The sequence below is a fragment of the Chiloscyllium punctatum genome, chromosome 25, assembly GCF_047496795.1.
Source record: "Chiloscyllium punctatum isolate Juve2018m chromosome 25, sChiPun1.3, whole genome shotgun sequence".
In the NCBI taxonomy this organism is placed as follows: domain Eukaryota; kingdom Metazoa; phylum Chordata; class Chondrichthyes; order Orectolobiformes; family Hemiscylliidae; genus Chiloscyllium; species Chiloscyllium punctatum.
Window position 1 is genome coordinate 79,912,962 of NC_092763.1, and position 72,089 is coordinate 79,985,050.

Sequence of the window (72,089 nt, forward strand, 5' to 3'; positions counted from 1 at the left end):
TAATATTTTGGAAGAAAGTGAGGACTGCAGATGCTGGAGATCAGAGCTTAAAAATGTGCTGCTGGAAAAGCGCTTTTCCTAGCTTAATATTTTGACAAGTACTTCATCAGTAATTTGTTTCAGGAGAATAGCTTTTGGGTATCAGTTACCCATATTCATAACAGTAATGTGTGACACAATCTACTGATAGCACATGAAATTGTTCCTTAAAACACTGGCTTGGAGTTAAAGGTGCTGGTTAGAGTGCAAGTTGCAGTTTTCTTACAAAGTGTCTTTCAAGACAATTTGTACAAAACTGCCCTGCATCCATGTGAACACATCCCCAGGAAAATATGTTGACTTATGAATATTTGGCTCTTCTGGATCACTGCATGTCCTGGCTATCTTTAATATTTCTGAATATTATTTGGTCTGTGCCATTATTTGGTAAATATCTTTCCACTATTCATTTATAAGTCCGTTAGACCTCCATCTTGTCAGCAAAATCCCATTTTTAATGTTATAGCTTTCCTGATATTGCTTTTCCTTAGCTTGGATTTTATCTCATTCTGCTACTTTACTTAACCCTGGATCACCTTGTTGGGCCATAATCTGTGTCAATATTTTGAACTCATCATATACTATTCACGATGTGGTCTCCTCTACATTGGGGCAACGCAGTATAGACTGGGTGAATGCTTCACAGAGTATCTACTCCTATCCGTAAAAAAGACCCTGAGCTTCCCGTTGCCTGTCACTTCAACATACACCCCTGTTTCTTGGCCAATATCTCTGCTTCGGCCTTGCTGCAGTGCTCTAGCGAAGCTCAACACAAGCTGGGAGAACAACACCTCATTTTCCATTTCGGTACTCTGCAGCACTCTATGTTCAATATCAAGTTCAACAATTTTTAAGGCTTGAGGCACCTTTACGTGTACTTACCCCAACCCCTATACACCAGGCTTTGTTATAACAAGGCCTGCTATTAATCACAACCCATGATGTGGAGGTGCTAGTGTTGAACTGGGTGAACAGGTTCAGAAGTCACAGGACACCAAGTTGTATTCCAACAGGTTTATGTGAAATCACAATCTCATGGACCCCTTCATCAGCCACTCATCATTGCCATTAGCAGCTATTCATTCTCCTGGACTGACCATTGTCCACTACTTTGTCTGTCCAACAGTTCTTAGAACCATAAAATTCCAACAGAAAGCAGGTCATTTGGGTCATAAAGTCCACACCAACTCTCTGAAGAGCATCTCACCTCAACTCATTGCCCCTACCCTATCTCTGTAACTCTGCGTTTCTGATGGCTAATCCACTTAGCCTGCACATCACTGGACACTCTGGGCAATTTGGCACAGCCAATCCACTATGGGAGAAAACCAGAAGACCCGAAGGAAACCCATACAGACATGGGGAGTCGCAGACACTCACCTGAGGGTGAAATTGAATTTGGGGTCTCTGGTGCTTTGAGGCACTAGTGCTAACCACTGAGCCACACCCACACCTGTCTCTGCTTTCTTTTAAGTCTAAATCCGCTTATCATTTACTCCTTACTCCCTTCCACCAATCCTATCATCTGCACAAAAAAAACAACTTTCTCCTAGCTACTATCAGTTCTGAAGAAGAGCCACTGAACCCAAAATGTTAACTGCTTTCTTTCCACAGATGCTACCAGACCTACTGAATTTTTCCAGCAATTTCTGTTTTGTTTCTGATTTCCGGCATCTGCAGTTGTTTTGTTTGTTTTTATTGAAAGCGTATTGAACATGTCTTTTAGACTATCCAAAAAACATAAAGAAAGTTTCAGTGAACCAAATACATGACTGTGATGCCATTTAGATTTTCAGTAATTTAGATTGTTCAGGTCTCTACGTGTGCATGGAAAAAAAACATAGATTATGGAAACAGGCCATTTGGCCCAATAGGTCCACACTGACCCTCTGAAGAGTAACCCACCCAGGCCCATTCCCCTATTTTACATTTACCCCTGACTAATGCACCTAAACTACACATCTCTTAACACTATGGGAAATGTAGCATGGCCAATTCACCGAACCTACATATCTTTGGACTATGCTGAAAAATGTGTTGCTGGAAAAGCGCAGCAGGTCAGGCAGCATCAAAGGAGAAGGAGAATCGACGTTTCGGGCATAAGCCCTGAAGAAGAAGCCCTTCTTCTTCTTCAGGGCTTATGCCCGAAACGTCGATTCTCCTTCTCCTTTGATGCTGCCTGACCTGCTGCACTTTTCCAGCAACACATTTTTCAGTTCTGATCTCCAGTATCTGCAGTCCTCACTTTCTCCTATCTTTGGACTATGGGAGGAAACCCACGCAGACACAGGGAAAATGTGCAAACTCCACATAGTCACCAGAGGCAGGAATCAAACCCAGATCCCTGGCACTATGAGGTAGAAGTGCTAACCACTGAGCCACCATGCACCCTCCGCCCCCATTTCTTCCAACTTCTCAGTAACATGTCATCACTTCTCAGTTACTTTTCCTTTCCCAATTCAAGCTGCTTTCAGTGATGACCAAACGGTGCTATCACTGGAGTGTTAATCTGGAGACCTAGGTTATGTTCTGGGGATCTGGGTTTAAAGTCTGCTCGAGTAGGTTGTGGAATTTAAATTCAATGAAAATTTTGAATTAAAATTCCAATAATGACCATAAATCGATTATTGTTTGTAAGAAAAAAACAAATATCTGGTTAATTAATGATGTCTAGGGGAAAGAAATCTGCCGCCTGTATCTTGCTTGGTCTATATGTGACTCTACAGCAATGTGGGTGACTCTTATGAGCAAGAAATGCTGGCCTAGGCAGCAATGCCCTCAACCCATGAATGAATAAAAAAAATCTAAATCTGCAACTGATTTCAAACTAATTCAATTAAATCTCCAATCAGATTACATTATCGCTTTTCCTTTATAAATGTTATACTGTTGCCTCAATCTGTTTACTTTCCTAACCTTTCTTTTTAATTCTCATATCAACTTGCTCAGCAATTCCAGTAGCATCACCTTTGTTACGCACTGAGAAAATAAATCATCCATCCTGCAAAAGGTCATAGCAACTGCCAATGCTATTTTTATTTAATATGCATAAGAAATCTGGATTTTTAAAATCATTTTTGAATTATTATTCAACGCAATGTTGCTGTTATCCAAGAAAACCACTCCCTTGTTCAGGAAAGAGACAATTAGTTTAAACTAAGTGTCACCACGCCTCCGTTATGAAGTTGAAGGCATGTGCTATACATTTAAGAGAGAGTCAATGCTGTTCTGAACTGAGAGATTATAAGCATCTGTATATATGATTAGATGGCAGTCCCAGAGTGTACTGGCAAATTGAGAATATGCAACATTTGGTTGTTAAATGGATGCCTGAGCTTTGGTTGCTGTTTTGACAACAATTTGAATTTAACCAGTTTAAATATGCCCCAGGGTACTAAAACCCAATCAAGTATGAATTTATTGCTTTGCAAACATTAAACCAGTGAGACAATCAGGTGTTGGGGGTGGAAGGGGTATAAAATGTGGACCTTTTGAAAATTCATCAGAGAGCAACTGTCATCGAAACAGAAATGCAAGTAGAGCTAACATCTTACTCTCCAAGAAATTAAGAAACAGTCTCTATCAAAGGTACCCTTTTCTTATGAAACATATTCACAGTGAAAAGAAAGAAGCTGACCTAGGGAGATCTTCAGCTGGAAGAAGAAAGACACAGAAGATGTAATTTTAATAAGTGTCTTATTGGAACAGCTTTTTGCTGGAGAGTCGGAGGCAGTTAATAAACAGTTAAGAGAAAGGGGATGATTAGGATTGTGAATAGTTGTTTAATGTTCAATTTTAGAGTTAAAAAAAGTAAATTGATGTAATTTTATTTCAATAGTGGAGTTTGGGAGTTCTCTGTCACTCATATTTTAACAGATTATGAGGCGAGGTGAGCTTTTCTGCATGTTTGGCTTAATTAACAGAAGGGTTAACCTCCTCATCGTAACACCCTCAGACAAGGTCAAAAGGCAGGACCTTCATGTTGACCTCATCTGGTGTTGGAGCTGAACCTGTGTAACACTACCCTACAGAAGGAACCAGCTGTCCTGACAACTGAGTTAATCCAGATGAGCGCAAGTAATGTAATTTCCCAAAAATGTATTTTGTTTAAAAAAAAGAGAAAATATTTCAGTACTCTTTTATTGACCCTTTTCATTTGAAATAAATAACTTCACAGAACTTAAAATAAATTTACTTTTCACATCCTTCAAAACTCAAATCCTCAAAAACAGTAAATATGAAGATTTCCTAATGATAAACATGTTCTAAAGCTAAAAGCAATGAATATATATGCACCATATTATGAGGGTGCTTTCTATTCGATTTTGCTTTGTGGATTTATGTTTTGAAGTTTGTCAGACCTGGCTTTATATTAAGATTTGAGGACATACTGTAAAGACTATTATTTTAAATGTAATTTATTTTTGATTAAGGATTGAACTGGGAAATGAACTGTCTTACCATAAAAACTGTGGAAGGTATTGCTGTACTTTTAAAAAGCAAGTTTCTGAAACTCATTGAACATCATGTTCACAGTGTTCTTTTCCAAGCAATGAGGGGTATATATAAATAAATAGCATGGTACTAGTGCATGTGTATGTTGAGAGATTTGCCTGGCAACAGGTTGCTGATTGGTTTGTGGAATTGTGGCCTGTTGTGGATGCCAAAGGTCATCAGCTTGACAAAACTCTCTGATTTGTTCCTGAGGAGTGGAACAACATGGGGGTGTGAACAACAGACGGGCACCCTGAGGTCTCTGGAAGTGGTGGGAGTAAGCCTTTTTCTCCAGTAAAATATCAGAAGCGAATGAAAGCCAGTTGTTTTCTCCAGACCATTTCCTCGAAATTGTTACTTAAGTTGATACCCGAGTAGTTCCGTCATTGACAACGTCATTAAATGTGATGACCACGACAAAGCCCATGTGAAATCTCTAATTAATTTTCCTGTGAACAGTGTAAGTTTGCTGGGTGACAGGCAATGGACTGCCCAGCTAGAACTCATCACCTGAGCCCTTTATGAGAAGGGTTCTTGACTACCTTGTGGCACAGTGGCAGTGTCCCTATCCTGGACTGGGAGGCCCAGTTTTAACTCCCACCTGCTCTAGATGCATGTAATAATATCTCTGACCAGATTAATTAGTTAGAGCAGAGCCAGGGATGGATCTGCAGAACTGTCTGCCCTGGATCGTGGTTAGCTTATGTACACCATGGATAGTGGTTCAATTTTGATGTTCAACAATAAGTGTTGTTCCTCTTCAGTCAAGCTTCCTGGGTTATTATCGTAACATATCTATATCCTTTGATACTACAGTACTTTCTCAGTGCAACTGCAGATGGTCAATGAATATGGTCATTCTGGGGTCAAAGACATCCTAAGAATAAAAACAGAGGTACCTGAGTAATATTCTGGGAACAGGGTTCAAATCCCACCATGGCAGATGGTTGAATTTGAAATCAATACAAAATTGGAATTAAGAATTTAGCAATCACCATGACACTGTTGTTGATTGTCAGAAAAACCCATTATGACTTCAGGGAAGGAAATCTGCCATCCTTACCTGGTCTGGCCTACACATGACTCCAGATCCACAGCAACGTGGTTGACTCTTAACGGATCTTTGTGCAATTAGGGATGGGCAGTAAATGATGAGCCTGTAAATGAATTAAAGAAAGCACGACATGCAGGACAAAAAGCTCATCCAGGCAAACAATCTTCAAAGGGTCTATTTCATTAATTACTGAGTAAGAAGACTTGGAGTAAATGAATTGAACTGACAACAAAAAACAAGCACATTCTACAAAACACCTTTGAATATTATCTTGTTTCTTGCAACAGACTGACTTGTGCTGGAATTTTCTCACATTGCTTTTTACATTCTCCATGGTTTGAAAGCACATGATAAAGAATGTGAAAATTTGATTGATGTTATGGAGACTTGAGCAATCCCTCATACATTGTTCATTCTAATGAGGAAGTGAGTAGCCAATACATGAATATATTTGCACCTGACTTAACCACCTGAATACAAATTTATATGGAGAGCTAGAAGGAGGTAAATTGCCAATGGTTTTTTCCATTAAATATATGTGGCATCAACATTTTCAAAATGTAACTACATTTCACGGAATCATTTATAAAGACTTGCTCAGGTTCCTCAAAGGAACTTTCCAGCTCTTGTGATTCCAATATATGATGGTGGTCTCCACTTGCTCCAAGCAAAATTGTGCAGTTTCAGAAATGATTTTCTGTGCGACAAAAAGGAACATCATTTGAGTGATATAAATTATAACTCTGGCTGGACTGAGTTATGAGTTGGACTTTGATTCCAAGGATCACTACTTATATATAATGTTCTCCATCAACGATAACTTCAGGTTTGGTGCAGTTGAAGATATTACTGTTCCTTGCCCTACACCCAGTTGTAATCCAGATTAATTCTGCACTGAAAGAGGCAATTCAGTCGATAATGTCTGTATCAGGTAGATGTATGCAAGTTCTCCTTATCTTGCGGCAATTATCTGTGCTCTCTGATTGCAGTCTCTCTTTTTGATTAAAATGGCTTCTCTCTGTCTTTCAAAAGCTCCTCAGTATAACTAATTTGAACGTGTTCTTCCTTGTCTTCACAGACACTCTCACCTCATTTATTTTCTTGATTTCATTTCCCACAGCTTTTGATTGTGAAACGATATTGAGTGTTAGAACATAGAACTTAGAACATAGAACATTACAGCGCAGTATAGGCCCTTCGGCCCTCGATGTTGCGCCGGCCTGTCATACTAATCTGAAGCCCATCGCTCCTACACTATTCCATGTACGTCCGTTTGCCTGTCCAATGACAACTTAAATGCACTTAAACTTGGCAAATCTACTATCATTGCAGGCAAAGCATTTCATACCCTTACTACTCTCTGAGTAAAGAAACTACCTCTGACATCAGTCTTATACCTATCTCCCCTCACTTTAAAGTTGTGTCCCCTCATGTTTGCCATCCCCATACTTGGAAAAAGGCTCTCCCTGTCCACCCTATCTAACACTCTGATTATCTTGTATGTCTCTATTAAGTCATCTCTCAACCTTCTTCTCTCTAACGATAACAGCCTCAAGGCCCTCAGCCTTTCCTCGTAAGACATTCCTTCCATACCAGGCAACATCCTCGTAAATCTCCTCTGCACCCTTTCCAAAGCTTCCACATCCTTCTTATAATGCGGTGACCAGAACTGTACGCAATACTCCAAGTGTGGCCCTACCAGAGCTTTGTGCAGCTGCAGCATAACCTCCTGGTTCCAGAACTCAATCCCTCTATTAATAAAAGCCAAAACACTGTATGCCTTCTTAACAACCCTGTCGATCTGTGTGGAAACTTTCAGGGATCTATGTACATGGACACCAGATCTCTCTGCTCATCTGCACTCCCAAGAATCTTACCATTAGCCCAGTACTTTGCATTCCAATTACTCCGTCCAAAGCGTATCACCTCACACTTGTCCACATTAAACTCCATTTGCCACCTCTCAGCCCAGCTCTGAATCCTATCTATGTCTCTCTGCAACCTATTACATCCTTCGTCACTATCCACAACTCCACCGACCTTAGTGTTGTCAACAAATTGACTAACCCACTCTTCTACGCCCTCATCCAGGTCATTTATAAAAATGATGAACAGCATTGGACTCAACACCGACCCTTGCGGTACGTCGCTAGTAACTGGACACCAAGATGAACATGTTCCATCAACTACAACCCTCTGTTTTCTTTCAGCAAGCCAATTACTGATCCAAACTGCTATGTCTCCCACAATCCGATTTCTCCGCATTTTGTATAATAGCCTACTGTGGGGAACCTTATGGAACGCCTTGCTGAAATCCATATACACCACATCAAACAGTTTGCTCTCATCTACCTGTTTGGTCATTTTGTCAAAAAACTCAATAAGATTCGTTAGGCACAACCTACCCTTCACAAAACCGTGCTGACTGTCCCTGATCAGATTATTATTTTCTAGATGGTGATAAATCCTATCTCTTATAACCTTTCCCACCACTTTACCAACAACTGAAGTGAGACTCACTGGTCTGTAATTACCAGGGTTGTCTCTACTACCCTTTTTGAACAAGGGAACCACATTTGCTATCCTCCAGTCCTCAGGCACTATTCCTGTAGACAATGGTGATTTGAAGATCAATGCCAAAGGCTTGGCAATCTCTTCCCTTGCTTCCCAGAGGATCCTAGGATCTCATCTGGCCCAAGGGACTTGTCTATTTTCACACTCTGCAGTATTTCTAATACCTCTTTCTTGTGAACCTCAATCTCTTCTAGTCTAAATGCAAGTATCTCTGTATCTTCCTCGCCAACGTTTTCATTTTCTATAGTGAACACTGTCGAATAATATCTATTTAGTGCTTCCCCTATCTCCTCTGACTCCCACACACAACTTCCCACTATTATCCTTGATTGGCTCTAATTTAACTCTTGTCATTCTTTTATTCCTGACATACCTATGGAAAGCCTTAGGGTTTACCCTGATCCTATCCGTCAACAACTTCTCATGTCTCTTCCTGGCTCTTCTGAGCTCTCTTTTTCGGTCTTTCCTGATTTCCTTGTAACCCTCAAGCACCCTAACTGAGTTTTCACATTTTGTCCTAACATAAGCCTTCTTCTTCTTCTTGACCAGGGATTCCACTTCCTTAGTAAACCACGGCTCTCGCGTTCTATATCTTCCTCCCTGCCTGACAGGTACATACTTATCTAGGACATACAGGAGCTTTTCCTTGAATAAGCTCCACATTTTTAATGTGCTCATCCCCTGCAGTTTCCTTCCCCATTCTACGCTTCCTAAATCTTTCCTAATTGCATCGTAATTTCCCTTCCCTCAGCTGTAACTCTTGCTCGGTGGAGTACACCTGTCCCTTTCCATCACTAAAGTAAACCTGACAGAATTGTGATCGCGGTCTCCAAAGTGCTCACCTACTTCCACATCTAATACCTGGCCAGGCTCGTTGCCTAGTACTAAATCTAAAGTGGCTTCGCCCCTTGTAGGCCTGTCTACATTCTGTGTCAGGAAGCCCTCCTGTACACACTGGACAAAAACTGACTCATCTTTCGTACTCGTACTGTAGTGATCCCAGTTCTGCTATACTGGGCAGTTTTATCATGATCTTTTGGTTGAGATCACTTAGGCCTGCAGACCAAGGATGAAGCAAATACAGAAAATTTCTGTTTGACCTACATTTGTCCAATATTCTGAATGAGCTAAGACCGTATTTAATGACTTCATGTTACCAAGATATGATGCTTTCCTTTTACTGGAAATAACAGGCAGTGATCTGCCATTGTGTTGGTTGTGTGTTTTTGCCTTCAGCAATAACTGTTTCTGTTGTGACAATACACATGCTAGCTCATGGAACATAAGATTCAGACATGGCGACTGTAAGATTTATCCAATACTTACTGCAGCTCCTGATCTTTCCATATATATTACAGTCATAGGTCATTCACTGTCTCAGCTAAGTCTAGACTATTCCATTACTAGGAACAGTACTCTTCCATTAGCATATCTCTAGAATTTAGAAGGATTTGAGAACATCTAATTGAGGTATGAAAGATGCTAAAGGAAATTGACAAAGTAGAGAGAGAGAGAGAGAGAGAGTGGATGTTACTCCATTTGGGACAATCTGGGTTGAGAGACCTCGGTTTTAGAATGAGAGCTGTCAGATTTAAGTCAGAAATGAGGAGGAATGACATCTCTCAAAGTGTCATGAATTTGTGGAATTCACTCCCCCAGAGTGTGGGGGATGCTGGGACATTGAGTAAACTTAAGGGAGAGGTGGACAGAATTTTAATCTGTTATAGGTGAATGCGAGAGCGGATAAGAAATTGGAGTTGAAGTCAAGATGAGATCAGCCACAATCACATTAAATGGTGGAGCGAGCTCGAGAGGCTGAATTGCCTATTCCTGTTCTTAGTACTGATGTTCTTGGTTCATGCTTCAAATGACACCCTCTTGGAGGGATAGTGTCCAATGGCATGGAAAGTGGCCCTTCAACCCAACCTGGTGTCCCAAACTGAACTAGTGTCACCTGCCTGCTTTTGGCCAATATCCCCCTAAACCCTTCCTATTCATATACCTCTCCAAACGCCTTTTAAATATTGTAATTGTACCAGCTTCTACCATTTCCTCTGACAGCTCATTCCATGCATGCATCACCCTCTGAGTGAAAAAGTTGCTCCTTGGGTCCCTTTTAAATATTTCCCCTCTCATCTTAAACCTAGGCCCTCTAGTTTTGGACTCCTTTTCCCCGTGAAAAAAAGACCTTGGCTACCTATACACCTCAGGATTTTATAAACCTTTCCTTTCAGTCTCCTACGATCCAGGAGCAAAATGTGCCAACCTATCGAGCATCTCTCTGTAACTTAAACCTTTCAGTTTCGAAAACATCATTGTAAATTTGTTGCATCCTTTCTGGTTTAATAACATCCTTCCGAAAGAAGGTCAACCAGAATTATACACAGTACTCCAAATGTGGCCTTGGAGAAAGCAGGGACTGCAGATGCTGGAGATTAGAGTCAAGAGTATGGTGCTTGAAAAGCACAGCAGGTCAGGCAGCATCCAAGGTCCTGGTGAATTGATGCCTCAGGCATAAGCCCTGCAACAGGAAGCCCCCCTGAAACATTGGTTCTCCTGCTTCTCGGATGTTGCCTGACCTGGTGTGCTTTTCCAGCACCACACTCTCAACTCCAAATATGGCCTTACCAATGTCTTGTACTGAAGATGGAGTCTGGAACCTTTTTTCCCTCAGTGCTATGATCTGATGATGGTGATGTTTATCAAAGGTATGCTGGTTCCTAGTTGTGAGACATAACACAACAGGCAGTCACGGATCAGTTGCACAATTTTGCATATAACCCAGCTGTCATTTCTATTCCCAATCAAAGATGTTATCTTTAAACTGAGTCCACCATCTCAACCGGCCGTAAAATATCCCACAGTTCTGTTTTGTAGAAGACAATAGGATTTTCCAACTCCCCTGGGCAAAACCCATCTCCCAAACATTGTTATTTAAAAATAAATTGCTATTTGTCTGATAATTACCGGGGACATGTTAGAGATCAGGTTTGGAAGAACATAGAAATGTTGGAGAGTTGCAGAACTGGTGGAGGCAATAGAGGTGGAGAGAAGCTGAGCCCTAGAGGGATTTGTAAACAAAACTTTGAATTTTAAAGTGAAGGCTATTTATATTTTATGACATTACAATATTAATCTTTTAGATGATGGAAAACCAAGTCCCAGGCATTTTCTGTTGACTGATAGCTCTTCCTCAACATTTACTCTTTCGACACTGTTATGTTTGTTTTCATAATCCTGTGGATTTCTGGCCTGACTGGGACCTGTTATTCTCACATCACACAATAAAATGTTGACTAAGTGTTCTGGAGCAGTTCAATGCATTGAAATAGAAGGGCAGGAAGATCCCAATAATTCAGAATTCTAACAGCCATGTGTCCAGGCATGAGGGATATTTTCAGAGCAGATGGATTAATTTGCTGTGTAAGCTAAAGTTTTGACCTATGTTTGGGATCGAAACTCTGCGTATGAATGTACCTGTTGGCTTGCCAAAGTCATGTAATCTCTACCCTGAGGCACTCCCTGAAGGTATCCATTTAATTGAATTGAGCTGAGTTAGCTTTATTGTCACATGTACTCAAATGAGTGCAGGAAATAGTTTACACATCACTACTTATGGTGCCATCTTACATACAAAGGTACAGATTCTTAAGTATAAATTCTTAGGGAAAAACAAATTAGAAACATAAAGAAATGAAAAGTCCAGCATTACAGATCACAGAAATAAATTAGAAAAATAAAGAAATTATGTGTTCAGAATAATAGCCCTTCCAACCCATTCCACACTGGCACCTAGCTCCTAGTCCATGTCAGACCTTGGCTCCAGACCAAGTCCATGCTGAGGCCAGGAAATCAGAACATCGCTGAGAAGGAAGAAGGAAAAAAAAACACAAAAGAGAAAAGAACAAACAGAAATGAAAAAAAATAGACATCTTACAGCAAGTTCAATAATGGCAAAATACAAACAAGGCTGTACTAGGAACTTGGAACAAACAACACACAGCTTATAGACATATGAGCACATACATATTCACACTGAGGCATTGTTGCGCACTCTCATATAGGTGCACACGCATACAGGCACACACTTGTACCGAGAGCCATCAGACAGTTAAGTACACACAAACACCAATACAAATTGACATTCACACACCACCCAAGTCCCATTCATACCCAAAGACACAGACTCACATGATAGTCACATTCGCTACTCATCAACCATCACTGCCCCCCACAACCCCACCCCATTCCCTGCACCCATTCCCCAAAAGCTAAATACTGGGAATTTGGAATTAATCCAATACAGATAAGTGAACAGTGTTCTCCACTCTATTTCTCTCCCTCCTTGAACAACAACTAACCCTATTTCTCTCTCTACATCTCTACATCTGTTGCCAGACCTGCCACATATTTCTGCATTTATATTTGAGATGTTTTAGTCATGGAACTAATCCTGTTATTTCAAACATTGATTAGATTGTTTTAACAAGGTCATATGTGAATTGTGGGGCTGGTTTGTTCAAAGATCGTGAATTTGCAACAAAACAAAATGCTTTGGAAAGTAATCTTTGTTTGAGATGAGCAAATATGAAAATGCTTCCAAATGACAAATATAAAATTTGGAAATTCAGCAAAGGCTAATTTTCAATTTTATTTAAATAATCTGGAACACTATTTGCAAGACAGTTTTTTCATTATTCACGAATGTGTACAACAATCCAAATCTGCAATACACTGATTAGCCATGAGTAATTGCCTGAAATTTGATTTGAGTAATTTATATCACTCATCTGTTCAAAATCTAACCCTTTTGAGGTATTGTGCTCCTCAGAAATATCATATGTCAAGAAGACTAAGGGGCAAATGTGTGATTCCACAACAATGGCCTGCATCTCACACTCTAATCCTAGGATGCTTGAGTTCTGAATTCTTACTATTTCGGCATACTAATTTTTTTTTGCTGATAGCTAAAGGAATGGATTGCTATGGAAGGCTACTATAACATTGTTTTATATGTCACAAATTCACTAACAGCACAGAGAACTAACCGCTCCACCAAAGTAAAATCTTCCTTAAAATCCTTTTTTGTAATTTTAAATAAGCTTTCTTAGTTAAAAGTTTGATTGTTCTCATTGATACAGTTTTATTTTTTGGATGCCAATATGGTAATACATAGCAGAATTCAATTATAGTTATATAATTTCTGTTTGTTAAAACAACGTACATTGGTATTGTGGCTCAGTGGTTAGCACCGCTGTCTCGGGGTGCTCTGGTTTCCTCCCACAGTCCAAAAATGTGTAGGGGAGGTAGATTAGCCATAGGAAAGGTGGGGTTACAGAGGTAGGGTGGAATGCTGTTCAGACGGTTGTGGTGGATTTGATGGTCCGAATGGTCTGCTGCCACACTGTAGGGATTCTACGAATAATAAAGTACAATGACAGTGGTATAGTGATTGATACCGCCAATCCAGTAAGCCGAAGTTAATGTTTTAAGAACGTGGATTCAAATCTCACCATGGCAACTGGTTAAAATTTGAGCTCAACTTAAAAAACTGCAGGAGAAAACAATGCTAGTCTCATTGAAGCTATGCAATCACTGTCATTCTTAGTCAAAAACCCATCTGTCCTTTAGGGAAGGAAATCTGCTATTCTTATAGGAACATGGGAATTAGCAGTGGGAGGAGGCAATTCAGCCCTTCGTGCCCACTCCAACATTTAACATGATCATGGCTGATCTTATCCTGTTCTTAATTCCACCTTCCTGCCTTTTCCCATAGCCCTTTATCCAACTCTCCATTGAAAGCATAGCTGTATCTTTCTTGAATCTGTTGATTGATTTTGGGGCAGTGAGTTCGACAGATTTACAACCCTCTGAGAGAAGTACTTTCCCCTCATCTCAGTTTTGATCCCTATCTCCTCTCACTCTATATCTATGACCTCTTGTTTGAAACTGTCCCACCAAGGGGAACATCTGTTCAAGCCCCTTAAGAAAGGAAATCTGCCATCCTTACATGGTCAGAGCTCCAGTGAAATGTGATTGTATCAGGTGGCTCAGTGATTAGCACTGCTGCCTTCCAGCGCCAGGGACCTGGGTTTGATTCCAGCCTCGGGTGACTGATGTGTGGAGTTTGCATATTCTCCCGATGTCTGCATGGGATTCCTATGGGTACTCCCACAGTCCAAAGAGTGCAGGCTAGGTGGATTGGCCATGCTATAGCTACCAGGGATGTGGATTAGCCATGGGAAATGCAGGGATAAGATGGGTCTGGGGAGATGCTCTTTGTACAGACTGGGTGGATGTGATGGGTTGAATGGCCTCCTTCCACACTATAGGGATTCTATGACTGTTGGACACAGACTTTGCATTGAAAGAGACACAAGTATTTGAGAACGACAGCCCCTGCTACAGCTCACTGCTTGGTTCTATTGTCTATTAAGCTAGAAAGGGTGTGAAAAAGATTTACAAGGATGTGACTGAGACTGGGAGGTTCGACTTACGTGGATAAACTGAGATGTTTTTGCCTGGAGCATGATTTAATTAGACTACCTACAGCTTGCCCAACAAGTCCACACCAACCCTCCGAACAGTAACCCAACCAGACTGATTCGCCTATTTACCTCTGATTAATGCATCTAACGCTATGGGCAATTTATCATAACCAATTCACCCGGCCAGCAGATCTTTCGATTGCAGGACGAAACCCACACAGACAGGGGAGAATGTGCAACTCCATATTGTCGCCCAAGGCAGAAATTAAACCCAGGTCCCTGGTGCTGTGAGGCAGCAGTGCTAACCACTGAGCCACTGTGCCATGCCCAAAGGAGGTGCCTCACAGCAAAGGAGGCTGAGGGTTGACCTATAAAATCATGAGAGACATAGATTGGGTGACTAGCCTGGGTCTTTTCCCCCTAGTATTGGAGTCTAAAACTCGACATTTCAGGTGAGAGAAGAAAGATTTGAAATGGCCCTAATGGGTAACTTTTTCACAAAGAAGATGGTACGTATACTGATGGAGCTGCCAGTGGAAGTGATAGAGGCGAGTACAGTTACAATCTTGAAAAGACATTTGAATAGGTACATGGATAGGAAAGGTTTTGAGGAATATGGCCCAAGTGCTTGGGATTTGTTCGGTTTAGGAAGGGTTGGGTCGAAGTGTCTATTTTCATGATGTATGACTCTATGACTCTATTAACAACTTGGCTAGGCCCAGGCACTGGCCCAGGAGGAGGTTCTCTACTTACTCACCCCAAGAATTCTGCTGCCCTTTTCATAAAACAAAACAACCAAATAGCCAAATCAAACCAAAGTAGTGACAAGGACACCAAACAACATGAGTGGGAACACTGAAAAAACTAATTTGAAACAGAGAAAAACATTGTAATCAAAATATCATAAGAATGCAGCTTTGTTTTAGTATAAAAACAATAACAGCCACCCACCACGGGCATATAACAAAACAAAATTTGAAATAGACCTGTTTGTATTATACTGTGACATAACTCAGATGGGATCTGAGCCCAAATTTTCTAGTCCAGAGACAGGGACACTATTAGCACAACAAAGGGCCCCTTAAAATTCCATGAATTTGTTTGCACAATCATCAAATGTGCACTCAACGAAAGTTGACCATTAGCCGCATCATGACAATTACCAAAAACCAAAATGGGGAGAGTAAACACATGCCTAAACCAAATAATATTCTCATTCCCTGTTGAAAACTTTGATTGACCTTGTGCCACCACACTGTCAGGTAACCTATTCTAGATTCTAATCACTCCTCAGCAAAACACAATCAAGCAATCTGCAGGCAGTCTTCTCCCATGAACAATTGTGCTACCATGAGTATGGAGCCAAAGCCCAAAAGAAACTATAAGCACCTCTCTCGATTACAGAGGAAGAGTTTGAGGGTAGCAGCTCCACAAGCATGAAGAAACGCAAGGACATAGACCTGGTGAATGATTACTGCATTTTTCTGCATCACAGCCCAGTCGCCGAGCCAATTGAGTTAACTAATTTCCAGATGAACTCATTGTTTCAATACACGGAAGAATAAGATGAAGTTAACTGCTGTCAACCAGCCCTACAGCTTTTCCTGGAGCAATTCTGAGGAAGGGTCACCGGACCTGAAACGTTAACTCTGATTTCTCCTCACAGATGTTGCCAGAGCTTTTGTAGCAGCTTCTGTTTTTGTTTCCGATTTATAGCATCCACAGTTCTTTAGATTAGATTAGATTACTTTACAGTGTGGAAACAGGCCCTTCGGCCCAACAAGTCCACACCAACCCGCCGAAGCGCAACCCACCCATGCCCCTACATTTACCCCTAACCTAACACTACGGGCAGTTTAGCATGGCCAATTCACCTGACCTGCACATCTTTGGACTGTGGGAGGAAACCGGAGCACCCGGAGGAAACCCACGCAGAACGTGCAAACTCCACACAGTCAGTCGTCTGAGGCAGGAATTGAACCCGGGTCTCTGGCGCTGTGAGGCAGGAGTGCTAACCACTGTGCCACTGTGCCACCGTGCTGCCCACCAGGTTCTTTAGGTTCCTTCCAGAGCTTTTCCTTTAGAGGCAGGAATGGACCTGCCTTTTGAACAGGGAAATGCAACTACACACAGGGAGGCAACGGCCTTGTGGTATTATTGCTGGACTATTAATCCAGAGATCCAGGGAATGTTATGGGAAACTGGGTTTCAATCCTGCCATGGCAGATGGTGGAATTTGCACGCAATAAACAATGAAGAGGCTGCTGAGAATGATCATGAATCCATTGTCAATTGTCAGAAAAACCCATCTGGTTGAATAATGCCCTCTAGGGAAGGAAGCTGTCATCCTTACCTGGTCTAGACAAGCAGGCGGCTAGAAGAACACAGCAAGTCAGGCAACATCAGGAGGTGGAGAAGCTGATGTTTTGGGTGTAACCTTTCTTCAGGGCTGGAGAAGGGCTGCATTCAAAATGTTGACTTCTCCACCTCCTGATGCTTCCTGGCTTGCTGCGTTTTTCCAGTCTCCTGCTTGTCTACCTTGGATTCCAGCATCTGCAATTATTTCTTTTGTCTCTAATCCTTACCTACTCTCGCATACATGTGACTCCAGACCCACAGCAATGTGGTTGCCTCTTAACTGCCCTCTTGGCAATTAGGAATGGGCAATAAATGCTGCCTGGCCAACGATGCCCTCATCCTGTGAACGAATAAAAAAATGCTCATACTACTGTCTGAGAGCTTATATAGTTGTCTGTGTGTGTTTTTTCCAAAGGAGAAATGAATGTATACAAAGATACAACACCAATAAAGAAACAAGATTGATATCAGCAGTCTCACTGGGATAGTTGTATTAAAAGTACGTCATACTGTGTAGCAGCTGGGTCTTACATTTCAACAGGTATTCCCTTCTGTTTATCATTTACAAAGTGTTTGCAATGAAAAACAAAACACTTGAGTGACTTACACGGACTCAGTAGCTAACAATATGAATGGGAGGATGTAATTTTTCATTCAAGGAAGAGTTTCTTAGATTAGGTTCTTGGATTACATAACAATGCATACAATTTCAATTACAGTCTTATTATTTCACTGAATTGTGTAATTAATTGACAACACAATTAAAGATTATTCAATTCAGCTGGTCTGTGTCAATATAGGTCTCTTCCTTAATCTAAAACACATCATCTTTTTACCTTTTAGGTTCATAGGAACAGGAGTAGGCCATTCAGCCCCTGAAGACTATTCCACCATTCAATGAGATCATGGCTAGCCTGTCGTCTAATTCCATATATCTGTCTTTGCTTAACAAAAATCCATCTATCTCAGACTGATCCAGCATCTGCTGCCATTTATTGACGAGTTCAAAACGTCTACCACCCTTTGTCTGTAGAAGTATTTCCTGACATAACTCTGAACAATCTAGCCCTAATTCTCAGAATATGTGCCCTAGTTCTAGATATCTCAACCAGTGGAAATAGTTTATCCTTATCAACCCTGTCTTTTCCTGTTAATGTTGAAGATTTTGATTGATCACCCCTTAAACTTCAGAATTCTAGAGAAAGCAAGCCTAGTTTGCGCACAGTGAAGGACGTACCCATGGACGAGAGTTTTAATCTCAGCTTCGGTTATGATATGTATTGTTTAAGTCATCCAACACAAAGACAATTCCTTAAGTTCTTCTTCATTCTTTCTATGACACGTCTAAGCCTTTTCTCTGCCTCAGTGATTATCAATATTCTTGGAAGAGGTTATAATTTTATCATTTTTGATTGGGAGTTCTAAGCCTGGTAGTGTTATTACCAGACTATTAATCCAAAGGCCCAGATAAAGTTCTGGAGTCTTGGGTTTGAAACCCACCATGGCAGATATTGACATTTGTGCTTGTCAAAAAAGCTGAAATAAAGACCATGGTAAAGTTACCATTGACCATCAGGTTGAGAGTGAGAGTTTTGAAACCTTAGGTTCAACACATTTCAAGCGAGGAGAGAAATTGAGAAGGAAGCCCTCAGCTAGTGCAGGAATTGCAGCCAGGCTGTTGGCATTGCTTGAAAAATATGGTGCTGGAAAAACACAGCAGGCCAGCCAGTATCCGAGGAGCAGGAGAATCGGATTTCGGGCATAAGCCCTTCTTCCTGAAGAAGAGCTTATGCCCGAAACGTTGATTCTCCTGCTCCTCGGATGCTGCCTGGCCTGCTGTGTTTTTCCAGCACCACAGTTTTCAACTCTGGTCTCCAGCATCTTCAGTCATCACTTTCTCCTGTTGGCATTGCTTATCACTCTTAATGAGCTGTCCAGCCAGCTAAGATAACTGTTATGAAATTGAGGGCATATACTGTACCTTTAAGACAGAGTGAAGGCTGTTTTGGCAGTGAGAGTTTGCAGGCACCTGTCATGTGATTGACTAGCTGTCACCGAGTGTAATGGAAAATTGAAAATATGTAATGTTTGGCTGCTATGTTCACAACAGTTTGAATTTAACCAATCAAATTATAGCCCAGGATACGAAAACCCAATTGAATTTGAATTTTACTGATTTGACAATATCAAACCAATGAGACGATCGATGTTTGGGGTATATAAAAACCAGCGATTTAAGAGTTAGCCAGAGAGAAAACAACCTGCCATCTAGACAGACCGCCATCCAAAACACTTTCTATCAAAGGTACCTTTTACATATGAAACAGCTTTGCAGCAAAAGAATAAAGATGACTCAGGGAGATGGTAGAGGTTGTAGAAAAACATTGCCAGGATGGGTTGGATCTTTGAGAATGCTGGGGACCTTTCTTTGACAGTTGGCCTGGTAGATGGATTCTACAGATGGGAGGTTGGCCTTTGTAATTGTCCAGGCCGAGTTCACTAGTCTCTGTAAGAGTCGACGATCTTGAATGGTACAGTTGCCGTACCAGGTAGTGATACATCCAGACAGAATACTTTCGATGGTGCACCTGTAAAGGTTGGCAAGGATATTCGCCGTCATACCAAATTTCCTCAGCTGCCTGAGGGAGAAGATACATTGTTGGGCCTTTGTATCCAGTGCATCCACATGAAGAGTCCAAGAAAGCTTGTTTTGGATGACCACTCCCAGGAGCTTGACACTCTCCACTCGTTCCATCTCTGTGCTGTTAATGTGTAGGGGAGCATGGGTAACACCAAAAGTCAATAATGGGTTCCTTAGTTTTGCTGGCATTGAGAGCTAGGTTGTTCTCAGTGCACCATTCTTCCAGGTCATCCACCTCCCCTCCGTAGTCTGTTTCGTCACTATTTGAGATTCGACCGACTATGGTCATTAGCAAACTTGTAAATGGCAATGCAGTCATGGGTATACAGTGAGTACAGTAGGAGGCTGACCACGCACCCCTGGGGAGGGCCTGTGGGTCGGGAAACTGAGGATCCAGTTGCATAGAGTGGGGCTTAGTCTGAGATCACTAAAGTTTAGTAATCACTCTCGGGATGATAATAGTGTTGAAGGTTGAACTGTAGTCAATGAGTAGAATTCTTATATAGCTGTTCTTAGTGTTAAGAAGTTCGAGGGAGGAATGAAGGACAAGTGATATGGCATCTGACATGGATCTGTTAGTCTGACAGGCAAATTGCAGTGGGTCAAGAGTAGCGGGGAGGCTGGAGTTGATTAATGCCATGACCAGCCTTTCAAAGCACTTTGTGACCACCGAAGTAAAAGATCAAAGTATCATACAACTGATGTAATGTATTAGACAAATCTAGATGGCTGCTAAGTCTTTTATCAATTAATATGGGAAGCTTGTCCTTTCGAATAAACCTGTTGGACTATAATCTGGTGTTGTGTGATTGTTTTACTTTGTCTGCAGACAGTCACATGTCTCACTGCACTGCTGCAGCTTTTAGGCAATCAGTGTCATTGTGTCCCATACCCCTGCCTGCTACTCCTGGTCCTCCCCCTGTATGTGTGTGGGTGATGTCCTTGATTCCTATCACCACAGGCTCCGCTTCTGCCTGGGACTGAGCATGCGCCTGGTCTCTGGCAGTGCCCCGAGTCCCAGCCTGCCTTGTTTTTCTTCATAACTGCTTTTCTCAGTCCTGGTAACATCTTTGTCAATCTTCATCTACCCTTTCTCATGTGGGGCTCTTGTGGTGCAGTGATAGTGTCATATCCTCTGGGTTAGACGGCCTAGGTTTAAGCGCTGCCTGTCCCACGCATGTATTGTAGCACTTCTGAAAACGTTGATTAAAAAAACATTAACCATTCTTGTGTGACTACTTCCTTTCTGATCAGAACTGCAAACAACATTCGAGCTGTGGCCTCACTAATTATTTATACAATTCCAGTGTAACCTCTCCACTTCAGCATTCTGTGCCTCAGCTCATAAAGGAAGTGATTTTATTTGCCTTAATCTTCTTGTTGACCTGTCTTGGTACCTTCAGGGATCTGTGAACATTCACTCCAAAACCCCTCAGTTCCTCCACACCTTTCGGTTCTTTTGCTTTGCTTATCTTGACCTTCCCAAATGCATCGCCTCACTCTTCTCAGGGTTAAATTCTAGTTGTCACATTTCTGCTGAGCTTACCAGAAACACAGAGGCATGTAGAATGTTGTCACATTTCTCGTTTGTTAATAACCTTCAGTTGCAGTGACCAGTGGCTAGATTAAGCCACATTCCAGCTGGCAGACTGACTTGCCAATTCTTTCAATGCCTTTAAGTTCAGTGTAAATTAGTTTACTTCAGAAATATTGTGGACCTAATGATTCCATTCCGGTCATTAATACATCTGAAAGACACACTATACAAGGGCATAGTTGCCTCTCAGAAATAGTAAGGATGGCAGATGCTGGAAGCCAGGATTGATAAAATGTTGGGCTGGAGAGGCATAGCAGGACAGACAGCATTGGAAGAGTAGGTGAGTTGACATTTCAGGTCAGGACCCTTCATCAGAGCTCAACATTGTCTAGAGTCCATGGGGGATAAGCTGGCTGCATAGACAGGCACTGCGGAAGGGGACATGGCTGGAGCAGTGGGTCTGTTTCAGGATGTGGTCAAAGAGATTCAGGGCGGGGGAGATGACCAATCACAATAACCTCCGACCAGCATCCACCTATCAGCGTTCCACCTCCCTATCCCCCAGCCCAATTCTCTATTTATCTCTGAGCTCTGAGCTCCCACTGAGTTGCAGTGGGAGAGAGACCGACTAAGATCTTTACGGAGGGAGGAGAAAAACTTCTTCAAGGTGGGCATGCTTGGAAGATGCTGCACAGAATGGTTTTCAGCGACTTTGGGATAGTCAAGACTGCAGATGTTAGAGGTCAGAGTCTATAAAATATGGAACTGGAAAGGCAGCATCGGAAGAGCAGCAGAGGCAACATTCCAGGTCAGGACCCTTCATCAGGACTGGGAGGGGTTAGGGAGCTTAGTGATAAATAGAGGAGAGTTGGGCTGGGGGATAGGGAGGTAGAATGCCGATAGGTGGATGCTGGTCGGAGGTTATTGTGATTGGTCAGTGGGAAGGGTGGAGCAGATAGGAGGGAAGGAAGATGGACAGTTATGTCAGGTCAAGAAGGATAAGGAGAAGAGGGAGGGCTGGGCATGGGATGGAGGTAGCCTCTCAATTGGATGATTCGAAGAAAATTCTCAGAGCTCCCTATGACTTCAAGTCTAAAACAATACTGTAACCAAAAACAGATTATCTCATTATTTAACTCACTGGTATTTATAGGACCATCTTCTATGAAATTAACATCCACATTTGACCTCTTTCCAACAGCGTTTACATGTAAACAAACACTTCTTTGGTTAGGAAGCATTTTAACATGTTTTGAGGATGCCAGAAAGGTACATGCAAACATGTGCTTTTCTTTATTCAGTCACGGAATGTGGGCATTGCTGGCTGGGCCCAGCATTTATTAGGTAAAAACAATGACTGCTGATGCTGGAAACCAGATTCTGGATTAGTGGTGCTGGAAGAGCACAGCAGTTCAGGAAGCATCCGAGGAGCAGTAAAATCGACGTTTCGGGCAAAAGCCCTTCATCAGGAATAAAGGCAGAGAGCCTGAAGCGTGGAGAGATAAGCTAGAGGAGGGTGGGGGTGGGGAGAGAGTAGCACAGAGTACAATAGGTGAGTGGGGGAGGGGATGAAGGTGACAGGTCATGGGGAGGGTGGAGTGGATAGGTGGAAAAGAAGATCGGCAGGTAGGACAAGTCATGGGGACAGAGCTGAGCTGGAAGTTTGGAACTAGGGTGAGGTGGAGGAAGGGGAAATGAGGAAACTGTTGAAGTCCACATTGATGCCCTAGGGTTGAAGTGTTCTGAGGCGGAAGATGAGGTGTACTTACTCCAGGCGTCTGGTGGCGAGGGAGCGGCGGTGAAGGAGGCCCAGGACCTGCATGTCCTCGGCAGAGTGGGAGGGGGAGTTGAAATGTTGGGCCACAGGGCAGTGTGGTTGATTGGTGCGGGTGTCCCGGAGATATTCCCTAAAGCGCTCAGCTAGGAGGTTTCCAGTCTACCCAATGTAGATGGAAACTTGGAGGTGGACATTGAAAGCGTGTTTCCCTACATGGAAACATAAGAAGTTGGAGTAGGATCAGGCCATTTGAGCCTGCTCAGCCATTCATTATGATCACATGTAATTATCCAACTCAACAACTTATTCCCACTTCTGTCTCATTTCCTTTATATGTTCAAAGGTCAACCATAAATGCTGTGGATCTGGAGTCGCATGTAGGCCGGACTAGGTAAAGATAATTGTTTGCATTCCTAAAAAAAGAGCATTAGTGAACACAGATAGGCTTTTTCCAACAGTGGACAATGGTTTCATAGCTATTCCAGTTGTTTATGGAATTCAAATCCCACCATTTATCATAACAGAATTAAAACCCATGGCCCGAGAATATTTCTGTGGAAAAAACATTTTGTAAAACACCACCAGCCCTTCACCTCGCCCCATGTAAATTTCTTTAGAATTTTGTTCAGACTAAGCTTTAGGTTTATGGTTAATTTCAAAAATGTGTGTTTGTAAGCAATGTTGGGTTTACTACATCAAAGTCCTAGAATTTCCTCCTGAAAGGCATTGTAGGGACATCACAGCACATGGACTGCAATGGTTCAAGAGCACATCTCACCACCACCTTCTCAAGGGTTACTAGGGATGGCAAGAAAATACTGTTAAAAATCACACAACACCAGGTTACTGTCCAACAGGTTTGTTTGGAAGTATTAGCTTTCAGAGCACTGCTCCTTCATCAGGTAACTAGTGGGGCAGGATCAAAAGTCACAGAATTTATAGCAAAAGATCACAGTGTCATGCAATTGAAACTTGGACCTTAGGTTCATGTCACAATACAGATGACCCCACTACACTGTATACACACAAACACGCACACACACTCTCACACACACACGCTTCAATACTCACATACTCACGCAGACCCTCCAACGTACACACGCTGTCTCTCAGACACACACACATACACCCCCAACACTCATACCCATGCACACATCCTCTTACAGGCTTATGCTCTGTCACAGTCAGGCATATGCTCTACCAAGCACACACAAACACACACACACGTCCATGGGGTGAATTTGCATTTGCAGAATTACATACTAAAGAGGAGGAAGTGTTGGATGTCTTGAAAAGGTGGATAAATCCCCAGGACATGATCAGATATACCCTAGAACTCTGTGGATAGCTAGAAAGGTAATTGCTGGGTCTCTTGCTGAGGTATTTGTATCATCAATAGTCACAGGTGAGGTGCCAGAAGACTGGAGGTTGGCTAACGTGGTGCCACTCTTTAACAAGGGTAGTAAGGACAAGCAGGGAACTGTAGACCCAGCCTGGCATTGGTGGTGGGCAAATTGTTGGAGGGAATCCTGAGGGACAGGAAGTACTCATATTTGGAAAGGCAAGAACTGATTAGGGATAGTCAACATGGCTTTGTGCGTGGTAAATCATGTCTCACAATCTTGATTGAGTTTTTTGAAGAAGTAACAAAGAGGATTGATGAGGGCAGAGTGGTAGATGTGACCTATGTGAACTTCAGTAAGGCGTTCGACAAGGTTCCCCATGGGAGACTGGTTCGTAAGGTTGGGTCTCACGGAATACAGGGAGAACTAGCCATTTGGATACAGAACTGGCTCAAAGGTAGAAGATAGAGAGTGGTGGTGGAGGGTTGTTTTTCAGACTGGAGGCCTGTGACCAGTGGAGAGCCACAAGGATCGGTGCTGGGTCCTCTACTTTTTGTCATTTACATAAATGATTTGGATGCGAGCATAAGAGTTGCAGTTAGTAAGTTTGCAGATGACACCAAAATTGGAGGTGTAGTGGACAGCAAAGATGGTTACCTCAAATTATTAACAGGATCTTGATCAGATGGGTCAATGGGCTGAGAAGTGGCAGATGGAGTTTAATTCAGATAAATACAAGTAGCTGCATTTGGGAAAGCAAATCTTAGCAGGACTTATACACTTAATGGTAAGGTCCTAGAGTCTTGCTGAACAAAGATACTTTGGAGTGTAGGTTCAAAGCTCCTTGAAAGTGGAGTCGCAGGTAGATAGGATAGTGAAGAAGGCGTTTGGTATGCTTTCCTTTATTGGTCAGAGTATTGAGTACAGGAGTTGGGAGGTCATGTTACAGCTGTACAGGACATTTGTTAGGCCACTGTTGGAATATTGCATGCAATACTGGTCTCCTTCCTATGGGAAACATGTTGTGGAACTTGAAAGGGTTCAGAAAAGATTTACAAGGATGTTGCCAGGGTTGGAGGATCTGAGCTATAGGGAGAGGCTGAACAGGCTGGGGCTGTTTTCCCTGGAGCGTCGGAGGCTGAGGGGTGACCTTATCGAGGTTTACAAAATTATGAGGGGCATGTATCGTATAAATAGGCAAAGTCTTTTCCCTGGGGTTGGGGAATCCAGAACTAGAGGGCATAGGTTTAGGGTGACAGGGAAAAGATATAAAAGAGACAGAAGAGGCAACTTTTTCACACAGAGCGTGGTATGTGTATGGTATGAGCTGCCAGAGGAAGTGGTGGAGGCTGGTAGAATTGCAACATTTAAGAGGCATTTGGATGGGTATATGAATAGGAAGGGTTTGGAGGGATATGGGCCAGGTGCTGGCAGGTGGGAATAGATTGAGTTGGGATATCTGGTTTGTATGGACAGTTTGGACCGAAGGGTCTGTTTTAATGCTGTACATCTCTATGACTCTACGACTCTATATTTGCAGATACATTCTATTATTGTTCAAAAAACACACAGCCTGCAGGCAGTCAATCCATATAACATTTTATAAATTCCTACTTTGGAAATAGAATCAGTCTGACTCAAGTTTGGGATACAGACAGACTCATTGTCTGAGCTGAGATGTCACCTTTTTTCATAAAACCTTAAGTTGTCTCTAGCATGTGACTTAAAAGAAGTTCTGGGATTTGCATATTAATGAACTGAAACCTGCAACCCATTCTAAAAGGTGAAAGACTTACATAGAAAAAAACATAGAAAAATACAGCGCAGTACAGGCCCTTTGGCCCTCGATGTTGCACCGATCCAAGCCCACCTAACCGACACTAGCCCACTATCCTCCATATGCCTATCCAATGCCCGTTTAAATGCCCATAAAGAGGGAGAGTCCACCACTGCTACTGGCAGGGCATTCCATGAACACACGACTCGCTGAGTAAAGAATCTGCCCCTAACATCTGTCCTATACCTACCACCCCTTAATTTAAAGCTATGCCCCCTCGTAATAGCTGACTCCATACGTGGAAAAAGGTTCTCATGGTCAACCCTATCTAAACCCCTAATCATCTTGTACACCTCTATCAAGTCACCCCTAAACCTTCTTTTCTCCAATGAAAACAGCCCCAAGTGCCTCAGCCTTTCCTCATACGATCTTAATCTATGTTTGTTCAATATATCTCTTGGATTGCATTATTAACTCTGTCCATCCCAGTCCAACACCGGCTGCTCCACACCAATAAAATACTGACCAGCCAGTGAAGCCACATCCCATGAGTCAATAAAAACTTCCAGTACATCAGTTATTTTGTACTTTTCACCAACTACATGTGGAATGACTTTACATTTTACACATTTGATTCTCAGTGGTTCCTACATTAATAATAAATGCTTTAATTTAATAAAGACCTGGAGTTTTTTTGCAGGTAGTCATAGAATTAACTTTCTGAAAATCTGATACCCTAAGCATTATTTATTAGGTTTGTCAGGTGGTGCAAGCTTTATTGTTGACATGGTACAAAAGCTATGGACATGACTGTGTGAAATTTACTACACACACTGATTAAAAATACATATTCATCCAGGGTAATTAATTAAGTGCTAAACAGCTAGGATGTCGCCGTCAATGTTTAATGTCGTCAGATTTCAAAAGGATAGTCATCAGGTTTCTTAATGTATAACAGAGGCACAACAAGAGTTAATATTTAAAACTGATTGTAATTAATGCTGAGTGGGTGTGGCCTATGACAAAATGATTCCAAGTAGTCCCCCTTTTCAGAAATCACCAAAGTTAGAATCAACAGCAAAAGGTAAACCTTCTGTCCAGCATGCCCTTTGCTGGTTGAGAGGTTTACCCAATTTGTCCCAATCTCCAGCTCTTTCCCTCATGTCCTTGTAATTGTTTCCTTTTCAAGCTAAGACCTAATTTTCTTTTGGAAGTTACCATTCAATTTGCCCTCACTGCCCTTCAGGCAGAGCATTCCAGATCACCAGATCACAGGTGTTTGTGAATGACATCCATGGGTGAAGCTTTAAGAATTTAAGCATCCTGACAACTGACCTAATACCAGATATTAAAAACTAATCTCACTAACCACTTGCATTCACATACTGTGAGCCATAAAAGAAGATTAACTATACCTCAGACTCAGGTCAAGGAGAGACTGAAAAGGGGGGTTTCAAGTTTTTTTTATTTATTCACAGAATGTGAGCATCTTTAGCCAGGACAGCATTTATTGCCCATCCCTAATTGCCCAGAGGGTGGTTAAGAGTCAACCACATTGCTGTGGCTCTAGAGTCACATGTTGGCCAGACTGGGTAAGGACAAGTTTCCCTCTTGAAAGGACATGGGTGAACCAGATGGGCTTTCCTCACAATTGACAATGGTTTAATGATCATCTCACTAAACTCAAATACGTTGTTTGCCAGATTAGGATTTCAACCCTTGTCCCCAGAACATCACCAATGTTCCTGGATTAATAGTCGAGCAATAATACCACTGGACTATTGTCTTCCCTTAAACTGTGCCAGACATTACTATACCATTGAACATACAATAAAACTGAATCGAATCATAGAGCTGTACAGCATGGAAATAGACCCTTCGGTCCAATTAGTCCATGCTAACCAGGTATCCTAAATTAATCCAGTTCCAATTGCCAGCATTTGGCCCATATCCCTCTAAACCCTTTCTATTCATATACTCATCCAGATGCCTTTTAAGTGTTGTAATTGTACCAGCCTCCACCACTTCCTCTGGCAGCTCATGCCATACACACACCACCCTCTGTGTGAAAACGTTGCCCCTTAAGTTCCTTTTAAATCTTTCCCCTCTCCCCCTAAATCTATGCTGTCTAGTTTTGCTCTTCGCTACCCTGGGAAAAAGACCTTGGCTATTTACCCTATCCATGCCCCTCATGATTTTATAAACCTCTTTCAGGTCACCACTCAGCCTCCGACACTCCATGGAAAATAGCCCCAATCTATTGAGGTTTCCCTATAACTCAACCCTGGCAACATCCTTGTAAATCTTTTTTGAGCTGTTTTAAGTTTCAAAAGATCCTTCCGATAGCAGGGAGACCAGATTTGCATGCAATATTCCAAAAGCAGCCTAACCTTTTAAGTGTTGTAACTGTACCAGCCTCTAAAAAAGACTCCTGAAGAAGGGCTTATGCCCGAAACGTCGATTCTCCTGCTTCTTGGATGCTGCCTGACCTGCTGCGCTTTTCCAGCAACACATTTTCAGCTCTAACCAATGTCATGTACAGCTGTAACATGACCTACCAACTCCTATACTAAATGCCAGAAACATGTACATTTCTGAGGGGTCTCACAGTGTGGATATCGAAAGGATTACCTCTTCTGGGAGAATTTTGAGCAAATATTCTTGTTTAAATATCAGGTTGTCTATTTGAAGGTCAAGTCACCAGGGTCTTACCAGATCAAAGAGTTTAGATTGGAGTGGTGCTGGAAAAGCACAGCAGTTCAGGCAGCATCCGAGGAGCAGGAAAATTGACGTTTCAGGCAAAAGCCCTTCATCAGGAATGGAGGCAGGGAGCCTCCTGGGTGGAGAGATAAATGGGCTGGGGAGGGAGGCTGGGGAGAAGGTAGCAAAGAGTGCAGTAGGTGAATGGGGGTGGGGATGAAGGTGATAGGTCAGAGAGGAGGGTGGGGGGGTGGGGAACAGGACAACCAGATCAAAGATTGTTGTGCCATCAGAGACAGTGTGAGGTGACTGGGGGACGGTGAGGTGATTAAAACCTGAGGTCATAATCCCTCAGGTGAGGGGAGTGAATGAAAAGGTGAGCCCTTCATTTTAACCTTGAGGATTTGAAGAATTGAACCCACATTGTTGGCTTTGCTCTGCTTTGCCAATTATCTAGCCAATCAATTGAGCTATCTGAACCCAACAGAAACAAGGGGATTTTGTTTACAGTCTTTCAGATTTCCCTGAGACTTTGGAATGTTTTTCCTGAAAAGGTGATCAAACAGACATGTGGAACTTCTTTAAAAGGAGAGTTGGATAGACAGGGGTAAAAGGGGGAGAAGTTTATTAGCAGAGATAAGAATGCGGATTTGAGGTCAACTCTCAAAGCAGGCTCTCCGGCCCATTTGAAGCCCGCTCCTAATTCATACATTTGTATTCAAACTCAGTGAAGAGATTAACAAAACTGTGGAACAAAACTTCTCTTAAATTGAACAAAAATAAGACAAAAGAACTATTGATAGAATTTATAGCAAAAAGCCAAAATTCACTATATGCTTATTGAAATGATACCAACTCCAAGAATCTAGGTAGTCATTTCCTTGATAGAAGTTGAATTAGGAGGAGTAATGTAGGGATATGGTGGCCAAGGGCAGGTTGGTGAGGATGACATCAAATATGTTTTTCCTCTCTTATTAGTTCTCTCAACCCTTGCTGTAGATTAAGTTTAGCAACAATGGCCTTTGACATTCAACCAGTTCAATCAGGAGTGATATTGCTGAGCCAATCTTGGTCGTGCACATTGAAATTTCCCTCCCCTACATAGAAATATAGAAAATAAGAGCAGGATTAGGCCATTTGAGCCTACTTAGCCATTTATTATGATCATGTCTGATCATCCAGCTCAACAGCATCTTCCTGCTTCTTTCTCATATCTGTCAACTGTAAGTGCTCTGGGTCTGGAGTCACATTTAGACCAGAACATGTAAGGACAGCAATTGTCTTCCATAAAAAGGACATACGTGAATCAGATTGGGTTTTTTCAACATGATTCTAAATATGATTATGCTACTGAAGAAAGTTTGAATCCTTTCTAGTAGATCTCACAAACATGAAGACATTCCATCTGGCTGTTGTTCAAAAAGCCATACTTTTAGCGAGTTTTGAGAAGATTTATAGCTCAGGTTGAGATTCTGGGTATGGGTTTGCTTGCTGAGCTGCTAACAACTAGGTAACATCTTCAGTGAGCTTCTGGATGAAGTACAGCTCGTGTTCACGCTTTCTATTTATATGTTACTATTTATATGACCCAAGGAAACCCAAACCTATAAATATAAAGCAGGAAACACAAGCAGTGCTTCATCCAGAGGCTCACTGAAGATGTTACCTAGTATGGTGACGAAACGTCTGAAAATGAGACTTTCAGGTCAGCGAGCTACCTACACCAAGCCATACTTTTAGCTATCTCTTCTTTTGCTTGGGTAAGTAAATGATTTAAGTGCATGGAGATAACAACCAGGCAGGAGAATATTCAATGAGCAGTTCTTGAGAACTAGAGGGCATAGGTTTAGGGTGAGAGGGGAAAGATGTAAAAAAGACCTAAGGGGCAACTTTTTCACACAGAGGGTGGTACGCGTATGGAATAAGCTACCAGAGGATGTGGTGGAGGCTGGTACAATTGCAACATTTAAGAGTCATTTGGATGAGTTTATGAATAGGAAGGGTTTGGAGGGATATGGGCCGGGTGCTGGCAGGTGGGACTAGATTGGGTTGAGATATCTGGTCGGCATGGACAGGTTGGACTGAAGGGTCTGTTTCCATGCTGTACATCTCTGTGACTCTAAAAACTTACTTTGAAGAACAGTGACAAAAATGTACAATATTATGAGGTGTGATCCCTTGATTTCTGCTACCTTATATCTCCTAGAAGATATTTAATATAACTTGAATGGCCAAGCTAATGATGTCATCAGTATATGATGCTATGTGATGTAATGGTCGAAAGCTCTGAGTCCCCATCTCACAGAGCTCCGCCCTTTTGCAACATGACACTCTTAGGGGAATATGTTCCAATTAATCCACATTGGTTAGATTGAGCCAAGGGACATAGGTACCAAAGTCATTGTGATGTAATTACCATGTGCTAGAACAAAGTGTAATTGAATAATTGGTCCCCTTTTTAAAGGAAATCTATCATCTCATTGGAGGCAGTTCAGAAAAGGTTCACGAGGATGATCCCTGGTAAGGAGGGATTGTCTTAGGAGCAAAGGCTAAACAGGTTGGGATTTGACTTAAGAAGGATGAGAGGTGATGTCATCTGATCGCCTTGTTGGGCATGACAGGGTAAATACTGAGATACTTTTCACTCCATGGGAGTGTTTAGGACCAGAAGGCATGGTCTCAGAATAAAGGGTTGCCAACTTAAAACTGAGATCAAGATGAATTTCTTCTGTCAGGTTGTTGTGAGTCTTTGGAACACCTGACACAGAGAGCTGTAGGGGTGGGTGGGTGGGGGTGTAGGGGGGGGGTCACAGTGGCCTTGTGTATCTTAAAGACTGAGATACTGATTATTGATCAGTCAGCCAATTAGGGTTACATGGAAAATGTAGGAAAGTGCATGTGAGAAGTGTTGGATCAGCCAAGGTCTATAATGAATGGCAGAGTAGGGTCAAGGGGCTGAATGGCCTCCTGCTGTTCCTAATTCTCATGTTGGCTCACCCATGACCCGTTTAACTGGCTGCAGGCTTTTGGGGATGTATAATTTGGGGAGACATCATTTTTGATATTTCCAGACAGTGGTCAGCTCCAACAAGAGAGAATCTAACTGGAATCAGTGGGCTTCAAAGTCAAAATCTCCAGTGATTGGTGTCATCCATGGCCATAATTGCACGATGTTCAACACAATTCACGACACGTTATGTTCTAAAGCAGCCCATTAACAAGGTGACAAGGTCTGGACAATATCCAGGCTTAGGGTGACAAATAGAGTTCAAAAATATGTTGCTGGAAAAGCGCAGCAGGTCAGGCAGCATCAAAGGAGAAGGAGAATCAATGTTTTGGGCATAAGCCCTTCCTCAGGAATGAGGAGGGTGTGCCAAGCAGGCTAAGATAAAAGGTAGGGAGGAGGGATTTGGGGGAGGGGTGTCGGGAATGCGATAGTTGGAAGGAGGTTAAGGTGAGGGTGATAGGCCGGAGAGGGGGTGGGGGCGGAGAGGTCGGGATGAAGATTGCAGGTCAAGAAGGCGGTGCTGACTCTGAGGGCTGAGACTGAGAAAAGGTGGGGGGAGGGGAAATGAGGAAGCTGGAGAAATCCGCATTCATCCCCTGTGGCTGGAGGGTTCCTAGGCGGAAGATGAGTTGCTTTTCCTCCAGGTATCGTGTTGCCATGGTCTGGTGATGGAGGAGGCCAAGGACCCGCATGTCCTTGGCTTAGTGAGAGGGGGAGTTAAAGTGTTCAGCCACGGGGCGGTTGGGTTGGTTGGTGCGGGTGTCCCAGAGGTGTTCTCTGAAACGGTCCGCAAGTAGGCGACCTGTCTCCCCAATGTATAGGAGGCCACATCGGGTGCAGCGGATGCAGTAAATGATGTGTGTGGAGGTGCAGGTGAATTTCTGATGGATATTGAAGGATCCCTTGGGGCCTTGGAGGGAAGTGAGGGGGGAGGTGTGGTGCAAGTTTTGCGGTTGCAGGGGAAGGTGCCGGGAGTGGAGGTTGGGTTGGTGGGGGGTGTGGATCTGACAAGGGAGTCACGGAGGGAGTGGTCTTTCTGGAACACTGATAGGGGTGGGGATGGAAATATATCCTTGGTGGTGGGGTCCATTTGCAGGTGGCGGAAATGACGAAGGATGATCCAATGTATCTGGAGGTTGGTGGGATGGTAGGTGAGGACTAGTGGGGTTCTGTCCTGGTGGTGATTGGAGGGGCAGGGTTCAAGGGCAGAGGAGTGGGAAGTGGAGGAGAAGTGGTGGAGAGCATCATCAACCACATCTGAGGGGAAATTGCGGTCTTTGAAGAAAGAGGTCATCTGGGTTGTTCGGTATTGGAATTGGTCCTCCTGGGAGTAGATGCGGCGAAGGCGAAGGAATTGGGAATATGGGCTGGCGTTTTCTCAGGGGGCAGGGTGGGAAGAGGTGAAATCTAGGTAGCTGTGGGAGTCAGTTGGTTTATAATATAGGTCCGTGTTGAGTCGGTCGTCTGAGATAGAGATGGTGAGGTCTAGGAAGGGGACGGAGGAGTCTGAGACAGTCCAGGAAAATTTGAGGTCGGGGTGGAAGGTGTTAGTAAAGTGGATGAACTGTTCAACCTCCTCGTGGGAGCACGAGGTAGTGCTGATACAGTCATCGATGTAGCGGAGGAAAAGATTGGGGGTGGTGCCAGTGTAGCTGCGGAGGATGGACTGTTCCACATATCCTATGAAGAGGCAGGCATAGCTGGGACCCATGCAGGTGCCCATGGCTACTCCTTTGGTTTGGAGGAAGTGGGAGGATTGGAAAGAGACGTTGTTCAGAGTGAGGACCAGTTCAGTCAGTCGAAGGAGGGTGTCAGTGGAAGGTTGGTTGGTTCAGCGGGAAAGGAAGAAGTGGAGGGCTTTGAGGCCTTCGTGATGGGGGATGGAGGTGTATAGGGACTGGATGTCCATGGTGAAGATAAGGCTTTGGGGCCGGGAAAGCGAAAATCATGGAGGAAGTGGGGGGGGCATGGGTGGTGTCCCGAATGTAGGTGGGGAGTTCTTGGACTAAGGGGGACAGGACCGTGTCAAGGTATGCAGAAATGAGTTCGGTGGGGCAGGAGCAGGCTGAGACAATGGGTCGGCCGGGGCAGTCAGGTTTGTGGATTTTGGGTAGGAGGTAGAAACGGGCAGTACAGGGTTGAGGGACTATGTGGTTGGAGGCGGTGGATGGGAGATCCCCTGAGGTGATGAGGTTATGGATGGTCTGGGAGATGATGGTTTGGTGGTGGGAGGTGGGTTCATGGTAAAGGGGGCAGTAGGAGGAGGTGTCCGCGAGCTGGCGTTTAGCCTCAGCAATATAAAGATCGGTGCGTCAAACTACCACCGCACCTCCCTTGTCTGCCGGTTTGATGGTGAGGTTGGGGTTGGAGCGGAGTGAGTGGGGGGCTGCATGTTCCGAGGGTGAGAGGTTGGAGTGGGTGAGAGGGGTGGACAGGTTGAGGCGGTCAATGTCACTGCGGCAGTTGGCTATGAAGAGATCGAGGGCGGGTAAGAGGCTGGCACGGGGTGTCCAGGTGGATGGGGTGTGTTGGAGGCGGGAGAAGGGGTCGTTTCCAAGGGTGAGAGGTTGGAGTGGGTGAGAGGGGTGGATAGTTTGAGGTGGTCAATGTCATGGTGGCAGTTGGCTATGAAGAGATCGAGGGCAGGTAAGAGGCCAGCACGGGGTGTCCAGGTGGATGGGGTAACAAATAGCAAATTACATATGTGCCGCACAAATGTCTTTCAACAGTTATCTGCAATAAGAGAGAATTTTACTGCAGCCCTTTCAATGGTGTTTCTATCACTGAATTCCCCATTATCAACATTCTTGAGGTCACCATTGACCAGAAATTCAACTGGACATGCCACATAAATACAGTGTTGCAAGGAGCTGATCAGGGGTGAGGAAAACTGCAGCAAATAACTCATGTTCTGACTCCCCAAAGCCTGTCCATCCAATGCACAAGCTAGGAGTGTGATGGAATACTCCCCATTTGCCTGAATGGGTGCAGCTCCAACAACACTGAACAAGGATGACACCATCTAGGACAAAGCGATCTGCTTCATTGTCAGCACATCCACTCCCTTCACTACCCAACGCTCAGTAGCAGCAGAGTGTATTATCTACAGGGCACACTTCACCAAAGATTATTAGAGAGCACTTTTTGAGCCACGACCACTTCCATCCTGAAGAATGAGAGCAGCAGATATTTAAGTTGATTATTGTCACATGCACTGAGAGACAGTGAAAAGTATTGTTTTGTTTCCTGACCAGACAAATCATACCTTACATAAGTATCTCTGAGTAATAGAACAGAATGCAGAATATAGTGTTTACAGCTACAGAGAAGGTGCAGAGAAAGATCAACTCTAATATATGAGAGGCAGTTCATAAGTCTGATATCAGCAGGGAAGAAGTTGTTCTTGAATCTGTTGGTACGTGTTTTCAAGCTTTTCAAAAATGGCAATACGACCACCTGCAAGTTTCCCTCCAAGCCACTCGCCATCCTGACTTGGAATTATAGCACCATTCTTCATGTTGCTGGGTCAAAATTCTGGAATTCCTTTCATAAAGATATTATTGGTCAACCCACAGCATATGGACTGCAGCGGTTCAAGAAGGCATGTCACCACTACCATCTCAAGGGCAACTAAGGTGGGCAAAAATATTGGCCAGTCAGCAATGCTCACATCCTATGAGTGAAGATTAAGAAATTGCTCCTTAATATTCAATGGCATAGCTATTGCTGAACTCCCCCACTTATCAACATTCTTGGGGTCACCATTCACCACAAACTGAAGTGGACTAGCCATATAAATGCTTTTGATGCAAGGCCAGGTCAGAACCTAGGAATTCTGCAGTGATCAATTCACTTTTTGTCTCTTCAAATCTCATCTACCATCTACATGTCATGAGTGTAATGGAATATTCTCCACTTATCAGGACGAGTGCAGCTGCAACAATGCTCAAAATGTTCAATGTCTTTGAGGACAAAGTATCCCACTTGCCTGCCAGTCCATGCACCATCTTCAGTATTCAATTCCTTCATCACCAAACACAGTAGCAGCAGCGTTTCATACCATCTACAAAGGCACTTTAGTAGAGTCGTAGAGGTGTACAGCACAGAAACAGACCCTTCGGTCCAACTCGTCCATGCTGACCAGATATCCCAACCCAATCTAGTCCCACCTGCCAGCACCTGGCCCATATCCCTCCAAACCCTTCCTATTCATATACCCATCCAAATGCTTTTTCAATGTTGCAATTCTACTAGCCTCCACCATGTCCTCTGGGAGCTCATTCCATACAAGTACAACCCTGTGCATGAAAAGGTTGCCACTTAGGTCTCTTCTATATCTTTCCCCTAAGCCTATGCCCTCTAGTTCTGGGGTCCCCGACCTCAGGGAAAAGACTTTGTTTATTTATCCTATCCATGCCCCTCATGATTTTATAAACTTTTGTAAACCTCAGCCTCCGACACTTCAGGGAAAACAGCCCTAATCTATTCAACCTCTCCCTATAACTCAAATCCTTCAACCCTGACAACATCCAATAAATCTTTTCTGAGCCCTTTCAAGTTTCACAATAGTTTTCCGATAGGAAGGAGACCAGAATTACATGCAATATTCTAACAGTGGCCCAGCCAATGTCCTGTATAGCCCCAACATGACCTCCCAACTCCTGTACAATACTCTGACCAATAAAGGAAAGCATACCAAACACCTTCTTCACTATCCTATCTACGTGCCACTCCACTTGCTAAGTCCTGCTATGATTTGCTTTCCCGAAATGCAGCACCGCACATTTATCTAAACATGATTTCCCATGCACAAAGCCATATTGACCAACCCTAATCAGTCCTTGCCTTTTCAAATACATTTAAATCCTGTCCCCCAGGAATACTTCCAACAACTGTCAGCCTCACTAGTCCATAGTTCCCTGGCTTGTCCTTAGCACCCTTTTTTAACAGTGGCACCACGTTAGCCAACCTGCAGTCTTCTGGCATCTCATCTGTGACTATCGATGATACAAATATCTCAGCAAGAGGCTCAGCAATCACTTCCCTAGCTTCTCACAAAGTTCTATCGTATACATGATCAGGACCTGGCGATTTATCAACTTTTATGTGTTTCAAGACATCCACCACTTCATCCACTTTTGTCAAGATGTCACCATCTATTTCCCTACAGTCTATATGTTCCATATCCTTTTCCACAGTAATTACCGATGCAAAATACTCGTTTAGTATCTCCCCCATTTCTGCAGCTCCACACAAAGGCCGCTTTGTTGATCTTTGAGGGGACCTATTCTCACCCTAGTTACCTTTTTGCCCTTAATGTCCTTGTAAAAATCCTTTGGATTCTCCTTAATTCTATTTGCCAAAGCTATCTCATATCCCCTTTTTGCCCTCCTGATTTCCCTCTTAAATATACTCCTACTGCCTTTATACTCTTCTAAGGATTCACTTGATCTATCCTGTCTATAAATTACATATGCTTCCCTGTTTTTCTTAACCAAACCCTCAATTTCTTTAGTCATTCAGCATTCCCTACACCTACCAGTCTTCCCTTTCACCCTGACAGGAATATACTTTCTCTGTATTCTCATTATCTCATTTCTGAAGGCTTCCCATTTTCTATCCATCCTTTTCCCTGCGAACATCTGCGCACAAACAGCTTTCAAAGGTTCTTGCCTACTACCATCAAAATTGGCCTTTCTCCAATTTAGAACTTCAACTTTTAGATCTGGTCTATCCTTTTCCATCACTATTTTAAATCTAATGGAAAAATGGTCGCTTGCCCCAAAGTGCTCCCCCACTGACACCTCAGTCACCTGCCTTGCCTTATTTCACAAGAGTAGATCAAGTTTTGCACCTTGTCTAGTAGGTACATCCACACACTGAATCAGAAAATTTTCTTGTACACACTTAACAAATTCCTCTCCATCTAAACCCTTAACAGTCCTAGTCTATGTTTGGAAATTTAAAATCCTCTACAACCACAACCCTATTATTCTTACAGATAGGAGAAAGTGAGGACTGCAGATGCTGGAGATCAGAGCTGAAAATGTGTTGCTGGAAAAAGCGCAGCAGGTCAGGCAGCATCCAAGGAGCAGGAGAATCGACGTTTCGGGCATAAGCCCTTCTTCAGGAATGAGAAAACTGTGCCAAGCGGGCTGAGATAAAAGGTTCTTACAGATAGCTGAGATCTCCTTACAAGTTTGTTTCTCAATTTCCCTCTGACAATTAGGGGGTCTATAATACAATCCCAATAAGGTGATCATCCCTTTCGTATTTCTCAGTTCCACCCAAATAACTGCCCTGGATGTACTTCCAGGAATATCCTCCCTCAGCACAGCTGTAATGCTATCCCTGATCAAACTTGCCTCTCCCCCTCCTGTCTTGCCTCCCTTTCTATCCTTCCTGTAGCATTTGTATCCTGGAACATTAAGCTGCCAGTCCTGCCCATCCCTGAGCCATGTTTCCCTAATTGCTATGATATCCCAGTCCCATGTTCCTAGCCATGCCCTGAGTTCATCTGCCTTCCCTGTTAGGCCCCTTGCATTGAAATAAATGCAGTTTAATTTATTAGTCCTACCTTGTCCCTGACTGTTTGACTCACTTCTATTCTCAACTGCACCAGTCTCAGATTGATCTCTTTCCTCACTATCTCCCTGGGTCCCACCCTCCCACCTTACTAGTTTAAATCCTCCCATCAGTTCTAGCAAATCTCCCTGCCAGTATATTAGTCCCCTTCCAATTTAGGTGCAATTCGTCCTTCTTGTATAGGTCACTTCTACCCCAAAAGAGATTCCAATGATCCAAAAATGTGAATCCTTCTCCTATACATCGGCTCCTCAGCCATGCATTCATCTACTCTATCCTCCTATTCTTGCCCTCACTAGCTCGTAGCACTGGAAGTATTCCAGATGTTACTACTCTCGAGGACGTCCTTTTTAAATTCCTGCCTAATTCCCTGGAATCTCCTTTCAGAATCTCAACCTTTTCCCTTCCTATGTCGTTGATTCCAATGTGGACAATGACCTCTTGCTGGCCCCCTCTCCCCTTTAAGAACATTCTGCACCCTCTCTGAGACATCCTTGATCCTGGCACCAGGGAAGCAACACATCATTCTGATTTTTCACTGCTGGCCTCAGAAACATCTGTCTGTACCTCGGACTACAGAATCCCCTAACACAATTGATCTCTTGGAACCCGACGTACCCCTCATTGCATTAGAGACAGCCTCAATATCAGAAACTTGGCTGTTCATGCTACATTCCCCTGAGAATCCATCACCCCTACACTTTCCAAAACAGAATACTTGTTTAAAATGAGTATAGCCACAGAAGACTCCTACACTAGCTGCCTATCTCTCTTACCTTTCCTGGAGTTAACCCATCTATGTGACTGTATCTGAGACTTTCCCCCCACCTCCCTTCCTATAACTGCCATCCATCACATACTGTTGCTGCTGCAATTTCCTCATTGCATCTAACTGTCTCTCCAACTGATCCATGCGATCTGATAAGATTCGCAACCAACATCATTTATTGCAGATATAATCCTCAGTCACCCTTAAACTCTCTTTAAACTCCCACATCTGACAAGAAGCACATATAGGCCATTTTTGCTCCTTCACAATCTACAAACCATCTTATTCCTCTACAAAACACTGCCCCAGGTTAAATTAATTGCTGTGACTTATATTTTAAGTTTAATCAAGAGACCTATCTCAAAAAACATGCAATCAAGAAATAATCCATTCTACTCACTACTGCAGACTTTCTGTAGGCCACACTTAAACTGTTCACTTATCTGCTTCTGTGCTGTGACCTCTCCAAGACAAGTTCTTCCAAGATTAGTTGTGAATTTCACTGTTTGTTCATTTTCCCAGATGCACTCCGATGTCCAACGATACATGAATTCAAACAGCAAAGGCAGTAACTGTGTAGGTTCACTGTGGTGTCAGTTTCTTTCTCTCTCTCTGTCCTGCACTGACCTCACTATGTGCTTCCTTTGTCTACTCTTCTCCTTTTTAAAACTGCTGTTGTTTTGATTTTTTTTCCAAAGTTCCAAAACAATGCAACAGCATATAAAATAGTAATTGCTGCTCCTGGAATTTGAGGAAATCTCCTCCAACACCTAAAATATCTCAAAAAAGGAGCAGTTGTTACAGCCAGAAATTTTTCCTGTCCTCCATCTTGGATTACTCAGAATTTCTGAAGGCTTCCCATTTTCCAGCCATCCCTGTACCTGCGAACATCTGCCCCCAATCAGCTTTTGAAAGTTCTTGCCCAATTCCATCAAAATTGGCCTTTCTCCAATTTAGAGGTTCAACTTTTAGATCTGGTCTATCCTTTTGCATCACTATTTTAAAATGAATAGAATTATGGTTGCTGGCCCCAAAGTGCTCCCCCACTGACACCTCAGTCACCTGCCCTGCCTTATTTCCCAAGAGAAGGTCAAGTTTTGCATCTTCTCTAGTAGGTACATTTACATACTGAATCAGAAAATTATCTTGTACACACTTAAGAAATTCCTCTCCATCTAAACCTTTAACACCAGGACAGTCCCAGTCTATGCTTGGAAAGTTAAAATCCCATACCATAACCACCCTATTATTCTTACAGATAGCTGAGATCTCCTTACAAATTTGTTTCTCAATTTCTCGCTGACTATTAGGGGGTCTATTATACAATCCCAATAAGGTGATAGTCTCTGTCTTATTTCTCAGTTCCACCAAAATAACTTCCCTGGATGTATTTCCGGGAATATCCTCCCTCAGCACAGCTGTAATGCTATCCCTTATCAAAACCGCCACTCCCCTCCTCTCTTGCTTCCCTTTCTATCCTTCCTTATAGCATTTGTATCCTGGAACATTAAGCTGCCAGTCCTGCCCACCCCTGACCATGTTTCTGTAATATCCCAGTCCTATGTTCCAACCTGAGTTCATCTGCCTTCTCTGTTTGGCCTCTTGCACTGAAATAAATGCAGTTTAATTTAAGTAACTGAGCTTCCTCCAATAGCGCCTTCCAAACCCTGGATCTCTACCACCTTGAAGGATTGGGGCAACAAATGCATGGGAACACCCACCATTGCAAACTCCTCTCCCCACCATATGCCATGCTGATTTGGAAATGTATCACAATTCCTTCACTGTCTCTCGGTCAAAATCCTGCAATTTCCTCCCTACCAGCAGTGAGGGTGTCCTCACACTCTGAGGACTGCAGGGTTTAATAAGACAGCGCACCTTCTCTAGAACAATTCGCAATGAGCAGTAAATGTTGGCCTAGTCCTCAAGGCCCACATCCTGTGAAGGTGTAAGAGAAACAATTGATTGTTAGCATTGAAATCCCTACCTGTCGCCTCACTGAGAAGACACTTGACTTAACAAACCAAACAGTAGAACAAAGCAAACTGTTGCAATTTCCTAATTGAGCGATATATTGTTTTTATATGAGTTCAGCAATTAAATCCATTTGACCTTTATTCAAATGTACAGGAATCTTATAAACTTCACCCATGATGCCTTGGAAGTCTCCAATCAAATACTGACTCCAACTTTGAAAGTGCCTGTCGGGTTTTGTTCATTCAGAGGAGATCACAATGGAATGACAAGTGCAATGGTGAAGGAAGTATCATTTCACACTGTTGGGAAAAGTTCTCATTATCTGAGACAGTGGTGACCTCCTACATTGCCATCTGCTGCAGAATGGTAGACAAGAATAACAATTGCATGGCAGTACAAGTGTTTTCATTATAACTCTGTGTAACAGCTTTCTGTCGAAGTCAAGACCAGTAATTCTTTCACAAAGATGCTCTGAGAGATTTCAGCTTGGTCTATCTGCGAATAGAATCCTTACAGTGTTAAAGCAGGCCATTCAGCCCCTCGATGTCCTTACTCATCCCCCAAAGAGCATCCCATCCAGACCCACCATCTTAACCTATCCCTGTATTTCCCATGGCTAATCTACCCAGTCAACACATCCTTGGACACTATGGGCAATGTAGCATGGCCAATCCACTTTGCCTGCACATTGTTGAACTATGGGAGGAAACTGGAGTACCAGAGGAAATCCACACAGACACGGGGAGAATGTGCAAACTCCACACAGACAATTGCCCGAGGGTGGAATCGAACCTGGGTCCCTAGTGTTGTGAGGCACTGAGCCACCGTGCTGCCCTTTCAGTCTTCAGATGTACATATTCAAAAATGGAAAAAAAAAGAGCATTAATCACAGCTGGAGAGTGTGCTTTAATAAATATGTTGAGTACATTATGCATAATATTTCACTGTTTTCTTGCTGGGGAGTGATTGCATATCATTTTTTTATGACAACAAGTGCAGCTTCAAGGCAATGCTCAAGAGAGAGTTATGAATAGCTGTTGAAAAGCTAAAAAATATTATTTCAATTTTGTCTAATGTGAATGAATCCACATTCCTTTCATGACTTCAGGACATCACAAAATACTTTGCAGGCAAAGGAATAGTTCTTAAAGTTGAGATACTGTCATATGACTGGAAATGCAATACATAAATCAAATAGTAATGATGTTGGGATAAACAATTTTTGTGATTGTGCGTATGGCACAATTATTGATCAGCAGTGGTGCCAAAGAGTTTTTTTACAACCACCTGAATGTAGAGACAGGGCCTCGGTTTAGAATCCGTGAATAGTAAGACAATGTGTTGGTGTTTGCTTTTAAAACATGAAGCAGAACTGGACAAAAGGTCATCACACAGAAAATCTTCCGGCTTCACACCATCACTGGCTCAGATAGAGCCAGAGAGAGATCTACAGCACGGAAACCCTTCGGTCCAATTCATCCATGCCGACCAGATATCCTAAATTAATCTAGTCCTATTTGCCAGTACTTGGCCCATATCCCTCTAAACCATTCCTATTCATGTAACCATCTAGATGTCTTCTAAATGTTGTAATTGTACTAGCCTCCATCACTTCATCTTGCAGCTCATTCCATACACTCACCACCCTTTGCATGAAAAAGTTGCCCCTTAGGTCCTTTTTAAATCTTTCCCCTCTCACCCTAAACTTATGCCTTCTAGTTTTGGACTCCTCCAACCCAGGGAAAAGCCCTTGTCTATTTATCCCATCAATGCCCTTCATGATTTTATAAACCTCTATAAGGTTACCACATGCTCCAGGGAAAACAGCCCCAGCCTGTCAACCATGGAAAGTCCTACTTACCAATGTCTGGGGGCCAGTGCCGAAATTGGGAGAGCTGTCTCACAGACTAGTTATGCAACTACCTGACACAGTCATTCTTGCTGAATCATACCTTACAGATAACACCCCAGACACCACCATTGCCATTCTGGAATATGTCCTGTCCCACTGACAGAACAGACCCAGTAGAGGTGGCAGTACAGTGGCATGCACTCAGGAGGGAGTTGCTGTTAGAGTCCTTGACATCGACTCCAGACCCCATGAAGTCTTATAGCTTCATGTTAAACAAGGGCGAGGAAACCTCTCACTGCTTACTGTGTACCGTCCTCCTTCGGCTGATGAATCAGTACTCCTCCGTGTTGGAGGAAGCTCTGAGGGTGGCAAGAGCACAAAATGTACTCAGGATGGGGGATTTCAATGTCCGCCACCAAGAGTGGCTTGGCAGCAGCATTACTGATCTAGCTAGTCAGGTCCTAAAGGATATAATTGCTAGACTAGGTCTGCGACAGGTGGTGAAAGAATCAACAAGAGAGAAAAAAACATACTTGACCTCATCCATACTAATCTGCCAGTTGCAGAAGCATCTGTCCATGACAGTATGGGTAAAAGTGACCACTGTAGTGTTCTTGTGGAGATGAAGTGCCGCCTTCACATTGGAAACAACCTCCATTGTGTTGTGTGGTACAATCACCTTGCTAAATTGGGCAGACTTCAAACCAATCCAGCTGCTAAAGACTGGACATCCATGAGATGCTGTGGGCCTTCAACAGCAGCAGAACAGTACTCCAGCACAATTTGCATCTTCATGGTGCAGCATATGCCCCACTCAAGCATGACCATCAAGCCAGGGGATCAACCCTGGTTCAATGGAGAGTGCAGGAGGGCATGCCAGGAGCAGCATCAGGCAGAGCTAAAAACGAAGTGTCAACCAGGTGAAGCTACCAGACAGGACTACTTGCATGTCAAACAGCATAAACAGCTAGTGATAGAGCTAAGCGATCTCACAACCAAAAGATCAGATCTAAGCTCTGCAGTCCTTCCACATCCAGTAGTGAATGGTGGTGGACAATTAAACACCTCACTAGAGGAGGAGGCTCCACAAATATCTCCATCCTCAATGATGGAGGAGCCCAGCACATCGGTGCAAAAGATAAGGCTGATGCACTCACAACAATCTTCAGTCAGAAGTGCCGAGTGGATGATCCATCTCGGGCTCCTCCAGTGGTCCCCAGCATCACAGATACCAGTCTCCAGCCAATTCCATTCACTCCATGTGATATCAAGAAATGGCTGGAGGCACTGGATACTGCAAAGGCAATAGGCCTGAGAACATTCCGGCAATTGTACTGAAGATGCGTGCTCTCAAACTTGCTGCTCCCCTTGCCAAGCTCTTCCAATACAGTTACAACACTGGTAGCTACCCAACAAGGTGGAAAATTGCCCAGGTCTGCTCTGCACACAAAAAGCAGGAAAAATTAAAACCCGGACATTTCCTCCCAATCAGTCTACTCTCATACGTCAGTAAAGTGATGGAAGGGGTTATTATCAGTGCTATCAAACAACACCTTAGAGAAAGTGAGGACTGCAGATGCTGGAGATCAGAGTTGAGAGTGTGGTGCTAGAAAAGCACAGTCTGACCTGCTGTGCTTTTCCAGCACACACTCTCAATTATCAAGCAGCACCTGCTCAGCAACAACCTACTCATTGATGCCCAGGTTGGGTTCTGCCAGGGCCACTCAGCCCCTCACATCATTAGAGTCTTGGTTCAAACATGGACAAAAAAGCTGAATTCCAGAGGGGAGGTGAGAATGACAGGCCTTGACATCAAGGTCACATTTGACCGAGCATGACATCAAGGAGCCCTGGCAAAACTGGAATCAATGGTTATCAGGAGATTCACAGTCTGCTAGTTAGAGTCATACCTGGCACAAAGGAAGATGGTTGTATTTGTGGAGGGTCAGTCATCTCAGATCCAGGACACCTCTGCAGGAGTCCCTCAGGGTAGCTTCCTAGGCCTAACAATCTTCATTTGCTTCATTAATGACCCTCCCTCTATCATAAGGTCAGAAGTGGGAATGTTTGCTGATGATTGTATAGTGTTCAGCACCATTCGTGACTCCCCACTGGACTCACCACATAAACACAGTGGCTACAACAGCAGGTCAGATATGAGGGATACTGCGGCAAGTAGCTCACCTCCTGATACGCCAAAGTCTATCCACCATCTACAAGGCACAAGTCTGGAGTGTGATGGAATACTTCCTGGATGGATGCAGTTCCAACAAAACTCAAGATATTTGACACCATCCAGGACAAAGCAACCTGCTTGATTGGCACCACATCTGCAAATATTCAAATCCTCCACCACGCTCAGCAGCACAAGGGTGTACTACTGACAAGATGCACTGCAGAAATTCACCAAAGATCCTGAGACAGCACTTTCCAAACCCACAATAACTTCCATTTAGAAGGATAAGGACAGCAGGCACTTGGGAACACCACCATCTGCAAGTTCCCCTCCGAGCCACTCACCACCCTGACTTGGAAATATACTGCCGTTCCTTCACAGTCGTTGGGTCAAAATCCTGGAATTCCTTCCCTACCGGTATTGTGGGTCAATCTACAGCAAGTGGACTGCAGCAATTCAAGAAGACAGCTCACCACCACCTTCACAAGCGCTAATAGGGATAGGCTATCAATGCTGGCCAGTCAGGCAGCATCAGGAGGCGCAGAAGCCAACATTTCAGGTGTAACTCTTTATCAGTCCTGAAGAAGGGTTACACCTGAAACATCGACTTCTTCACCTCCTGACACTGTGTTCTTTCAGCCTCCTGTCAGTCGACTTTGGATTCCAGCATCTGCAGTTCTTTTGTCTCTAACCATGCTGGCCACCCTGCGACACCCAAGTCCCACAAATCAATTTAAAAGAAGTCTACTCAACCTCTCCCAAAGCTCAAACCCTCCAATCCTTGCAACATCCTTGTTAATCTTTGCTGAACCCTTTCAAGTTTCACAACATCCTTCCTATAGAAGGGAGACCACGATTGCACGCAACATTCCAAAAGTGGCCTAACAAATGTCCTGTACAGCTATAGCATGACCTCCCAACTCCAATATTTAATACTCTGACCAATAAAGGAAAACATAACAAACACCTTCTTCACTATCATATCTACCTGCAAATCCACTTTCCATCTGCACTCCAAGGTCTCTTTGTTCAGCAACACTCCCAGGACTTTACCATTATGTGTATAAGTCCTGCCCTGATTTACCTTTCCAAAATGCAGCACCTTACATTTATCTAAATTAAACTCTATCTGCCACTCCTCAGCCCATTGACCCATCTGATCAATGTCGTATTGCACTCTGAGGTAACCTTCTATGCTGTCCACTACACCATTGATATTGGTGTCATCTGCAAACTTACTAACTATACTTTCTATTTTCAGATCCAAATCATATATATAAATGACTATAAGTAATGGACTCAGCACTGATCCTTGTGGCACACCACTGGTTACAGGCTTCCAGTCTGAAAAGCAACCTTCCACGGCCACCTTCTGTCTCCTACCTTTGAACCAGTTCTATATCCAAATGGCTACTTCTCCTGCGTTCCATGTGATCTAACCTTATAAAACAGTCTACCCTGAAGAGCCTTGTCAAATGCCTTACTGAAGTCCATATATATCACGTCCACTGCTCTGCCCTCATCAATCCTCTTTGTTACTTCTTCAAAAAACTCAATCAAGTTTGTAAGACCTGATGTCCCACGGACAAAGCTTTGTTGACTATCCATAAAATCCTGAATCTTGCACCTGAATAGAATTAATGGTAGTGTGACATCAGATCCTGAAGGCTGCTAACAATCCAAAGATGGAAAGTGGGTTTCTTTTTGTCGATCAGAGCAGACTGAGGGACACAGTTTGAAAATTAAGGGTCACACTTGAAGGACAGAGAGAAATTACTTTTCTTTACTTCAAGGGTTACAAAGCTTTAGAATTTGCTCATTCAGAAGGCAGTTTTCGAATATTTTTAAGGTTGACGCAAATAGATTACTTTTAGATCAGGAGATCAGGGAATCAAATGTTATCGGAGGTTAATGGGAATGCGGAATTCAAAAATAGATCCTCCATGATCCTCCTGAATGATGGAGATGGCTCATAGTTCAGAATAGCCTAATCCTACTCTTGCCTCTTATGTTTTTATGTCACGAGAATGGGAATTCAGAAGCCCAAGCTAGTACCCTGGGGTAGACAGGCAGGAGGCTGGAAGAACACAGCAAGCCAAGCAGCATCAGGAGGTGGCAAAGTCAACGTTTCAGGTGTAACCCTTCGTCAGGACTGGGGATGGGTGTAGGGGGAGTTGCAGATAAAGGAGGAGGCGTGGACAGGGTGGTGAGATGGGAATAGGTAAGAACAGGCAGAGGATAAGACCTGGTTGGTCGATGGGAAGGATGAATCCAGTTGGTAGCTGGAAGGAAGGGTCGATGGAAGGGTGGAAAGGAGGGGGAGGGGCTGGGACAGAGTCGGGGATGGGAAGGGAAGTTATTGAAATTGGAGAACTCAATGTAGTGACAATCTGGGGTGACAGGCTCAAATTCCATCATGACAGCGAGTGGAACTTTAGATCCATTAAATATACCTGGATCAGAAAACCATTGACGATCATTGTACAAAGCAATCTGGTTAGCAAATGTCTTTAAGGGGAGAGAATCTGGCAAGCTTACCTGGTCTAGTCTACCAGGAACTCTCCTCTCACATCAATGTGATTGATCATTCACTTCCTATCTGAAATGGCCTAGCAATCCACTCAGTTCAAGGGCAAGTAGGTACAGGCAATAAATCCTGGCCTTGTCAATGAGACCGATATCCCAAGAATAATGTTTCAAAGTAATGTGCCCATTTGACAATTTTCCCTGAGCTTTAACATGAGTAGCAAGCACTCTGTGGCAGATGGCATCCATAACACCCCTGGCTATTTTAAGTAACAGAAGATCCATAATGTCAAAAAACCTAATTTTTGTTGCCAATTAACGTTTCACCAAAAAATGAATTTTGCTTGAAATCTATTCTTGATTTCTTCTAAAATCTTAATTTCATCCTGAGGGGGTACAACTGTAGACATTCTTGGGGGGTCTACTGACAGATTGTAGAGGACCACATGCCTCTTATTCTCGAATAGATTCAGATTAAACAGTGTGAAAATGATTGTAAACATGATTGTTAATTTTGGTATCTGTAACTTATGGGGTCATGAGACTGTGGAACAGGAGCATGCAAGATGAAATCAACGGAATGCCTCAGGGAAATATACCTCTGTCAAAAAATACAAAATAAAATTAAATATTGTACAGTTCCTACTAGTTCACGTGCCAATTCAATGTTCTTCACACAAACAAAACAATAATGCTGTGCACTGTGACAGTCTCTCAATAAGCCACAGGATACAGAATGTTGGTGAAACTGGTTTACTCCAGTGGCAGCATTCCAGGGAAGATACCTCAGTCTTTTTGGGATCTGCCATTTTGGAATTTTCCTCATCCACTTGAAGGGGTATCAGCTTAAAATCTCATGTGATGAATCACAACTCAGTGAATTCAGCTCTGGAGCATTAACCCACTGATGTGTGATTAAATCTGGAAGGGCTTTTAAGTCTCTCACATCAAAACAGTAGGAAAGGTTCTGACCTCTGAAACAAGACAGCCTTTGCAAATCACCCCTTAAACTCCAGGTGTTAAAGTCATTAGCTATGCAAATAGAGCCTTAACTCATATTTCCAAGGCCTTTTGTGAAATGAGTTAGTGACTGACTTCTCCAGACAACAGATGGTTCAGTTATTTGAACCAGAAACAGGGGGCTCATTAAAGGCTATCACCTGAGACTAGCAGTCTTCCATTTCAGGAGACAATGGTCTGTGCTCAGGGTGTCTATCCCTTCTAGACTGGATGTAATCTGGTGTGGCTTTCAAGTCTGAGTCAATGCTGGCATAGCAGAACAGCAATGGCCCAAGGTTAAATGATATATTTCTTTCCTTCCAGTGGTCCCTTCTTCCTGCCAGTTGGTCATTTATTACTTCCTTCCCCTTTATTTCAACAGTCTTCTGATGATTTGCCTACCGGCACTCCAATCCGATGCAAAGATTTGCCGTGCATAGACTCTGATCATGGCCATCTTGAGATCTTGCTTATGGATGTCTTTGTATTACAGTGCTGGGCAATCTAGTCTAGCAAGCTCCTCATTGAGGGTGTCTTTTTGGATGCAGCCACCATCCATGTAGCTCATGTGAGCCAGCCAATGGAGTCACCAGCAACTCGAAAGGGCAAACATGCCGAGGTTTCTGCATAAGCACAGAGAATGCTGAAGAGACTCAGCAGGTCTGACGGCATCTCTGGTGAGAGAAAAACAGAGCTAACATTTTGAGTACTGATATGATAGAGACGGAAAACAATTCTTCTTTATACTTTTGAGAGAGGTAGATGCGGAGGAACAAGGGGGCAGATAGTGAAGCGGACCAGTGCAAAAGACAAAGGAGCTATTAATGATGGAGTAAAGGAAAAGAGAGATGTAAAACAGAATGTAAATTAGGGTGCGAAAGGGAGAGAATTGATCTCTACTATAAAATGCAAAGAAAACAAGACACAAACATTATATAATTACAAAAATCCAAGATGGCAGTAGCGGAGTAGGCTTGTCCACTCCATCTGCTTTTCTTTTTTTTCCTTTTTATTCTTCTTTTCCCATTTTGCATTTATTTTAGTCTTTTAGTGCATTTCTTTCTACTTATTTGGTTTCTGGAGACAGCTGGGTCGTGCAGGACGTGGCAGAGACAGCATCGTGGCTTTGACAGGTCCAGAGGGAGCGACTGGGGACCTGGATCAGGACTTTGATGGTCAGAGATCAAGCCCAACGTGGGAAGAGCAGGCCCAACACGCTGGTGAGGGAGATCCCCGGAATCTGCAGCAGCAGTGAGAGCCTGAGGCCTCCCGGAGGGTGGAGGAGATCCGTATAGGGAGTGCAAGTCCAGCTTGGTTAATAACTTAAGACTAACTATTGAACATTTAACTTTATTTCTTTATTATTCTACTTTATACAGAGAAGAACTATCATATTTGTTTATTTATACACCTAAGATTTTGTTCCCAGGTACCTTAGTACCTAAGATGCCACCAGGAAGTGCCATCACCAGAGAAGCTTAATACCATCCAGGTCAAAGCAGCGCTCTTGATTGGCACCAAATCGATAAACATCAACTCCCTCCATCACTGACACTCAGTAGCAGCAGTGGTTACTATCTTCAAGATGCACTGCAGAACTTCACCACATATCCCCATACAGCACCTTCCAAACCCAAAACCGCTTCCATCGGGAAGGACAAGGGCAGCAGATACATGGGAACATCACCACCTTCAAGTTCCCCACCATCCTGACTTGGAAATATATCATCGTTCCTTCAGTGTCGCTGGGTCAAAACCCAAGAATTCCCTTCCTAATGGCATTGTGGGTCAACTCACAGCATGTAGACTGCAACAGTTCAAGAAGGCAGCTCACCACCACCTTCTCAAGGGCAACTAGGAACGGAAAATAAATGCTAGCTCAGCCAGTGATGCCCACATCCCACAACTAACTAAAAAAATTGTACAGCTTTCACTGTACTCCTGTACCCCAGTGGGTGAATGCACATGGCAATAAAATGCTATTCTAATTCTAATAGGGGGGAAGTGAGGGGCTGGTTGAAATAGCGTAATGAAAATGAAGAACAGACATAAATCAGCCAGTTTCTGAAGCTGTTGAATTCAACATTGAGACCGCAAGGCTGTCGAGCTCCAAAATGGAAATTAACCTGATGTGAGGAACAAATCAGTCCTTTCCTCAGAGCCACAACAGTCCATGGAGATGCTGCAGCAAGACTCACACTCACTGATTTCAGATGGAATGCTATGGTCTCCAAGTGAATCCTGACCAGGAGAAGGTCAGTGGTTTTGCTGAGTTCTTCTCTGTTAGGTTTTCTGTCCAGCTGCTCCATGACCGTGAGGTCAGACATGGTGTCGAGTTTACAAGAGGTCTCCTTTCCAGCTACTGCTCATTTTAATGAGTGCCATGCTGTCTTTGTCCAAAAGGAGACTGATTTGACTGCTACTGGACTTGTCACTTCTCTGATCCCGTTGTGTACCATCTCAATGACCGCACCCCCCCTTACTCACTGTGCTCTGGGATGATTGAATTACTTTTCTTAATATTTCAAGCCCATATGATTCTTCTTCAGAAGAGTCTCCAGAGGTGCTGGTAGACCTCCTGTGTTCATCCAGTCCTTTTTAGGTCCACTAGATTAAATCCAGAGATGTTAGGTTCATCTTTTCAGAATAGATCGAGCAGTTTAAACCTGCACTTGCGAGAAAGTGAGGACTGCAGATGCTGGAGATCAGAGTCGAGAGTGTGGTGCTGGAAAAGCATAGCATTTCAGGCAGCATCCGAGGAGCAGGAGAATCGATTATTCAGCCTCTAAATTCATTGTCCATAAACCCCGCACTGCCCAATTCTACCTCCTTCCTAAGATTAACAAACCTGACTGCCCCGGTCGATCCATTGTCTCAGCCTGCGCCTGTCCCACCGAACTTATCCCTTCCTACCTCAACACTGTCCTGTCCCCCTCAGTCCAGGAACTCCACACCTGTGTTCATGACACCATCCACATCCTTCTCCCTCCTCCAAGATTTTTGTTTCCCCGGCCCCCAACGCCCCATCTTCACCATGGACATCCAGTCCCTGAACACATCGATCCTCCATGACAAAGGCCTCCAAGCCCTCCGTTTCTTCCTCTCACACTGTCCCAACCAGGACCCTTCCACCGACACCCTCATCTGCCTGGCTGAACTGGTCCTCACCCTCAACAACTTCTCCTTCCAATCCTCCCACTTCCTCCAAACCAAAGTGGTAACTATGGACACCCGCATAGGACCCAGCTATGCCTGCCTCTTCGTCGGATTTGTGGAACTGTCCACCTTCTGCAGTTACACCGGCACCAATCCCACCTGTTCCTCCGCTACATCGATGACTGTATCGGCACTGCCTCGTGCTCCCGAGAGGAGGTTGAACAGTTCATTAACTTTACCAACACATTCCACCCTGACCTTACATTCACCTGGACCACCTCGGAAACTACCTCCCCATCCTGGACCTCTCCATCACCGACTCTGATGACCGAATAACCACAGATATATACTATAAGCCCACTGACTCCCACAGCTACCTAGACTAGATCTCCTCCCCCCTACCTCCTGTAAAAATGCCATCCCTTATTCCCAATTCCTCCGCCTCCACCACATCTGTTCCCAGGATGACCATTTCCACCTCAGGAAGTCCAGATGGCCTCCTTCTTCCACGATCGCAACTTCTCTTCCCACGTGGTTGACGATGCCCTCCAACGCATCTCCTCCACTTCCCGCACCACTGCCCTTGAACCCTACCCCTCCCAACACAACAAGGACTGAACCCTCCTGGTCCTCATCTTCCACCCCACCAACCTCCGCGTACAACGCATCATCCTCCGCCACTTCCGCCACCTCCAAATGTACCCCACCACCAGAGATATATTTCCCTCCCCTCCCCTATCAACATTCCAAATAGACCATTCCCTTTGTGACTCCCTCGTCAGGTCCACAGCCCCCACCAGTCCACAGCTCACTCCTGGCAGGAAGTGCAAAATCTGAGCCAACACCACTCCCCTCATCTCCATCTAAGGCCCAAGGAATCCTTCCACATCTGTCAGAAATTTACCTGTACCTCTCCCAATGTCATCTACTGAATCCATTGCACCTGGCGTGGTCAGAATGCCCTCTTGCGGACCATTTCAGAGAACATCTTTGGGACACCCGCACCCACCAACCCCATCACCTCATGGTTGAACACTTCAAATTCCCCTCCCTCTCCATCAAGGCTCCTCCACCACCAAACTGTTACCAGCCGACACCTGGAGGAAGAACGCCTCATATTCTGCCTTGGATTTCAACAGCTTCCTCATTTCCCCTGCTCCCACATTATCCAAACTCCCAAGCCTTTCACTTGGCACCACCCTCCGGACCTGTCCATCACTCCCTCCTCTGACCTATCACCCTCTCCCTCACCTTCGTCCACCTATCTCTTTCCCAGCTACCTTCCCACCATCCCACCCTCCTCCTATTTATCTCTCAGCCCTGACCCACCAGCCTCATTCCTGATGAAGGGCTTATGCCTGAATCATTGATTCTCCTGCTCCTCAGACACTGCCTGACCTGCAGTTAGCCCAAGACAGGAATGTTGACCAAGGAACACAGTGACATGTTGAAGTGCTGAGCAACCAGAAGCTCAGGGTTCTCTTTATGGACAGAATGTTGGTGTTCTCCAAACCAGATGCCCAGTCTGTGTCCAGGAGACAGCATTGTGATCAGGAAATACAGGAGATCAGATTGAGTGAATTGCAGGTAAGGAAAAAGTGAGGACTGCAGATGCTTGAGATTAGAGTCGAGAGTATGGTGCTGGAAAAACACAGCAGGTCAGGTAGAATCGGAGGAGCAGGAAAATTGATGTTTCAGGCAAAAGCCCTTCATTAGGAATGAGGTAAGTGGGCCAGGGAGGCTGAGAAATTAATGGGGGAGGGGGATGGGGATGGGGGGAAGGTAGCTGGGAATGTTATAGGTAGATTAAGGTGTGAGTGGATGTGATAGATCAGAGGGGAGGGTGGAGTGGATGGGTGGGAAGGAGGAAAGATGGACAGGTAGGACCAGTCATGGGGCATTGCCTTGGAGTTGGAGGCTTGGGACTGGGATAAGATAGGGGAGGGAAATGAGGAAACTGATGAAGTGCAAGTAGATCAGTGCTTCATCTGGAAGGTAGGTTTGGGGCCTTGGATAGTCAGGAGAGGGGAAAAAAGTATTCCATCTTCTGTGGATTGGGAAGGTGCTGTGGTTGAGTGAGGAAGTTTTGGGAGTGGAGGACCAAGGTGTCATGGAGGGAACAGTCCCTCTGGAAGGCTGACAAGGAAGGAGAAGTGAATATGTGTCTGGTGATGGCATCCTACTGGGGATAATAGAAATGGTACCTTGCTATCTTTTGGATGTGGATGCTGGTGGGGTGCTGAGTGAGGACTGGGGGAGCTTAACGCTGCTGTGGGAGGGAGAAGAGGGGGTGAGGGCTGAAGTGCAAGAGATGGTTTGGATTGGGCCTGAAGAAGTTATTTGAATTCAAAACATTCTGATTCCGCGATGATTTAATAATGTCACGATAGAAGTCTAATGACTTTATAACTAATTGTAAGTGATTCATGCAACAATCTGAAAGATTAATCCTGTGTGAATGGACCTATTTCCCCCAAAGGGAGACAGTGAGGTCTGCAGATGCTGGGGATCAGAGTTGAGAGTGTGTTGCTGGAAAAGCACAGCAGGTCAGGCAGCATCTGAGGAGCAGGAGAATCGACGTTTCGGGCAGGAGCCCTTCAACAGGAATGAGACCTGATTCCTGAAGAAGGGCTCTGGCCCCAAACATCGATTCTCCTGCTCCTCGGATACTGCCTGACCTGCTATGCTTTTCCAGCAACACACTCTCAACACTATTTCCCCCAAAATCCACAAATACCTTAATACTTTCCAGCATTTTGTCCCCATCCCCCTTCATTACATTTTGCAGGTTTCATGAGTCATGGGGTCATCCTGTGTGAAATGTTTCCTTCTAAATTTAGAAGCTCCCATAGTTTCTGGCCTTCAACAAAATATTCCTCTGAGATTGACTTACATTGGAATATTCCTTGATTCTGCAGAAAAAATGCATCCACTGGGAATTTATTTTTTTCATCTTGTTCAGGAAGCAGAGAGAGATCACTGAAATAAATCAGCTTAACAGATATCAGGTCGGAAATGAGAAGTTCTTGCGAATTCCCTAAATGCATAACTGTGAGGAAATGAAAAAATGTTTGCACTGTACAGTACACATTTAGTTATCAGAGCCCAAAGATCTGCATTTCCCTCCTAAGAGCTCTCCACCTTTCTGCCTCACTTCCTATCCCCCAACGACACTCTCTAAACGGTCCCGTTTTGATCTCCTTGGGTCATTGCTTACTTTTAAAGATGCTCTCTCAATGCAAGTTATTGTTGTTGTGTTTTATGCTAAATGCAGAGAATCATATGTTGGGCAAGGGTTTTATTCTTGTGTGTCACCCAGCTCTCCAAAAAGGTGAATCACAATGGACAACAACCCTGTGTTAAAAACTAGAAAGAACTACAGATGCTGGAAATCAGAGAGAAAACCAAAAACAGAAATTGCTTGAATGACTGCTGCAGGTCTAGCAGTATCTTGAGAAGGAAATCATGGTTAACATTTCTGGTCCAGTGACCCTTCTTCAGAACTCATGGTGGCTGGATTAAGATTGGTATTTATAAAGAAGATGGGTATGGGGGAGAGTAAATGGTTGGCGGACACAGAGTTCAAAGAGAGAGAACATAGTAATGATTAAAGGTATGAGAGAATGAATAACAGTTAATGGGTACTAATGGTAGCTGACAGTGAGCTGGGTGTGTTAGCAGCCCATGTGATGACAAGGCCTGATGTATGGAAATTGGGGGTAAGGACACGTGAGAATGCGCCTTGACTCCTAAAATTGATGAACATGATATTAAGTCCAGAAGGACACAGAATTCCCAAGTGGAAAATGAGGTGCTATTCATCCAGCCTGTGCTGAACTTTGCTGGAGCACTGCAGCAAGCCGCAGACAGAGATGTTGGCCACACGGTGGGATGTTAAAGTGTTAGACAACGGGAAGCTCAGGGTCATTTTTGCAGAGAGAATGTAAGTGTTCTGTGAAGCAGTCATCCAGTCTACGCTTCATTTCCTTAATCTAGAGGAGATCTCTCCAATCCTTTATAAGTTGCTCTGCATCTTCTGGCTCAGTTTCAGTCGTTAAACCATTCTCACTTGCACTGAATATCCATCCAAATATCAGTGATAAGCATTTCATCAAATCCCTGGAGCATGGAAACAGGCCATTTGGCCCATCCAGTTTACACTAATGTTAAGGATCAGGCCAGACCCCCTCAAAACATTTCAATAAAGTAGCCCAGTCCCTATCCTTTCTGGTTGTTTTGAGCAGGTGTCCAGGAGGGATGCAACTGGCCCAACCACTCCGTTTTAAACAAAACAGAATTTATTTATCAAATAGAAAAGAAGTGAATTTAAAATAACTTAACCTTTCTGGACACTAAGAAATTGTTTCTGTTAGGCAGGGCAACTAGGACCTGTGGGCACAGCCTTAAAATTAGAGGGGGTCAATTCAGAACAGAAATGCGGAGACATTTCTTCAGCCAGAGAGTGGTGGGCCTGTGGAATTCATTGCCGCAGTGTGCAGTGGAGGCTGGGACGCTAAATGTCTTCAAGGCAGAGATTGATAAATTCCTGATGTCACAAGGAATTAAGGGCTATGGGGAGAATGTGGGTAAGCGGAGTTGAAATGCTCATCAGCCATGATTAAATGGCAGAGTGGGCTCGATGGGCCGAATGGCCTTACTTCCACTCCTATGTCTTATGGTCCTATGATCTTATCTGCAAAATCAATCGACTACATTGCAACTTAATAATGCTGTTCCAAATACCCACAACACCCCCATGGCAACGAAAAGGTCAAATCAAATGCAGGTTCATACAGGAGAGAGATGTCAGAGAGAGAGGCAGCCAGAAAACCTAAATTGAATCTGAGAACCTTTCTCCCCCAGGAGTGTTTATGACCAGCAGCATCAAACAGACTGCTTGCTAAAACCTGACCTGGGAGAACTGGCAAGTGTTTTCTTAAAAAAAGCCTTAAATGCCTTTTGCCTGAGGCAGTATCTGTTAGTCATAATCAAAGGGTCAAACCCAGCCAAATCAGAACCTCTACCATTTATAACCCCTTTTATAAAAAAGCCAAGCTCACATAACCTTGTTAAATGAGCAACATCGCCACACTATACTACTGCTAATTTGGCAGAACTATAGGTGCCAATGTTACTTGGTCTGCATTAAAATCCTCCCCTCATCCTGTCACTACCTCTTGTTATTCTATCTTCTGTTGATTAAAACTTTCTGCTGATTTTAAGCAGATTTGAGTCATTAGGCAGTGGATCTCACAGTTAATCATTGTGAGAGGCAGACAGCAAATAGGAAGCTCCCCAGGTAGAATAAACCAGTTTCATTGGCAGGAGAGCAGGTATCAAAGATCAGACTTAAATCTCATTGTCAAAAGAAGTGGATTAAAAGAGTTTTTCTTTAAACTTACAACAGTGTGTAATCAGGAATGTGTTGCCTAAAAAGCATTGGAAACAAATTGAATGATAACTTTTAAATGGAAATCGGGTAAGTATTTGGAAAGGTGAAGTAAGCTGTAGAATAGAGGCAGGATCAGGGGAGTGGGACAAATTGTATGGCCATTTGCGAAGAGCTAGCACTGATACAATGGACTAACTCGTCTCCACTTTCAAAGTCCAATTCAATGATTACAAGTTAGCATATTCTAGTTTCCTTCTGTAATTCTTAACACCTGATTGATGCTGGTTGAAGTCTTTGTAGGCCATTCTTTCATTATTGCCATGCTAAATTACTGGACCTCTCCTCTTTCACCATAGGGGTGCGGTGGTTCAGTGGTTAGCACTGCTGCCTCCCAGCGCCAGAGACCCAGGTTTAATTCAAGCCTTGGGCAACTATGGTGAGTTTGCACATTGTCCCCATTACTGTGTGAGTTTCCTCCCCAAGGCCAGTAATGTGCAGGTTAGGTGGATCAGCCATGCTAAATTTCCCCATAGCAGACCAGGTGGATTAGCCATTATAAATATGCGGATAGGTTTGGAGTTAAGGATGGGTTGGTGTGGACACAATGGGCTGAATGGCCTCATTCCAAACTATGGAGTTTCAATGAACTTTGCTAAGATGACAAAGAAAAGAATTTAGGAAGGGTATTTGCACAGCTTTGTGGACCATTTGTTCTCATCCTTCAACTTAAAATATTTTAGCTGCAAGGCTTGAAAGAACAAAATAACTCTTGGTTAAAAATATTATGTCATCAATAAAAAATACTGTAGAAAGAAAATTCTTCATGATTCCACATCCATACAGATCAAAGAGGGAGCAGAAAAGCATTTGCACTAGTGTAGCACCTTTCATGTCTTCAAGACTTACCAGTGCACTTCATAGCTCATTGAGATGATGGCCAGGAACCCCTATACATCAAAGGCAAAAATAAGCTGCAGAACAGGATAATGCAACACTCTTGTAATCCATCAATGAGCTATATCCATTAAGGGCACATAAAACAGCTAATTTACCTTTCCTTTTTAACATAACCACTTGCATCAAAATTCTCTAGAAGGATATAAACTGCATTTTTACATACTGAAAGCAAAGTACCATGGATTCTGGGAAAAAAGGTAGAAATTGCTGCAGAAACACAGCAGTCTGGCAGCATCGATGGAGAGAGAGAAACAGAATTAACATTGAATTTGATTTGACTTTTTTTCTGAACTGAAGGAAGTTGGAAAGGTCATGCTTTTTGTTCTGTTAAAATGTAAGTATTTTTAATCAAGCTGCCCAGTCATGTTATGGCATGTCTCTGGAACAGATGGGGCTTGAATCTGGACCTTTCAGCCCACTGCACCACAAGTGCTCCACTGCTAACGTTTCTACTGTACTTTCTAACCAGATTAAAACTCATGCAATCCACATTCAAGCAGAATTGATTTATTATAGCTTTGAGGACTGTGAATGCAGAAATAAAATTTGCAGCCATTTTGATCTCACAAACGGCAGTAAGACACATGGGAAGAAAAGGAGGTCAAGTGGCGTTTTCAAAATCGTGATGGTTTATGTAAAGAGATGGGTATACTGAGGTCGTGGAGCTGAAATAATTCACAAGTGAACTCAAAGGAAAGTTAGGAGAATGTTTCTTTTACACAGAAGGTTGTTCAGATCTGAAAGTTATGTCGTCAAAGATTGATGGAGTTAGGTCTCATTAGAAAGTCAGCAAGGGGTGCACATGACGAGAACTAATTTGCAGGATTGTGGGAAATAAATGCAAGGTCATAATAGATTTAAATGCACTTGTAAGGAGAGTTTACTTTTAAGGGCTCCATGAACTGCATGTATGCAATGCTGTGATTCTGCCTGGAGATTAGTCTGCTGTAGGTATGGGAGCTGGTTTGATTTAATAGAACTATTGAGTCACAGTGATAGACAGCATAGAAAAAGGCTCTTCTGTACACCATGTCCACTCTGGTCAAAAACAGCCAACTAACTATTGGAAACCCATTTCCCACTGGGCCCACAACCTGCTTCATCATTTGTAAAGTGGTGTGTTTTGTTGTTTTACATTAACTCATGTCATAATTCATAGAATGTAATCTCTACAATATGGAAACAAGCCAATTGACCCAACAAATCCACAACCCTCCAAAGAGTAACCCACCCAATATTTTACCCCAACAAATTCACACATTCCTGAACAAGATGCACAATTTAGCATAGCCAATTCACATAACCTGCACATCTTTGGACTGTGGGATGAAACAAGAGCACCCAGAGGCAACCCACACAGACATGAAGAGAACATGCAAACTCCACACTGACAGTCACCCAAGGCTAGAATCAAACTTGGGCCCCTGGTGCTGTGAAGCAGCAGTGCTAGCCACTGAGCCACTGTGCCACTCCTAGTGAGCCAAGTGAGCCGTGAGTAATTCCTAGTGAGCAATTGATCATCAACAAGACACAGTGATGGAAAACATTATTGTTATGGAGCCTGTTGTATTTGAGCCGACAGCAAGCAAGTCAATATACAGCTGAAAACATGGTCAATGGTTCGAGAGCATGCCAAAGTGCAGGAGATAATACTTTATGGTTTTGTACTCGGTAGCATTAGAATGTTGGATACACAGCTAGTCAGCAAACCAATCCTGGAGTGAGGAAGAAAACTCTGATGATGATGATGATGATGATTGGGCAAAATGCTGATGAACTTTCACTAATGGCAAGACACCCAAAAGGAAACAAGAACAACTCTCCAGATGGGCAAATGATCACCAGATTAGGTTGGGTCGTCAAACTTCCAAACCAGTATTTTGAGGTTTGACTTGCCAATCTTGTTAACTCTGTTTTACCTGTTGCATAGTTATTGATTTGACAATATGTGAGAATGTTCAACTTTGTTCACCTTTTTGGGGTTTTTTTTTGGAAAAAGGGGGATGATGTGTTATATCTCCATAATCTCCATATACCTTTAAGATACATGCTTATGTCATCATCACCTTTTCACATCATGTGACCTGGTGGTAATAAGATCTCAGCCTCTAGCTTAATGGAGCCACTTCCACTAAGGAAAGCTTACTGTTACTTGGAATGAAATTACTCGGTACTATCCCAGATACAACATTTTCTGTCATTGCAATATATAGAGAAACCAGGACCTGCAATCAACATTGACTGAAGTTGAACAGGACCTAATGCCTGCTGGCTGGAATAAGGTGCACCGAACAAAAGTAGGATGCAGTGAATCCATACAAAACTGCAAAACTCTGACACATGTTGAAGTTTGATAGTTGTTTCAGTTTTACCCCAACCAAATTGTTTTTCCTTCTTTCATTGTCAGGATGAGGGCATCGCTGGCCAGGCAGCATTTATTGCCCATCCCTAATTGCTCAGAGGGCAGTTATGAGTCCACCATATTGCTGTGGGCCTGGAGTCGCATGTAGGCCAGACCAGGTAAGGGTGGCAGTTTGCTTCTCTAAAGGACATGAATAAATCAGATAGATTTTTCCAACAATTGACGATGGATTCATGGTCATTATTAGACTCTTAATTCCGGATTTTTGTTGAATTCAAACTCCACCATCTGACATGGTGGGAATCGTACTCAGGCCCCCAGAACATTATCGGGTCTCTGGGTTAAACAAGATTAGAGTGGTGCTGAAAATGCACAGCAGGTCAGGCTACGTCCAAGGTGAAGGAAAATTGATGTTTCGGGCAGGAGCCTTTCATCAGGAATAATTCCTGATGAAGGGGTCCTGCCCAAAATGTCGATTTTCCTGCTCCTCGGATGCTGCCTGACCTACAGTGCATTTCCAGCACCACTCTAATCTTGATTCTAATCTCCAGCATCTGTAGCCCTCACTTTCTCCCTCTGGGTTAAACAGTCCAGCAATAATGTCACTGGACCATTACCTCTCCCTTGTTCGATGTTAAGCAATTCAGGCTTGTTTTCTGCTTGGCCAAACCTCTACTGCCATTCAGTAACAACGTCGCGCATTCTCTGCAGAGGAATCTTCAGAAACCACGAGCTGTGACCATGTGATATTTTTCTCATTTACAGACAAACCATGTGGCAAAAGTTAAAGCAACAATAATGTGGATTTAAATTTGAAGAGAAGACTATAAATTATGTTCACAATCAAACACAGAGTTGCTTTTACTTATTGCTGATTACCAACAGACTAAAGAGTTTGTGATTAATATGTACTATTGAGGCGAGTTGTGGTCAACTGTAGTTTAAGATATGACCCCTAAAAGGTCAATGCAAGTCATATTGCAACATAGAACAGTACAGACCTTCAGCCTTCGATGTTGTGCTAGTCTTTTATCCAACTCTAAAATCAGACTAACCTAAATGCCCTGCATTGTACTATCATCCATAGACCTATTCAAGTGTTGGTTAAACATCCCTAATGTATCTGACTTTACTACCACCGCTGGCAATGCATTCCACACACCCACCATTCTCTGTAGAAAAAAACCTACTTCTGACTCCCCCCCTAAACCTTCCACCAATCACCTTAAAATTGTGTCCCCCTGTGATAAATAATTCCGCCCTGGGAAAAAGTCTTTGGCTAACTACTCTATCTGTACCTCTCATCACCTAGTACACCTCTCCCATCCATCTTCAGTTCAATAAGAAAAGCCCTAGCTTCCTCAAGCCTTCTTCATTAGACCGTACCCTGCCCACCCCCTACCATCCAGTCCAGGCAGCATCCTGGTAAATCTCCCCTCAACCCTCTCTAAACCTTTCACATCTTTCGTGGAATGAAGTGACTAGAACTGAACATAACATTCCAAATGTGATCTAACCAGGGCTCTATAGAGCTGCAGCATTACCTCACAGCTCTTAAACCCAATCCCGCTGCTAATGATAGCCAACTCATGATGGGGCGGCACAGTAAAGATGGGGTGGCACGGTGGCTCAGTGGCTAGCACTGCTGCCTCACAGTACCAGGGTCCCAGATTTGATTCCAGCCTCGGGTGACTGTTTGTGTGGAGCTTGTGATGGATTGCACCTGACCTGGAGGGGCACAAATGTCCTGGGTGGGAGATTTGCTCGTGTGATTCGGGAGGGTTTAAACTAGTTTGGCAGGGAGTTGGGAATCAGACCCACATGTCTGAGAGGGGGTCAGTTGCAGACGGGACAGTGACAGGATATTTTGAATCTATGAGGAAGGTTTCTCACGCGATGAAACAAAGGGATCGGTTAAAGTGTGTCTGCTTTAATGCAAGGAGTGTCCGAAATAAGAGTGACGAACTTCGAGCATGGATCAGTACTTGGGACTATGATGTTGTGGCCGTAACGGAGACATGGGCTTCACAGGGGCAGGAATGGTTGCTTGATATTCCAGGGTTTAGAATGTTTAAAAAGAACAGGGAGGGTGGAAAAAGAGGAGAGGTGTAGCATTGCTAATCAGAGAGTGCATCACAGCTACAGAAATGAAGGTTGTCGAGGAAGGTTTGTCTACTGAATCAGTATGGGTGAAGAAAAAGAAATTATGACACAATGAGACAGGAGTTGGGAAGTACAGACTGGGAGCAATTGTCCACAGAAAGGGCACAGCAGACATGTGGAGACTATTTAAGGAGCAGTTGTTGCGAGTGATGCATAAATTGATTCCTCTGAGTCAGGTAAGAAGAGGTAAGATTAAGGAACATTGGATGAAGAGAACAGAGGAACTTATCGTCAAAAGGAAGGAGGCAGCTTACGTAAGGTGGAGGAAGCAAGGATCTAGCACAGCCTTGGAGGATTACAGGCTCGCTAGAAACGAGCTCAGAAATGGACTGAGGAGAGTCAGGAGGGGGCATGAAAAAGGCTTGGCAATAAGGATTAGGGAGAACCCCAAAGGCGTTTTACTCATACATGAGAACTAAGAGAATGATCAGGGAGAAGGTAGGGCCGATCAGGGATAGCGGAGGGAACTTGTGTGTGGAGTCTGAGCAGATTGGGGAAGCCCTAAATGAGTTTTTTGCTTTGGTTTTCAGTAAGGAAAGGGAGCTTGTTATAAAGGAAAACTTAGAGGAGCTGGGATACAGTCTTGACCAGATCAAGATTAATGAAGTTGTTGAGCTAGAAAATTTGGAAAACATTAAGATTGATAAGTCCCCAGGGCCAGACCAGATTTATCCTAGGCTGCTCCGGGAAGCGAGAAAGAAGGTTGCTAAGCTGCTGGTGAGGATATTTGCCTCCTCACTCTCCACAGGAGTCATACCGGAGGATTGGAAGGAGACGAATGTTGTTCCTCTTTTCAAAAAGGGCAATTACAGACCAGTCAGTCTTATGTCTGTGGTCAGCAAAGTTTTGGAAAGAATTCTGAGGGATAGGATTTATGACTATTTGGAAAAGCATAGAGTGATTAAGGACAGTCAGCATGGCTTTGTGAGGGGCAGGTCATGCCTCACAAATCTTATTGAGTTCTTTGAGGAGGTGACAAGACAGTTCAATGAAGATCGAGCAGTGGATGTGGTGTATATGGACTTCAGCAAGGCATTTGATAGGGTTCCCCATGGTAGGGTCATTCATAAAGTCAGGAAGTATGGAATACAGGGAGAGTTGGCTATCTGGATTCAGAATTGGCTGGCTGACAGAAGGCAGAGAGTGATTGTAGATGGAAAGTATTCTGACTGGAGGTCAGTGTTGAGTGGGGTCCTGCAGGGCTCTGTTCTTGGGCCTCTGCTCTTTATAGTTTTTGTAAATGACTTGGATGAGGAGGTTGAGCGGTGAGTTAGTAAATTTGCAGATGACACTAAGGTTGGAGGTGTCATTGATAGTATTGAGGGCTACTGCAGGCTGCAGCGTGACGTAGACAGGATGCAGAGCTGGGCTGAGAAATGGCAGATGAAGTGATACATTTTGGAAGGTCAAACTTGAATGCTGAATATAGGATTAAAGATAGGATTCTTGGCAGTGTAGAGGAACAGAGGGATCTGTGTGTGCAGGTACATAGATCCCTCAAAGTTGCCACGCAAGTGGATAGAGTTGTTAATAAAGCATGTGGTGTTTTGGCTTTCATTAACAGGGGGATAGAGTTTAAGAGGCGTAAGGTTTTGCTGCAGCTCTACAAGTCCCTGGTAAGACCACACTTGGAATATTGTGTCCAGTTCTGGTCGCTCTACTATAGGAAAGATACAGAGGCTTTGGAGAGGGTGCAAAGAAGGTTTACCAAGATGCTGCCTGGACTGGAGGGCTTGTCTTATGAAGAAAGGTTGAATAAGCTCGGACATTTCTCACTGGAGAGAAGGAGGAAGAGATGAGACCTGACCAAGGTGTACAAAATAATGAGAGGAAAAGTCAATAACCAGAGACTTTTCCCCAGGACAGGATTGACTGGTGCGAGAAGTCATAGTTTGAAGATATTAGGAGGAATGTATAAAGGAGATGACAGAGGTAGGTTCTTTATGCAGAGAGTTGTGAATACATGGAATGCATTGCCAGCGGTGGTGGTGGAAGCAGAGACATTAGGGACATTTAAGCGACTGCTGGACATGCACATGGATCGCAGTGAGTTTAGGGGTGCATAGGTTAAGTGACTATATTTTACATTAGGATTAAATCTCGGCACAACATCGTGGGCCAAAGGGCCTGTTCTGTGCTGTACTTTTCCATGTTCTATGTTCTACACCACACACCTTCTTAACAACCCTCTCCACTTGGGTGGCAACTTTGAGGCATCTGTGGACATGGCCCCCAAAATCCCTCTGTTCCTACACACTGCCAAGAATCCTGCCTTTAATCCTGTAATCTGCATTAAAATCTGACCTTCCAAAGTGAATGACTTCACACATTTCTAGCTTGAACTCCATCTGCCACTTCTCAGTGCTGTTCTGCATCCTGTCAATGTCACGTTGCAGCTTCTAACAGCCCTCCACACTATCCACAACTCCACCAACCTTTGTGTCATTGGCAAATTTACTAACCCACCGATCCACTTCCTCATGTAAGTCATTTATAAAATCAGTGGAGGTGAAATTGATTGCTCCTTTAGGGAGTTAGTGCAACATAACAAGGCAGAAAGTCTCTTTCTGTACTGAAATATTCAATGATTCTATGATTGATTAATCTGTTTTGAATAGACAGAGATGTGTTAATCAAGCTACTGAGACCTGCCACCAACTTTGCAAAGACGATTGAACCCAAACTTTGGTAAGTTTTATCCACCTGAGATACAGTACTAGTGAAGTGCCAGTGAACTCAAAATAGACACAGTACATTAAATGTTTTATTATCCAGCACCTATGGGACCAGGAGTGTGCTGATTGATTAATATTCTGGTTGATGAACAGTCCCATTTAATCAATATAAAAACACACATTAAGTAATAAAAACATAATGCATGGGGTATACATAACCCAATGCCCCATGGCCAATCAGAGGCAGAGGTCTACTCGGATATCTTCAACTCCCCCTCCCACTCTGCCGAGGACATGTAAATCCTGGGCCTCCCCATCACCAAATTCATGCCACTTGATGCCTAGAGGAAGAGCGCCTCATCTTCCTCCTTGGAACCTTCCAAACCACACGGCATCAATGTGGACTTCACCAGTTTCCTCATTTCCCCTCCCCCCACCTCATCCCAGATCCAACCCTCCAACTTGGCACTGCCCTCTTGAACTGTCCTACCTGTCCATCTTCCTTCCCACCTATCCGCTCCACCGTTCCCTCCGACCCTCATCACCTTCACCTCCACCTGCACCTGTGTATCGCCTTCCCAGGTACCTTCTCTCCACGCCCACCCTCTTATTTATCTCTCAACCCTCTTCCCCCCACCCCCGACATTCCTGAAGATGGACTCATGCCTGAAACGTCGATTCTCCTGCTCCTCGGATGCTGCCTGACCTGCTGTGCATTTCCAGCAAAACACTCTCAACTCTGATCTCCAGCATCAGCAGTCCTCACTTTCTCCATATACACATCACTGTCATACTTTATTTACATCATAAATCATATAAATAAGAATGCATATTTGTCTTAAATAAAACTTACAAGCAGAGAGTCTTCTCACTCCCACCCTGAACTGACTACTCAGATAGTGCAGTAGATCGTGATAGTTTTGTAGAAATTATCTCAAAACTGAATCAACTATTGATATTTCATGTGGCCATTCAATTTAACAGCAGGTACACTTACAGTGAGATCAATAAATTAAAATCTATAGTAATTGGACAGAGTAATGCAGTAAGCTTTGCAGTATTTGAGGTGCATAAATTTTTCAGTTAATAAAGAGTGTCGGTTAAAGCAAAGTTTGCTGTATCAACACCAGACATCAGTGGACTAAATTTTCCAGGGTATTCCCATCTCGAGCTAATTGTCACTCCCCCCCTTACAGTGTCAGTGTGAAGGGTATATAAGATGATAGCTGCTGGGAAGGAAGGGGGGGTGGGAAAGAGGGTGACTGGTACATTGGTGCCAGGTAAGTATGATGCCAGGTGGAATGCAGTAGCATAACATCTGTGCAGATTGCCAGCTGTCTGTGAGGGTACAATGCTAGCCAGGCAAGGTGCCAGAGTACAAATGCAAGACAGCAGGCAATGACATATCCCTCCCAGACCGTCTCAGCGCCTTCAATGCTTGCTTTGAATAGAATTTCAGTGGAGAGGTAACACCTATTCAACAAGTCGTGACGAATGTATCCCAACAGTCACTGCATCAGAGGTCAGATCAGTTTTCCTTTGTGTGAATCCAAGGAAAGTGATGGGTCCAGATGGAGTACCAGGCCGTGCACTCAGAGCATGTGTAGATCAACTGGCAGAGGTCTTCTCGGATATCTTCAACCTCTCCCTGCAGCAGGCCACTGTCCCTGCCTGTTTCAAGAGGTCTAATATCATCCCTGTGTCTAAGAAGGCTCATGCAGTATGTCTCAATGACTACCGCCCAGTGGCCCTAACTTCAGTGGTCATGAAGTGCTCTGAAATGCTGGTCATGGCATTAATCAACTCCAGCCTCTCCACTACTCTTGATCCATTCGAATTTGCCTATCAGACCAACAGATCCACATCAGATGCCATATCACTTGCCCTTCACTTCTCCCTAGAACATCTTGACACCAAGAACAACTTTGTAAGAATTGTACTCATTGACTACAGTTCAGCCTTCCACACTAAGATACCCTCGAGACTGATTACTAAACTTTGTGATCTCGGACTAAGCCACACTTTCTGCAACTGGATCTCAGTTTCCTGACCCACAGGCCACAATCAGTGAAGATCAGGGACAATATTTCATCCTCACTAACACTCGACAGTGGAAGCCCCCAGTGGTGCATACTCAGCCCCCTGCTGTACTGACTGTATACCCATGACTGCGTCACCAAATATCTGAATAATGCCATTTACAAGTTCGTTGATGACACCATCATAGTCGGTCAAATCTCAGATGGCAACGAAACAGACTACAGACAGAAGGTGGAAGACCTGGAAAAATGGTGCACTGAGAACAACCGAGCTCTCAATACAGGCAAAACCAAGGAACTCACTATTGACTTTCAGCGGGATGTTGCTCATGCCCCCTTACACATTAACAGCACAGGGTGGAATGAGTGAAGAGTGTCAAGCTCCTGGGAGTGGTCATCCACAACAAGCTTTCTTGGACTCTTGATATGGACGCCCTGGTTACAAAGGTCAAATAATGGCTCTTCTTCCTCAGGCAGCTGAAGAAATTTGGCATGACGGCGAATACCCTTGCCAACTTTTATAGTTGCGCCATTGAGAGCTTGCTGTTTGGATATATCACTCCCTGGCATGGCAACTGTACCATTCAAGATTGGAGATGGTTACAGAGAGTGATGAACTCGGCCCGGACAATCACAAAGGCCAACCTCCCATCTATAGAATCCATCTACCAGGCCTGCTGTCAAGGAAAGGTCGCCCGCATTCTCAAAGATCCATCCCACCCTGGCAATACCTTTATACAACCTCTACCATCAGGGAGAAGGTACAGGAGTCTGAACACAGACATCAGCCGGTTTTGAAACAGTTTCTACTCGACTGTTGTTAGAATACTGAATGGGCTCACAAACTCTTAACATTCGCCTCTATCTGTGTTTTTGTTTTGGCCGCTGTTTACCTATTATTTACCTATCTACGCTACCTAATCACAGAGCTTCCTGAGGAAGGCTGTACATGTGCCCTTCACACAACAATCAGCTGCAGTGACCTGTAAAGATCCTGACAGTCACTGTCAAACCATAGGGAAATGAGTAAGTTCAATGTTCCAGTACTGAGAGAGTAGGTGGCCAGATGGGTAAAGGCTGCCAGGTGGATAGGGTGTCAGTGTGTAGGGTATATAAGATGATATCTGATGGGGGTGGAAGTGGGGGTGGAGAGGGTGAAGTTACGTTGGTGCCAGGTAAGTATGATGCCAGCTGGAATGCAGTAGGGTAACAGCTGTGCAGATTGCCAGCTGTCTGTGGGGGCACAATGTGACATCAGGGACAGATAAGTGTTCAGTGGAAGTCAGAATAGGCTGGAAAAGTATTGACAGCAGGGCAGTTGGGAAGAGTGGTTGTTGAGCCTAAGGGGTTAGTGTTCAGGTTTGGAGGAGGGAGGGGGTCAGGTTTTGGGGGGGCTGTGGGCATTGAAGCTGGGTCATGTCTAGTGACAGTGGCAGATTGGTGACGTCAGTGGTGAAGTTTGGGCTTGGTTTTGGGGTTTTGGGAGTTCAATATTGAGGGTCCCAAGAGGGGGGCAGGTGTCAAGGAATTGCTAAGAGCAAAATTTAATTTCTTAGGTAATTCCTTCGGAATCTGCTTCTAACAAGAATTTTTTAGGGTCACCACACACATTCCCTATCTACATTGGAATAACAACTGGTCATTGGAAAAGCTGCCCCCAACATTTTGAAAGGAGTGGCTTTCATGGAATAGTCAAAACATTCATCTGTTTTCAGTTAGTGGCCTCTTGATCATGGGGATCACAGAATCATACAGCATAGAAACAGGCCCTTCTGCCCACCATTCCTTGCTGGCCAACAGACACCAAAAATACACTATGATTTATAAGTGTGAGGGTGATGCATTTTGGGAGGTCTAATAAGGAAAGGACATACACAAGGTCCTGAGGAAAGTACTGAGGAACAAAGGGACCTTGATGTACAAGCCCACAGATCCCTGAAGGTACCAGCATACATAGACAGGGTGGGGAAGAAGGTATACAGGATGCTTGCTTCATTAGCCAAGGCATGGAATATCACATCAAGGAAATCTTGTTACATCTTTATAAAATGTTGGTTAGGCCACAGATGAAATGTCATGTGCAGTTTTGGACACCACACTATCAAAAGGATGTGATTGCACTGGAGAGAGGCAAAGGAGATTCACCAGGATGTTGTCTGGGTGGAGCATCTCAATTTTGAGGGGAGACTGGATAGGCTGGGTTTGTTTTCCCTGGAGCAGGGAAGACTGAGGAGAGTGGGGGACATGATTTTTGTTTTTGTCATGGACTCTCTGTGGTCTTTTCATGGCAAGGGATGAAGCTACAGGGCATCTAAACATTGCGATGCCCCTGAACTGTGTGACCAAACAAATAACTACAAGTCTCCTTCACAAATTAGATTAAAAGAACTGATATTTACTAGAGAGGTTGAGACAGTTCTTCTTGAAGAGAAGAAGATGAGAAGAGATCTGATCAAGGTTCTTCAAATGAAGAGTGGCCTGGATAGAGTAGATTGGGTGAAACTGTTTCCACTAGTAAAGCAAATCAAAACAAGAGGGGCATATATTTAAATGGAGGGGTGCAAACAAAGCAAGAGTGATGTCAGAAAAAAGCATCTTCACAGACTAGCAGTTAGGGTATGGAATGCAATGCCTGGAAATATGGTAGAGGTATGTTCAGTTGAGGCTTTCAAAGGAATGTTGGATGATGAATTGATGGATTGTTGTCATATGCACTGAGAAACAGTGAAAAGTATTGTTTTGTGTGTTGTACAGACAGATCATACCAAATAAGGTGCATCAGGGTCACAGAACAGAGTGCAGAATACAATGTTACAGCTGCACAAAAAGTGCAGAGAGAGAGATCAGAAGTAACATTTGAGAGGTCTATTCAAAAGTTTATTCAGAAGCGGGCAAGAAGCTGTTTTTGAATTTATTCATACATATATGCAAACTTTCTGTCCAACAGAAGAGGGTGGAAGAGAGTGTACCAGAGTGAGAATGGTCTTTGGTCACTTTCACCTGGGCTAATGCTGACTCCTTCCTTCCCTTCCTCACCATCTCTATTTCCATTTCTTGGAATGGAATGGCCACTAATATTCGCTACAAACCCATAGACGCCCACAGCTATCTGGATTGTACATCCTCATACCCTGTCTCCTGTAAAGATTCCGTTCCATTCTCCCAGTTCCTCTGTCTCCATGGCGTATGTTCAGATGAGACCAACTTCAACAAGGAGGCCTCTGAAATCTCCACCTGCTTCCTCAACTGAGGATTCCCCAGCACTGTTCTTGACAGGCCCCTCAACCATGTCCAACCTATCTCCTGCACTTCCACTCTCACCCCCTCTCTTCGCTCCCACAACAGAGATAGAGTTCTTCATGTCCTTGCCTACCATCCCACCAGCATCCACATCCAGAAGAGCATCAGCCTCCTTTCCACCACCTCCAGTGAGATGCTACCCCCCCAGACACATATTCACCTCCACTCCCTTGTCTGTCGTCTGCAGGGACTGTTCCCTCTAGGGCACCCTGGTTCACTCATTCCCAACCCAATCCCCCACAACCACACCCCCACCCACCCCACAGCCCCACAGCACCTTCCACTGCAACCGCTGAACCCGTGACATCTGCCCATTTCCCTCCTCCCTTCTCACTATCGAAGGGCCCAAACATACCTTCAGGTGAAGCAGCACTTTACCTGCACTTCATTCAATCCAGTCGACCTAAATCGCTGCTCACAATGTAGTCCTCATGCGTTACATTGGGGAAACAAAGTGTAGACTGGGTGACTCCTTCACAGAACATCCACCTTCTGTCCGCAGAAAAGACCCTGAGCTTCCAGTTGCCTGCCACTTCAACACCCCACCCTCTTCCCTGTCCCAGGCTTGCTGCAGTGCTCCAGTGAAGCTCAGCATAAGCTGAAAGAACCTCACCTCATTTTCTGCATGGGGACCCTGCAGCTGTCTGGACTTAATGTCAAGTTTAATAACGTTAGGGACTAAGCTCCCCCATATCCTAACTCCTTACCCCAGACACCAGGCCTTGTTATCATATGGTCTGCCATTACACACAGCCCATTGTTAGCCATTAACAGTCTCCGTTAGCAGTTATTCACCCTCGCAGCCAGTTCATTATCGATTCCATTGTCAGTCCATCTGTTCTTCTCTCTCTTTGGGCTATATCCCCACCTATCATTTACTCCTTGACCACCCCCCCCCCATCCTATTTTCAGCATATAACCCAACAGTTTGCTGGCTACCATCAGTTCTGAGGAAGGGTCATCGGACACAAAACGTTAACTTTGACTTCCCTTCACAGATGCTGCCAGACCAGCTGAGATTTTTCGGCAATTTCTGTTTTTTTTTCTGATTTCCAGCATCCGCAGTTGTTTCGGTTTTTATTTGATGATGTTGGTTGCTTTCCCAAGGCAGAGGGAATTGTAGATGGAATTAATGGAAGGAACCAAAAGAGAAAATGCTGGAAAATCTCAGCAGGTCTGGCAGCATCTGTAAGGAGAGAAAAGAGCTTTGACAAAAGGTCAGTTAGACTCGAAACGTCAGCTCTTTTCTCTCCTTACAGATGCTGCCAGACCTGCTGAGATTTTTCAGCATTTTCTCTTTTGGTTTCAGATTCCAGCATCTGCGGTAATTTGCTTTTATCCAGGTGTTTAACCCACTGCCCCCTCTCTTCCA